Raw genomic sequence first — 72,089 nt, 5'->3', positions numbered from 1 at the left:
TGAAGGCTAATTCAAGGCATGGGCTATGAGTAGGAACATGTTTCTTTTCTTAATAGTCTGAGTTTAATCTGTCTAAATAAACTGACTCTACTAGAAGGTAACATCTAAAAACATCTTGAAGAGAATGATCATTACATACATGATTCAATAGAAAATTTGGATAAAATGCAATGATGTGACTTACTAAAGATAGATCATGGTAGATTAACGTGTTATCCCTGTTCTGTAAGCATGGCATAAGTCATAAAAAATTACTGGGATTTCTGTAAAGCATTTGCCACACAGCTGTAAGGCGGTAATCAATCAGACTTAAGCAGGATGTATTTCTAACATATATTCCTGTTTTGTTGTGTGCTGAGAAGCCGTTCCTGGAAATGACTGTGGGAAAGACAGACCTGTGTAGGCTGGTCAAATACAGGATCACTGTTTCACATCAGTGTTAAGGAGTTGTGAAACGGCAAACTAAATCATATTAGAAATACATTTTCAGTAAAGATATCATTAATACCATTGCAGTAGGTCCTGACAGTATAGACTACTTAAAGTAACTCTGAATTTACATTTTCACATTAATTGCATATTAACACATTACATAGTAGGAAAAAACCTACTGGTGGTAAGTCAGTTTGGACCTAGTTACAAAAATCACATTTTGGATGGGAAGTACCGGCATTACAAGAGCAAACAAACAGCCACAGTGCTGCTCCACATGTTGCATATTGGGACAGTATTAAGTTCTGAGGTAAAGGTCTTACACAGAAATCTGAAGCAAGGGAGGGTGCTTCCTGATCAAAGTAAAAAGACAGGGTCCCAGCTTGCACAAAATGGAAAATGGCAGATATGCCTTGAGAAGAGGACAAAAAAGACCAAAAAATTGCTACAAACTTGTGGTGAGATCCACCAAAGTTTAAATGTGCTATGGCAGAATAGGTGTAAGTATTTGAAAAAAAATAAAATGTCACATGTTTTTGAGCAAACTTAATTCAACAGTCAGAAGTTATACAAGGCAAATATTTTTTCTCTCAGTATCCTAATATTCCTAATAGCATCTCTTATTAAACATAATGTATCTTTAAGTGTTACCATCTTGCACTGCTACTATCTTGGAAGAGAATAAAAGCTGTATACTCAATTTGTGTAGCAAAAATACTCCCTGGAAGGATATGACAGACATCTGGTAACATATCAGTAGGGTATATTGGGAAAAGGGGGAAAAACCCTACATGGGTATCAATGGTAATGCCTGAAATGTAGATTCTATCTGGGCATGATGAGTTCAGGCTATAAATGAAAAGATTTCTAACAGTGAGGTTCTGTGACAACCTTTTATTAAGTTTCGGAAAAGTATAAACTCAACTACTTTTAAAAATAGTTTTTTTCTAAAAGGGATCATTCGGCCTGTTTGTCATAGTAGAACATAAATCTAGAGGTTGCATTGTATATCTCTTTAGTAAAAGACTATTCCTTTCACAATTTTAGACTGTGTTTATATATTATATGAAAATGTCTGCTATCTACTTTTTCAGTAATTTTGCTTTTAAAACAATTATGTGTATACTTACTTTGTTTCTTTGAAGGTAAAGAAACTCTTCCAGAAGGCTTTAACATCTATTCCATATGCAGTCATTACATGAATTATGCAGAAGTAATGTTTTTTGTGTCATATCCTGACAAAAATGAGTTTGTTCAACTGTAGTAACAGCACAGTGTTGGCAGTCAGTAATTTCATGAGACTCTTTTATTGCTATCAGAGAAGAGAGAAGTGGATAATCGGTACCCTAAGGGAAATATATGAGTGCTATAATTCAGTTCCTAAGTGACCTGGCAATTAATAACCAATAACAATGAGGGCCAAAGAGCAAATGGATAAGATATGCTGTAAATGATTTCAGGAAGGAGACTTCCTTTCTCACAAAAGGGAACAATTCTCAGGGTTCTTACAGGCCAACAGAGAATTCTTTAATACTCCTACATCTATAGGTAAACTCTGTTGTATGACAGAAAATAAGAAAGATAGTCTTTCTGCTTGCATGATGATTAAATGATAAATAAATAGTGTTAAATAATTTTTCATAGCTGAAGCATACAAAACTCAGCAGTTTGAGCAAAGCGTTCTCCAATATCTACATTTGCACAAAGCATGGCATTAGCGATAGTGCTATGAAATAAAATATATTATCATATAATTTAATAGGTAGTAAAGGAAAAAGACAAGAAAAAATCTCTGTAAAAATGTAAATACAGAATACTATAGTGTAACAGCACAATACTAAGAGGAATACCTTGAGATAATACTGGGAAAACAGATGTTCCTACTCATCTATGTTTTACTGTTATCCCTGGATTTTTTTTCCCTATTTCTTTCTAAGCTAAATCTTAAATATGTAATCATAAGATATAAGACTGTCTCATTACTGGGCTCAGCCTGGCACTCAGATATTCAGATAAAACCTTAGCTGAAAATGGATGGTGTTACAGATGGAAAATATATGGAACTGCTATCTTATGATTGCCTTAACAATCCTACAGCACATTTCAAGTAAATGTGTTTGTGTGTGCACATATATAGTTATACATGTATTAAGGTACAGGACAAGGATTTGGTTAAAACACCTTTTTTCATGGGATGCTTCTCTTTTTTTTTTTAAACAGTGTTTAAATATCAACATGGTCAAGCTGCTTATCCCTGGGAAAACAGACAAAGCGAATATAAAAAAGTATTTTAAAAAGCCATGTTCACAAATATCTATATGCATGTGTGCATTTGAGTTACTATCATATTGTCCTGGTTTCAGCTGAGAGGGTTGATTTTCTTCATAGTAGCTAGTGTGGGGATATGTTTTGGATTTGTGCTGGAGACAGCATTGATAATATAGAGATGTTTTTGTTCTATGGACCTATTGCTGAGCAGTGTTTACACGAGGCCAAGGCCTTTTCTGCTTCTTGCACTGCCCTGCCAGCGGGATGGCTGGGGGTGCACAAGAAGTTGGGAGGAGTCACAGACAGGACAGGTGACCCAAAGTGACCAGAGAGATATTCCATACTATATGACATCATGCTCAGTTTATAAGGAGCTTGAGGGAAGACAGGGATGGGGCAGTGGCGTTTGGAACGATGGCGTTTGTCTTCCCAAGTAACTGTTACGCTTGACCGAGCCCTGCTTTCCTGGAGATGGCTGAACACCTGCCTGCCCGCCCATGGGCAGTGGTGAATGAATTCCTTGCTTTGCTTTGCTTGTGTGTGCAGTTTGTGCTTTACCTATTAAACTGTCTTTATCTCAACCCACAAGTTTTCTCACTTTAACTTTTCCAGTTCTCTCCCCCATCCCAATGGGGGGGGGAGTGAATGAGTGACTGCGTGATGCTCAGCTGCCAGCTGGGGTAAAACCATGACAGTCCTTTTTGGAGCCCAACGTGGGGCTCGAAGGGTTCGAGATAATGACAGATTTGATTGGAATGTGCTAGATTGAATTTATAGCTGTTATCAGCTATTTAGTATTAGCTGATTAGCTATTAATTGGCAGGCTCCTGTGCTTGCCATGGGGCTTGCTTGACTTACTATCTATTAGAGTCTAGTGCTCGTTAGTGGCTGCTTTGTGCTTTCGCTGCTTGCTGTACTGCTGTACTGCTGATCATTTTACTGTGCTGTGCCTGGGAACATTTTGATAACAGCAATGGCGATGAGCCTGGCCTGGAAGATGGCCAGGGCACCACTGCTGTTTCTGTGCTGCTGTCCTGGACAGGCTGGAACTCCTGTGTGCACTCGAGTCGAAGGGACTGTGACCTGTGGATGAGTCCACGTCGGAGCAGGACACCCCAAAGCGTCAGTGGCTGTGGTTGCATCTGTACCACAGCAGGTATATCTCGAAGTGTCTGGGGCCGTGGTTGCGTCTGTGCCGCAGCAGGTATATCTCGAAGTGTCTGGGGCCGTGGTTGCATCTGTGCCGCAGCAGGTATATCTCGAAGTGTCTGGGGCCGTGGTTGCATCTGTGCCGCAGCAGGTATATCTCGAAGTGTCTGGGGCCGTGGTTGCGTCTGTGCTGCAGCAGGTATACCTCTGGAAGGATTGTGAGCCAAGGATAAGTCCATGCTGGAGAAGGTACACCCTGGAGCATCTGTGGCAAGGATAAGTCCATGCTGCAGCAGGTACACCTTGAAGCATCAGTGGCTGTGCATGGGGTCATGCTGGAACATTTCAAAGTGTGTGGCCATGGACGAACCCATGATAGGGCAGGTTTATTTCTGAGAGGACTGAAGTGACTGTGACTGTGGGCAAGGCCACGCTGGAGCAAGTGTATCTATGAAGGCATTGTTGCCCATGGAGAAGGCCATGCTGGAACAGGTGCACCTCGAAGCGACTGTGGCTGTGGATAAGTCTATGCCACAGCAGGTGTACCCCTGGAGAAACTGTGGCTCATGGACAAGGCTCCACTTGGAGCAGGTACACCCCTAAGGGACTGCAGTCTGTGGATAAGTTCAAGCTGGAGCAGGGGCAAGGGGAGGTGTTCATTGCAATGGTAAACTTGATGGTCTGACTCGAAGGGCCCAGGCGTGGAGATTGTAATGGAAATACCTTTAAATTGTTGTAACCCATGATTTGAGTTGCATGTTACAGGAATTACTGTAGCAGAAATCACCTGAACCAATGGAGAACAAGCCTTACAGGAAGCAGCACAAGTGCAGCAGTGGACCTGACCTGAACTGGTTTTGGTGCCCAGTAACTCCACATGTCAACCACCTCTCCTGTCCTGAGTGACCACCATGGTGGATGGAGCCCAAGGTTGTGGACCGAGTGAACCCAATGCACATTTTGTGGACATTTATGGACATTTTAAAAGGGTGGTCCACAGACTAAGGGAATGATATCAGCATATTATATCGAGGGATGAGAAGGGTGGTGGTGCTTAATGAGGATGTCTTGAATTGTGAGGGACCTGAGCATGATGTAAATAGTATGGAATAAGGGGTCGATAATGTCCTGGTTTCAGCTGAGAGGATTGATTTTCTTCATAGTAGCTAGTGTGGGGATATGTTTTGGATTTGTGCTGGAGACAGTGTTGATAATATAGAGATGTTTTTGTTCTATGGACTTATTGCTGAGCAGTGTTTACCCGGGGCCAAGGCCTTTTCTCCTTCTTGCACTGCCCTGCCAGCGGGATGGCTGGGGGTGCACAAGAAGTTGGGAGGAGACACAGACAGGACAGGTGACCCAAACTGACCAAAGGGATATTCCATATCATATGACGTCATGCTCAGTTTATAAGGAGCTTGGGGGAAGAGAGGGATGGGGTGGTGGTGTTCGGAGCAATGGCGTTGTTTGTCTTCCCAAGAAACCGTTACGCATGACAGAGCCCTGCTTTCCTGGAGATGGCTGAATACCTGCCTGCCCATGGAAGGGGTGTGGTGAATTAATTCCTTGCTTTACTTTGCTTGTGTGCGCGGCTTTTGCTTTACCTATTAAACTGTCTTTATCTCAACCCATGAGTTTTCTCACTTTAACTTTTCCAGTTCTCTCCCCCATCCCAATGGGGGGGAGTGAACGAGCGGCTGCATGGTGCTCAGCTGCTGGCTGGGGTAAAACGACGACACATATGTAAAGCTAGAGGACCAGGACAAAAACATACTGAAAATATTTTACTAAGAGCAAGGAGGTTTATTTATCATTATTAGATTTAAAAATAAATAAATAAATATGGACTAGACAAGTAAGTGGTAGAAAGACATAGAAATCTGACATGAAGAGGCAAAATTGTCTTAAAAATATAGAAATATTTAATTTTTAGTAGGGTAAAAAAATATTTTACTTTCCCATAAAGATGTATAATAAAATATGAAATAAACCTCAACTTTACAATGTCAAAAGAAAAAAATTAATTTAGCTGGGAAAAATACATCTTTATGTAGACATTTACCATAAACCCCAAGCAGTAGAACTATCAAGAAACCGTGTTCATCTATACCAGGGAACATTTCTTAACTAGGCAACATTCTCAGGCACTGGAGCTCATTTTTCTTCTGTACAGCTGAATTGTTAAAAAGTCTATGGCATAATTTTAGTCTAATCTTTTCCTACTTTTCTAAACAGTTCCTGGGCATGGTTTGAAATTTAGTATAGGCCAGAGACAGTTTCAATACATAATCTGGAAGTTACCCTTGTAGTCTGCTAGCGAAGAGAGTTGAAGCTTCAATCTTACTTTACTCGCTAGTGCAGATTCAGGCAAAAGTTTATTCTGAGGACTTATGTAAAAGTGAAGATCATATTTTCCCTAAAGAATTATGTCATTGCAAAGACATGTTTTTGCTTGGAAATATGTGGAAAATATGTGGGAAATATATTTGCTTCCTCCCTGTTAATTAAATAAGCAGTTTTCTGAACAGCAGAAAGGTTTTTATTTCAAGTGTCTTGTTATTATGATGACATAATAACGGCTTTTTAGAACTTAGATCTGAATAGGTCTAATGATTTTCATGCAATTTTTATGCCTTTTTTTTTTCTGACTGCCTCTAGTCAGGTGTTTATTCTCTTGATTTTTATTTTGGCTTCAACAGTCATGAGATTATGACTTTTAAAATACTTGGAGAAGTGAGAAAAATGAATAATGGAATTGCAGCTCTTCTTCATGAAAGTAGATTTTGTCTCGTTCAGCAATATGTGTGGCAGATTGCCCTTGAAGACTGTCCTGGATAGCAAAGGGGACCAAGAGAGCTGGTCGGTCTTCAGGAATAACCTCATCAGAGTGAAAACCAGGAACAGCACAAGTTTAAGCACAAAAGGGTCAAATAGTGGTGGCAAAATGTCAAAAAGAATCAACAGGAAAATGAATGGACTAAAAGATGGGTGAATAATTGGCTAGACTTCTAAGCTTAAAGGGTTGTGATCAGCTCCATAAGTCTATCTTGCAGCCTGCAGTCAGCACTGCTTAATATCACCTAGAGAGTAATATGGACAGTTCTCTCAGCAAGTTTACAGATGATCCAAAACTGTGGATAATATATTAGAGGGCAGGATTGCTATTTAGTACGACCCCGTCAGGCCGAAGAAATTACCTAACAGGAACTTCATGTAATTCAACAAAGGCAAGTGCGAAGTCCAGCACCGGGGATGGGACAATGTCATGACCCTGTACAGGCTGGGGGCAACCGGCAGGACAGCAGAGAAAGACCTAGGGGTCTTCGTAGGCAACAATTTAAACATGAAACAGCAATGTGCTGTTGAAGCAAAGAAGATCAAGCACATTCTGGGCCATATTAGCAACTGAAAAACATGAATATACATGTGGCAGTTAGAGAATCAGATTGCTGTACTGGGAATGTTTGGAAGACTGAAAGAAAAATCAGGTCAGTTTTAAACTTCAAAACAAAATTTGAAATCTGATCTTTACTGAATTAAATTGTTAACAATATATTTTATGTGTATGGTTAATTCTTATACATAATTTATCAATATTACTAAATGTACAAAACTGTCAGTTTTTAACTTTTATATACTATTGTGAGTATTCAATACCATGAAGCTGATGCTATGCAGTTAGCATTGATGGCTCAAGGTGATCTTTACTAATGAAGAAGAGCATTATCTCTGACTATCGAGAGAAAAAATTTACCATCAGGGTAGTTAAATACTGAAACCAGTTTCCCAGAGAGGCTGTGGAATTGCCATGCCTGGAGATTTTAAAAAATCAGCTGGACAAGGCCCTGGGCAACCTTATCTAGTTGAACCTACTTTGAACAGGAACTTTGACTAGATGACCAATGGAGGTCCTTTTCAACCTAAATTATTCTTTGACTAGTAAAGCAAGTGGATAGTACTTCGTTAATTGCTTATGAGCCTTTAAAATAGAAATGCGTATTTGGGGCTAGAGAGGAGCTCTTAATACTTGTTGCAGCCATATTAGAGCCAATGTGAGGGGACATGTCTGTGTATTCACACATTTTTATACTCCAAAATTGTAGCACATTTCTTGATTTTCCCATACTATCATTGTAGTAACAGGACTAGGAAACAAGTTCTATCTTTCCACACAAGGTAACAAGAGAAAAACAAGTTAGAAGTCCTAAGATTAACACTCCCATTCTAGGTAATGCTGCTTCAATTCCAATATAATTTGGGAAATTAAATAAAGCAGCCCCCCCCCCCAAAAAAAAAAAAAAAAGCAATTAGTTTTATCTCATGTACATGTCTTGAAAATTTCTCAGACCTTTTTTTTTTTTTAAAGGAAGAAAATAAGTGTTCCTTGATGGTCATAAGTATTAAGAATTGAAGGTTGACTTATTTTAGTTTAATATTTTTATATTAAATACTACCTTACTGTAGTATCGTCACTTTCATCCCATGGCTGCTAGGCAGCCCCATCTCCATTTCAACACTTAATTCTCCCTTATAATCATTTTGCCGCACAGCAGGCTACCTGTAGATTCTCCTGTCTCCAATGTTCTTTATTACCCTAACTTAAGAAAAAAAAAGTTTTACTGTGTGGGTGACTGAACACTGGAACAGTCTGCTGAGTGAAGTTCTGGAGTCTCCATCCATGTAGATTGTCAAAACCTAACAGGAAATGGTCCTGAGCAACCTGCTTGAGTTGACCCTGCTTTGAGCGGGAGTGATGGATTAATGTCCACAGGTGACTTCTGACCTCATATGTTTTGTAATTCTGTAAATCTCCAATATCTGCCTCAAATGTTTTGCACACTTGCAAAAAAAAAAAAAAAAAAGAAAAAAGATCATATGCTGTGGCAGGTTCAGAGCTCCTTCAAGGAGAGACAGTGGGAAAGAGAAACAGGAAAAGCACATGTTTTTTCTTCATCCTCTTTTCTCATGTCTCTGTAGACACCAATTCCTGCAAAACTGGTATTGCAAAGATTGTAAAGCTAGCCTGTGACTGGATAATTGATTCAAAATTATTACATTGAAAGAAGAATCAGACAGATAAACATAATTACAAAAGCCTTTCTGTAGCAAGCTAGATGAGGAGACCTTCAAATAACCACTGCTTCCCCTGTCTGCAGTGTCTTCCCTTTAAATCAAGACTTAAATTTCCTGTTTAATTAAAAAAAAAAACAACAAACAACAAAACCAAACTTTAGTTTCTTATGTAAATCTCTTTTCTAGGAGATGATATAGCAGGAAAAAGATTCCCATTTGCAGTGCAAAGAAAAAAAAAAATCAATCTAGGATATAGTCAGGAAGGGATCAGATGGAATTAGTCTGAGAAATCTGGCCAAATGGAGCAATGAATAAATTATTTATTCAGATCTTCATTAACACTTAACACAATTCATAGGCTTCACTCACAATACTTTTGGGGTTTTTTTATATTGCTGATAAAGTTGGATATGGTGATTTGCAAACAAAATGTGAATACTGTTGAATATTTGTTCTCTGTGACTACACCCTTATTGCATATTGACAAATCACAATGCCAACAAAGGTTTTTTGTTAGCTAGTTCTGGTGGGTTAAATCTGCAAAATGTAGCCATCGATAGTTTCTTCATCTACAGCTGTTCTTTCTGCCTTGTACGTCTTTGTCTATTCAGGTGAAAATTTTCAGAGCTTTTGGAGCTATACAAAATGAGTAGAGAATAACCTCAGTGTCCTCTCCATTCATGCTCTCTCAGTATAAAATCAGGTTGCAATTCTACATCTGTGTGTGAACAATTGCTGTAGCATAATAGCAGCTCTGTTTGCCTACAGGGCACAGAACTACCAACATTTAATTCATTACTTTGTAAAACACTTTATAACAACCAATGTCTGAAAAGTCGCATGAACAATTTAATTTCATTATTGTCAATGTAAAAGAAGAATAGGCAATTCCAAGTGTATTAGCTTTCTTCCATATTCTTGTCATTATAGAAATTTAGAGGTACCTGATTAAAGTAGCAGGACAGAAATCAAATGTTAAATGATAATAGCCACCACTTTTCTGAAGAGCAAAATTAATAATGATAGAACTAAAACCTTGCTCACGCTCAAAGCATTGTCCACATTGACTAAGTTCCAAGTACTGTTCTTGAGCCCTGGCTGTCCACATTGATTTTCCTTAATCTTCTTCCTATACTGTCTTGAGGAAATGCCAAGTAGCACTTCAAGAGGTGAAATGTCAGACACATCTGGGCCCTTACAGAATTCTTCAGGTATTCCTATACTCCATCTGGGTGATGGTCACATCTGAACCACATATTTTAGCAATCTTTCATATGTCACCCATGGAGAAATTTTGTACCCTTTCCTCCAGAGTATTTAGAGCATTATCATCATGACAAGACTGTTATCAGCATACACCTTAACAAGTAGTTCGCTGACTGGATATTCCAGCAAAGGTATAGAAAAAGACAGAGAAGTACTTAGATGAAATAATAGAAGAACGATGCTGTGAGGTGCTTTAGATAATCCTCAGCAGGAAGGGCATTACAGCTTGTGATTATTTTCAGCCACTCCCAGAAGGAAATCAGATGGACTTTATCAGGAGAACTACTGAGAAACATAAAGCATTTTAGACTCTGATGTCAAGGACACTTCTGGAAAGAGATAAAATATCTGACACATCCTATGAATGACTCTTCTTGGTACAGACAGATGACCAGTTCAGTGGTGAAATATGCCAAGCAGCAGTTTTGGCACAGTTATTTTTCTGCCTGTTCACTGCTGATACATCCTGCTGCATCATTAACATGCATTGGACCTGAAACCATTCAAATCACCCTATAGACATTTTAATGATTCACTAAAAAGTCAGGACTCATTCAGTCAATGGTGGCTACTAGCTACAAGCAGGTCACTGCATACCCAACAGTCACACAACAGCTGGGACTTCTCTCATACAGATGAAACATGACACTACGCAGCCTGTGCTGAGGCCCACAGGCCCCCAAGAACCTTAAGCCTCATCAACTGAGAAACAGGAGCAGATCTCTACTTAAGTTATTTCTGGGTCACTCACTGTTAGGAGAGTGAGAACAGACAATGGGATTTAGATGGAGAATACTGAAAGACAGCTATGGAAAACAGCACTAATGACCCAAAGAGAAGCTGGTACTAAGATGGTCTCCATTTCTGGGATCAGGCCCAGACAAAAGCTTCACAGTAACATCCTGTCCTTCAAGAACTTGACTGGAAGTTTCGGGATGTTTATATAACACAGTTTCCAGCACAGTACCACATGCTGGACTTCAGGCCACATAAGTAACCTGAATTTGCCTTAAAACTCTGTGTGAGAGAGCACATCACGTTACTGTAGTTAAGTACGCTATGTGAGCAAGCTCAACAAGGAAGGGTAACTTTATGCATACGTCTTTCCACAGACTCTCTGTACTAGAGTTCATGAGGAGCTCACCATCTTTTAGAAGAGTAACAGTCAACAGCAGATGGCATCTACTGGACCACACAGAGATGATTTTTCATTTCTGTTTGTGTTTCATATTTTGTCTTTAGGAATGTAGTTTAAAGACTTCAGAAAGGATGTGGCAAGTAGACAATTTTAATGACCATATGGTCTCATAGTCCTAAGTTGAGCCTTAAGATCTGGAGTTGTAGGGCCCAGCTTTTGTTTATCATGTGCTTTTTAGTCACATCTGGCAGCTACAGCAGCATTCTTCTTTTTCCACTGTCTTGAAGAGCTAGGTCAGAATATGTCCTATATATGTTCTTGCTTTTCCTGAGTAGTGTCAAGACTGTAGTCTGAGGAAAACTTCTGAGTCCATTTAATCTTTAAGAATTCAAAGGATTTCAGACAGTGTCAATAAACAGGAATGTCTCATTTTTTAACATTTTGGAACAGATCTGTATATCTGCTAAAAGCTTATGCCAAAAAGAATGTATAGATGTTTTGAGGTACACAGCACATAAGCAGTGTGTGGCTGGCTTCACAGATATCAGCATGTCCTTCAAGAGCTTAAGGGATTTGCTTTTCCAGTCTCAAACTCTTTGGTTATGGCCTCCTTTTCTCCTCAGCCTTCTTCAGTTGTGAAAGTTGCAGTTTTTTGCAGCATGCTGCCATGGGATAACTTGGTGTCAATGGTTGGGGATTTTACCTAGGGCAGTATGGGACGGTGCAGACATTGTATGGTTCAGGCAGGTTGAAGAGCTTCTGGCATAGACATTACTTCAGAATGCTCTCATTTAGTATGCAGCATGACTCAACAATTGCTCCAAACCATAATAGTCTTGGGCAGCAATTGTACAAAACAGTGTAATCTTGCCTATTCTGTCTAGTCACTTTCAGAACAAAGTGAACTTGACTGTTTCCTGGGTGGCGAGGGAGGAATTGAGGAGGTAGTGCTATTTGTAGTGCAGTGAATGTGTTGCATGCACTTTGAGAAAAATGTCTAGCTTTTGCCCAGATCTTATGAGATTAACACATGAAATGGTGGCAATAAGGGTAAAGATGGAAAAGGACTGTCAAAGACTGTAGAATCTGTTTGGTATAGAGGAACATCAGCATTTCTATGGTTGTGACCTACCACTGTCATTGGATTATACAAATAATTTGCAATGAATAAACTGCGTACTGAATACATTAAGCCATAATAATCGCATACAATTGCAATAATTACATAATAATAACCTAAATGTTAGATAGTTATTCTGAAAAACGGAGGAAAATAAACACTAAACCATCAGAACAGTTCTTCCTGTAAGGTCCAGCACTGATCTCTCCCTACATGGTAATGTGCCCTATGTGCTAATAATTGCTCTGCAGCTTCTGATCATCACACTGTATTCATAGCTAGCCAGTGGGATTGCACTTGGATTGAAAAAGTTGAAACGCCATGCACTGAATAAGTATAATAGACTGCTCTATGTGTAAATTATATTTATTTGGTTGCAGCCAGCAAGATAAAATGCTTAATCTAGAAAACTAATAATCACAAATCAGAAATTCATCATGGTAACTCATTTCTGTGGTACATGTTACAAATTAAAAAATAAACACTAGAGGAAACTGTATATAAAGAATCCCAGAGGATTTTAAACTATTCAAAATGGATCATAATTTAACAGCTGAACAACTGTAATATTACTTTATTGATGTATTGTGCTCACAAGTTGTGACTGTGCAGATAAATTATATTTTTTAAAAAATCAGAAGCAAATGATGGAATTTTTTTTAATGGTGTTATTGAAATTCATTTCTTAAGCTTCATAATTTTGTGTTTGTCTTTATCAGGAAAAAATGTCACACTATAATTAAACAGTGACTAGTCATTTTTAATTGATGCAGGATTTCATGCTGCTTTCACTGAAATTAGAAGCAAAATTTTATATACTTAATGGCGAAAGTATTGTTTCCATTGGATGGAAACATGCTGCATTTAAAATAAGATATAGATTTTTGAATACAAAAATTCTACCTTTTAACATCATCTACTGTGTGAGAAAAAACATGGATTATTCTATAAATAGAGATATAAGGAAAATGAATACTCAGTTTAAAGTGAATTACTCACGCAGACTCTGATATTGATGAATAAAATAATCTTTAGTTTCTGAATTAAACTATTGTGGTCTAAGAGTATATTAAATTTGAAGACCCCTTCCCAGATCCAGTCTATTTGTCTTGCATTCTGCTGCAGCCAAACTGCAAGGCAGACCACGCAGAGCATATACAATTGCATTATTGTCTAGTTGTAGTAAGTATAAAATACAGCCTATCAGCTTTCTGATAAAGCAAGCTAAAAAGTGTATTAATCTAATCAAATTATTTGGAAAGCTAACATACAAAATCTGGCAAACATTGGTGCCTGTATAACTGGCCCAAAAATAGGAAGTAATATCACTTTTCAAATCAGGTTATCTTTAGGAAATCTGAATTCTTTGTTTATCCACTAAGAACATTGTCAACTTGCTCAATGCACTCCTTGGCCCTCCAAATCAGGATATCCACAAAGTAGAATGATATAAAAATAATCTTCAGAGGTCCTTTGAAGTTTCCTTTCTCCTTGGAAAGAAGTGGAAAAAAAAAAAAAAAAAAAATCTCTTTTTCTACTAAGGCAGTTTTTACCTAAAATCCAAAATTTTAACTTAGAGAATAAATGGTAATGTGGGACAGAGTGCGACCATGAAAAGAACCAGAATAGCTACAAATTTTATAGTTGTACTTGTTAGTGTCAGTTAACAAAACAAACATTGCCACCCTTCATGTTATGTAGGGTAATAGCCATATTAGCTTTGATGCTATAAATCATGAATCAGGAATAATAAAGTGCTTAAATAATCACAGTCTGCAATTCTTTTGTTATGGAGCCTCTAAACTCAGAGAAGGATCTTATTGATGGTGATAAGCAGAAGAGTACCACTGCAGTGACAAAAAAACCCCCAATTTAATGTAATGTACAGGTGACTGGGGGGACTCACAATTGATGGTCAAGCAGGAATTTAAAAGAATTAAAGCTATCTTGTGCCTGAGGCTATTAAACCTGACACATTCTGAACTGGATGTGAAAAAGCTGTAAGTCTTACCTTTGGATGCATTACTAGTGTTTAAACAGACAATTAAAACATCCATAAGTATTTATCAGTTTTCAAATATAAACCAAGATCTTTTCGGATCACGGAAGACAATATAATACCAAATGATCAGACACTCAAATCTTTATGCCAGCAATGACCAATAAATCAGACTTCAGAAAATCTCTCTCAGTTTCCAATTGTCCTGCAAGTAGTAGCTTAAAAATTATCATATCTATAAAGAATGGAAATGAAGCTTCATTCTGCTCTCGGTTCTACTCATACTTTTTACATTAGGCAGTTATTGGATAAAAAACCAAAACAAAACAGAATTAATCTAGGGAAGGAATATATATCTCACTCTTGATGCTTCTCCTTAAAACTCTTCCTTATTAAACTTATTTTTAAAAATCAAGTTTCTGCCTTTCTTTAAAACAGATGAAAGTGAATCAGGCATTTTCCATTCATGATTAGAACTAGCTACAGATAGAAAGTCTGTTTGCTTTTTTAAAAGTATGTATTTGTTCAGAAATGAGTTCACATAGGCTGAATTAAAAATCAAAGTAAAAATCTGAGCCTTTCAGCTTTACTAGAAATATTTTATATATCCAGTCTTGAAGAACATAACCATCACACGTGAATTTGAATATGTGGAACATCTACATGTCTATTCTGAACATCATTTGAAACTAACACAAATTCATGCCCTTTTCATTGGACTCCATAGAGATTTAAGCTAACTCCAAAAAATAATGCTACCGGAACTATTTCAAGAAATTAATACCTGGATGTGAATCCAAGCAGTAACGAGTAACGTGGTGATAGTAAACCTTTGCTATTTACCATGTTAAAAATATATTTTACTTAAATTTCCTCTTATTAGCAAAATATGCTGTATTTTTTTTACAGAGATGGTAAGAATCCTGTAGATCATTACCAAGGACATTATAGTCTTCTGTGCTCAATCACGCACATATATGAATGCTATTTAAAGAGTTGGAAATGCCAGCAGATAATTTGTTTAGTTATTATTTACTGAAATGGTGAATTTCTCTACTGAAAGAGCCCAATTATAGCCACCGGGTCACATTACCATCTTCTCCCAAATTGCCAGGCTAAGGAGGCTTGCACTTAATATACTTCATCAGAGTAGAAGACCTTTATATGATGAATTACAATAATTCTGATTTAGAATGGAGATCAAAGTCTATATTCTGTGATCTGAGAAGGTACTTGTATTTTCCTTGTCATATATTGTGAATCAGGTAAAAGCAGCAATAAGAAAACAGAGTTTCAATCATGTCTCCAAAATGCATCATAATCTAGATAGATGTGTTTCTAAATTGTGATTGGAAACCAGCCTATATGGAAATTTGATGTGAAAGATGGTGCTTTATAAAGTTGTCCTTTAGTGTTTTATATACAATTTGAAAAAAAAACAATTCAAATTAACCCTTTTTTCCATCAGTAGATGTAACTAAGCGTAAATTACAGCTGTGTTTTAAATCAGAAAATGAATTATTTTTTTTTCCAATTCTCTTTAGACCTTAAATATGACAGGAAAGCAAAAATCATCATAATTATTCTATATGGAATGTACCTTTCTACTTGTGCATATACTTAGTTATGAATATTTTTCTATGGAATCTAGGCTTTTTTTTCAAGAAATATGTATAGTATTGTTTACAATTTTCTTGATTCAAGGTAGTCAAATAGATAGGACTTCTTTACATCTGTTCAGTATTATGTATTATTTATATCTTAACCTAATTATTGATGCTTTGCCTATCTCAGAATGTACGTACATGAACCAAACTGCACTGTAGATGAATTATTCTGCTGGAAATGCTTAGGCCATGCTGAAAATCTTTGCTGGCCTGTATAATTTCACTCATATAGGAAAAAAAAATGGGAGAAATGAGGGTTTTGAAAATTGCAGGCTGTGAGTTTTGTTGCAGGAGGTTAGAGTTGTTTAGAAAATTCAAGGTAAAATGATTGAATAGAGAGCTGGGGAGAGAGAAGTTTGAATCATTGTTAGTTATTGAAAGCTTTAAGCCCAAAAATGTGGTTCTTCTGTCCCTTGTTACGGTGAACCTGCAATCCAAATTCCTATATGTCAGACATTTTTGCCGTAATATCTTACACTCTTCCTGTTGAAGGTATATTTATTTTCTCACAAGAAAAGCCACTTTCAGAATATATAGGTGTGCTTTTGTACTTGTACATTAAAAGTGAAGTTAGTTATATTGGTCAACAATCCACCACTTGACTAATTGTTCCCTTTGAGCTTCATGTCTCTGGTGCCCTCAAACAATAAATCCAAATAAACAAATAAAAATAAAATATAACAGTACTTGGTCTCTAAGCTTACTGAAAGATGCATGAGTTTCATGTTTTACATAAAGCTCGGTTCCAGGAATCTAGTGTTTAAATGAAAATATCCCTTCTATTATATGAAAATTTAAATGTCCAGACTTCATAGTTTCAGGAACAATCCAAACACAATTCATATTATCTCTAAATGCATTGAAATAAAAAAAAAAAAAAAAAAAAAATTATACTTTTAACACTGATCTCAACTGTCATGATTTTTGAATGGACAAGAATGACAGTCTCAGGACTTGAGATTTACTTCAGGCACCATTCATGGAGGACTATGTTATGAGTTGAGAACACAGAAATCTTTTTCTTATAAAGTGATTTAATTAAGAAGCACATTTAAAAATTAAAACTGTTAGGAACAGTCATTGCTTTACTAAAATGGAAGTGACTATGCCAAGGAAATTAAGTAATGTTAATATGGAAGTAATTACACAAGAATTGTGATAAATTTATTGAGAATCAGTCAGCGTTCCTGAAAATCATTTCAGACTGACTGACTGAGCTGAATGATCCTGTTGTTTATTTTTTTGTTTTATTAAATCTGTATGGAGAATAATTTCATTTTGGAGGATTCCAATTCCTTTCTTATTCTTTTGCTGTTACTACTTCATACTGAAATGAGCAAGTGAAGCCATTTGAAACACTTCTTTGCAAACTGAAGTGTGCCCAAAGGATCAGGTTTTTAATTTGGTTTCACTCAAAATAACTAAAGAATACAACCTGTAATTTCATATTTTTTCTGTAAACACTCTTCCACAAGTTTTTCAGTTTTTACACAACCATTAAAAATAGATTAAGAAAAATGTATACCATATTCAATCTTTTAATTTTCTCTTGGCAGAGTATTCCATGATCATTGTCTAGGGTGAAAAATGACAATGAACCAAAGAAGAAATAATTGTTCAAGAAAAAGAAAGATTCTGAACAGAGAAATGAGTATGATTAAGCAACAACTTGAGATTTTTCCAACAGGAATCATAAAGAATTTCAATCCAAATGTACAAATAGTTTGCATTAGATCAAAAATTCATTTTTCAGCAGATAATATTTTCACCTGCAAAGCTTCATCAGGCTCTAGCTACCTAAGGGTCTAGTTGCTGCATCAGTAACTTTTATTGATCCACCATTTACTTGCAGTGGCTGTTGCTGTTGCTGCTGCTCTCTCCAGTCTCTCAGTGGTATTGCAGCATGTGCTTCTCCTTATAGTTTTAGTGCCCCTATTCCCCAAAAAAATATCACCACAATATGATTGCAAACACTAATTTAGTTTTTCCAAAACCTTCCAGTTTAGAATAGCTGAAAAGGTATTCAGGTTCCTAGATACATTAACACTTTTGACTAGACACTATCCCAATGTACTTCTACCAAGCTGCCCTCATCTACACTCCCTCTGTCTTCCACATTTTTCCCAGTCTTTGTTGCTGCTTCCATCAAGAGAACACAGGCCTTTAATAACTCCAGGAAAGCTGAAGATGTCCTATAGTGATAAGGAAAGGGTAATTTTCTGTCTTGATGTGGAATAGTGACTTTTATTTTCTTGTTTATTAAAAAACCCCAAAAGATATGAAGCCAGATGGCATATGATATGGCTGCTCAGCTCAGCTGAGAAGATGGCAAGCATATCACAGTCAAAAATAGGGAGAAGGGGCAGAGGGGGTTGCTGCAGAAATAAGAATGATCTTGGCGGTTCCAATACACATGGCTTCATATTGGGTAGGCAGTCATTAGGAAACATCAGAATAACTTTCTTTTATAGCCAGGCAACATCTGCCCTCTCTGTTCAGCTCATAAGGCTGTTGTTGACTCAAAGGTTTATTCACATTTTTTCATAAATGAATCTACTAGATAATGCCAACTTAGACTGAAGGCTCAGTTCCATTGCTCCTTCAGTACCTTTGCCGCCCCATGCTTTTGCAGCTCACATGTCACTACTTGTATAAGAGAGGTCACTGAACATCCAGCAGCTCCTAAATTACCTTTGTCGTTAGGACAGCTGAAGCTTGAAAGAGTCATGCTCTTGACTGATGTCTCTTCATCGATAGGGCACCTGCTATTACCAAATCCAAACCAGCAACTGGTAGCTAACCAGCACCTGCCCATCCTCTGCATTTTAAACCATAAATTACTCCAAATTAATTTGATCTATTCTGATTTCCATTTTGCACTGTGCATTTTGTTTTTAATAGAGCCTTATATGGTTCATTGCTCACTGTAGAAGTGTAATCATATTTTTTGGCCCTTCTGAGTAAGGTAGTATCAATGACCAGAGCTGGAAAAACAAACTCCAGAGCTGCCAAATGGAGTTTTTGGATCCCAAATGCTGCAGGGCTGGTATTTAAAATACTGCTGAATCTAGATTCCCAGATACAGGCAGAAGCTTCAGGCCAGTGGCTGCACGGTGAGATTTCAGTGACATCAGGGGAAAGAAGGAGATGGGAAAAAAAAAAAGATAGGGACATTTTTTAATGACTTGCATCTGCTATATATGAAATTTTCCAGTGCAGGCAAACAGCTCTTAAAAATTTACATAAATATTCAGCCAGGACATCCCTTGAGATTTTGCACTTCTGGTTCACACAGACGACCAAACTAGCCTCAGCTGGCACAGGTAATAGCTACGGCTTTACTTGAACTTCTGCTCTTATTCTTTTTTTATGTGTCTCTTTTGCTTTTGCAAATACCAAACAAGAATTAGACTCCAAGTAAAGAAGAGTGATTTAAGTCCATTCCTTCATGAAAAACTTATTCCCCGGCCATCTGGCATCTCCTTAGGTGGTAACTAAAGATGTTCTGGTGATAGATGAGGTTGCATTTGTGAACTTTATGAGCCATGGTAATAAGAATATAAGTGGTCTGCCAAGTAACAATGGCACAATGGCTTCATTAATCTTGTCTGGCCCAGTACCATGAATACACACATCTGTTTGCCTGTCATACTCTAGGAAGGAGATGTGATCTTGGCCACCATGTATTTCTCTAGGCCATCTGGCAACGGTGGTAGCTATACACAGAGATAAAAAATGTACTGTAAAATGGTGGAGTACCATTCCTTTTGGTTGCTGAACCATGCCTGCTGAGGAGTCTGGATATGTAGATGTGTGTGTCATCAGTATGGTCATGTCAATACAGCTGGAAGATTCACTTGGGCAAAGCCTGCTATGATACCACATACAACTACTGAAAGGTAATATGGATCAGGAACAGGAGATGCTACTTTCCAAATAATTTTTAAGTAAGTCCTTGAACTGACTATCAGCAGAGCAATGCAAGTTGAAGGCTGCAAGCTTCCAAATGCACCATGTAAGTCATCTTCTTGCCAGTCACTGTTATTGCTCTAACAGTCATTTTCCATTCTTTCATTCACAGAACATATTTTTTGTCATTCTGCACTTTCTTCTACTGATAGTTTCACCGTATTTTGTGTGGTGACCCTGTGCCATGAGGCATCATTATTCTAATGAACCAGACGCTGGAGAAAAGGTAGTAGTTCAGGTTCATTTTCATTTTTTCTTGTTCTTTTTAACTAGTACAGACCAGCCACTTTGGGCTACTGTAAATTAATCTGCATCTGTGCCCCTGGCTCTGAACAGATAAGTTCAGGCATAGTGCAGAGATTCTTCTTACAGCAGTGCCACTAGTAGATGCTGCTTGTTGCTACTGCTGCTGACATGGTTGCCCAAAGCAGAAGATAAAAATGTTGTATTGCCATTACTGTGCTGCAGTGCAGCTGTGGCTTAGTCCTGCTTTGGGGTACAGCACTCATTTGATAGGGGTTGATGTGAGAATCAGAGCAGCCAAAGAACACACTCAAAATGATGATATAAAATGTCTGTCATACCAAAGCCCCCAGGACAAGCAAGAGCAGCTGAATACAATGCAATGCTAGATGCAAAGCAGCATATCTGTGGTGCACACACAAAATCACAGAATCACAGAATGGTTTGGGTTTGAAGGGACCTTAAAGATCATCTAGTTCCAACGCCCCTGCTGCAGGCAGGGACACCCTCCACTAGACCACATTGCCCAAAGCCCCATCCAGCCTGGCCTTGAACACTTTCATGGATGGGACATCCACAGCCTCTCTGGGCAACCTGTTCCAGTGCCCCACCACTCTCACAGTAAAGAATTTCTTTCAAACATCTAATCTAAATCGACCCTCCTTTAGCTTAAACCCAGGTCTCCCCAGAGTCTTCTTTTCTCCAGGCTGAACAACCCCAACTCTCTCAGCCTGTCCTCACAGGAGAGGTGCTCCAGCCCTCCAATCAGCTTTGTGGCTCTCCTTGGGACTCTCCCCAACAGCTCCATGTCTCTCCTGTACTGGGGCCCCCAGAGCTGGACGCAGTACTCCAGGTGGGGTCTCACAAGAGTGGAGTAGAGGGGCAGGATCACCTCCCTCGACCTGCTGGTCACACCTCTTTTGATGCAGCCCAGGACACGGTCGGCTTTCTGGGCTGCAAGCGCACACTGCCAGCTCATGTTGAGCTTCTCATCAATCAATACCCCCAAGTCCTTCTCCTTAGGGCTGCTTCCAATCCATTCCTCGCCCAGCCTATAGTCATGCCTGGGATTGCCCTGACCCACGTGGAGGACCTTGCACTTGGCCTTGTTGAACTTCATGCGGTTCGCACAGGCCCACCTCTCCAGCCTGTGAAGGTCCCTCTGGATGGCATCCCTTCCCTCCAGCGTGAACTCCTCTACCTTATTGCCAGTCCGTTTTTTCCTGCTTGTAACACTGTCATGTGTCGATGCTGTTTGCAGTCTCAATTTTGAACAAATTGGTGACCTCTAGTGCATATATGCAGTAACAATTATCATCAAACCACAGCTTCATTCTCTGCCACATCTTCTGTGGATTTGTCTGGTACTGAACGTATTTCCTCCCACCCTTCTATTGTTTTCTTTTATGTATTTTCATGGGTTGCTCTTGGTTTCAATCTCACTTCTTGAATGTCTAATCTTTTTAATAAATATGCTTTATATTTATTACTTTCTTTGTTCTTACAGTAGAACAGAATTTCCTTAAGATAAGCTTTCATTTTTTTTGAATTTTAGTAAGTCGATTTTCTCAGATATGGTTTTATTTCCATCAAGATATAATAAGATTCAAAATTCTGTTTCAAAAAAGTTAAAAGAATCATAGTTTCTATATAAAGGTCTGTAAGGTCTCAAAATACTCAATTAAAATTTGAGTAGTCCTGAAATTTTTAAAGCTCATTTTTAAACTTAATTGGTCATTAACAATATTATTCTCTTTTATTCCTAGTAATCATAGGAGGGATTACTCTTCGGAAGTGTTTGAGTAGGTCAGATATTCCCAGGTGACTAATTCCTCAGTGAATATAAATTCTCTCTTCTTGGTTTTTGCATTAGTTACCTTTCTTGTAGTGTCAAAGGACATTATTATATTGTACAATCATTCTTAATTTTAATTTGAGAAAGGTGTTTGAATATTATTAATATACAGATACAAGTTGAAGTACACAATATTTGTAAGAATGCAGGAAAAACCCAAACATTTATGGAACAATCCATTAATATTGTAAATTTTTTTGCGGTCACATTTTTTATCTGAAAAGTTCAGAAGGCTTACAAAAGACATTGACTTTGATAAAGAGTTCATAGACACTGTTAAAGATTCAGCCTCAACTTCAGTTTGGATATGAAGACATTTGTTTCTATGTGTAGTTGTCTCTAATGTGAGCTAAATATCTAAATTCAGATAATAGTCCATGGAGATCCAGTGAATGAAGTCCATGGAGACTTAAGAGCGTTTCAGCAAACCATAAAATAGAAACCATAAGTGGAGTTTATTGCTTACCTGTAGATATTTCATGCAATATGAGATGCCTTGTAGCATGTGAAACTCAAATTAGTAAGATGTGAGAGCCTGAGGCCCTTTTGCTACTTACACACATGGTTATTAAAGCCACCCCAAGAGTGTTTTGAGAGGAAATATCCCACCCCAGAATGTGGTATCAGGTCTGTCCAGACGCTCAAGAGCATTCTGAGCTAAGCCTAGAGGATTCTTGCCACAAATCCCATCTGCCCTTGGATCAGTTAATGTCAGAACCCTTTAGAAATGACCCCAAGACTCCCATACAGGTGAAGCTGAAGGCTGCAGTGAGTGCTGTGATCACAAAACAAGTGAATGTTCTGCTAAATGTAGTCAAAAGCATTGATTTCACTTGAGTTTTCCCTCTGTGTGGATGGTTGCATGACTCTTCTGGCACTGGAGTTACCCCAAAACCACTACACAGTTATGGAGGTATGGGCAATCTAGATCTAAATGATACAACAGTTTTCCACAATAAATTGTAGAGATACTTTTACATCTCATCCAAGTATGGGCAAATCTCACATGAATATGAGATATATCATTGCTTTAGGGATTTTCTAGAAAATATCCATACCTATGTATACTATTTTTTCCACTGTGGAAATATTTAATCTTTAAAAATTTTGGCTATGAATGAGTGTGGAGTATCAAAGTCTTTTCAAGACTTTCCTTCTTTAACAATTTGTAAATACATTCCATTTTTCATAGGACTGCTGTATTACCATTATTTTCTACACCAGTGATGTTATGTACAATGTGTATATAAAAAAAAAAAACAACCAACCAACCAACCAACAAAAAAAGCCCTGCAAGCAAACAAAATCTTTTCTTCTTCTTAGCAGGCCTTCAGACTGTATTTTTGAGTGGTATTTTTCCACTTAAAATGTAGAGAAGATCAAAAAAGACCCAAAACTTGTGTCTAGCTTAAAATATTTGACCCCATGAAGTGTTATACTAGGTCACTAAAAGCTGAAATGTTTCAATCTTTCTCCATTATTTGGTAGCTTCAATACTTCAATAGGTGTTTACATTGATTTAAAATGGTCTATGATATTCTGGATATGTTTTAGAGAAAGTAATATTAAAGCATATATTAAACAAGAGCAGGTTTGTTAGGGTTTTTGGTGTGTTTTTTTTTTTGTTTGTTTGTTTGGTTGGTTGGTTGGTTGGTTGGTTGGGTTTTTTAACCTGGAGTATACATCGCTACATACATGTAGGTTAGAGATATCTCTATTAAAATGAGTATCATTCCTATAACTGTGCTTAACGCTGTCTGGATGGGAGTAAGCTTCAGTCTCTAAAAGATGCAGTTGTATTGGTGCAGTGTCTGACTTGAAGAGGATACTCATTTGGACAGTTTACTCATATCTAACAGCATCTGTTCATGGAGCAGTACAAGGATGTGTGAAAACTCCAGTCGTCTTGCTAATTCCTAACGGACCCAGCAGGATGATTGTATGTAGTTCATTGTCTTCGAGGGTAGTACTGAGCTGATAATTGTTGTATTTATATTTTCCCTAAATAGCAAATTCTGACTTTAGGGTCTATTATTAAGTCTGAGGAAATTTAAATGAGGATATTAAAAGTTTGGAATAAGTGAGCTATGAGACCCTTAGGACCTCCAGTGTGCTCTCAGAAAGCTAATCCTACACAGCATTAAATTGCTCTGCCATTCTTGAGGACTTGTATGCTTTTTATTTCACAAAGCTAATTCACCGCCATTGTCTGAACACATAGACTTGCTAAAGCACTGTGATTTAGCATATCTGTCTCATTAACAAAAATAAGCACAGTTTTTCTTTCATTCTCCATAAAAACATCAGTATCTGTGTCAAAATATTAAAATTGATTTTTATTGCATTATTTTAGTCTAAAATAAATTTGAGACATATAAATGACTGTCTTTTTAAAATATTTTTTAAAAGATTACATCCTTCCAAGCTATCTTTGCTAAATATAATAGTTTCAAGGATTGTTTTGTTTTAGATCTTGATCTGAGAATGAGAATGCATAGATCTTGATCTGAGAAGAGCCCTTGAAAAATTAGTTCATTTATTGTTTCATTTCCTTCATGAATCAAAATTAAAAACATCAGCATTATTAAAAAATTTATTTCTTTATTTATATATGAATGTTAATATAATAAAAATTATTATTTTGAGACAATCATGTGATAAACATGTAAATTATGGTAATGATAGTTTCTGTAGTACAAGAATGTGAACACATCGATCCCAGCCACCCTTTCTTGGTTTGTCAGGAAAGTCCTATCCTAAAAATCCCTGTACAGGGAACTACATGTCAAAGTTTTGGTGAGATCTTTCTCCCTGTGGGTAGAAAGACCATTTGTTTAAAGGCCTTTACCAGTATCTGTGTATCTAATATTATAAATATTTTTAAAGCAAAATTATCTTCATATTTGATCAGGATTTATTAATATTTTAACAGTAGTCAAAATCATACTTTTACTATTTTTTTTCTTTAAAATAATCATAACTCTTTTCAAGGTGCAGATAATTTTATGGAAACATTCCTTACTGTTTGAACTGAACAGATATTGTACCATGACATCAAGGAGACATCTTCAACATGAGATATGATACTGAGGTTCAAACAGGGCTAAAGGAATATACATGTGCTGATTGATTTCAGCTCGGACCGAGTTAATTTTCTTCATAGCAGCTAGTATGAGGCTATGTTTTGGATTTGTGCTGAAAACAGTGTTGATAACACAGGGATGTTTTCGTTACTGCTGAGCAGTGCTTACACAGAGCCAAGGCCTTTTCTGCTCCTCACACCACCCACCAGCGAGTAGGCTGGGGGTGCACAAGGAGTTGGGAGGGGACACAGCTGGGACAGCTGACCCCAACTGACCAAAGGGATATTCCATACCATATGACGTCATGCTCAGCATATAAAGCTAGGGGAAGAGAAAGGAAGAGGAGGGTGTTTGAAGTGATGATGTTTGTCTTCCTAAGTCACCATTAGATGGAGCCCTGCTTTCCTGGAGAAGGCTGAACACCTGCCTGCTGATGGACAGTGGTGAATGAGTTCCTTGCTTTGCTTGCATGTGCAGCTTTTTCTTTACCTATTAAACTGTCTTCATCTCAACCCATGAGTTTTCTCCCTTTTACTCTTCCAGTTCTCTCCCCCATCCCACTTTGGGGTAGTGACCAAGTGGCTGTGTAGTGCTTAGTTGCTGGCTGGGGTCAAACACAACAATACATTACCATTGTCTTTTAACTAGAGTTACTGTTCATTACTTTGGATCTACAATTTGAGTATGAATTTCTTAACAATCTAAGCCCCTTCTGTAATTTCAGATAAATAAAAGTATTCCTTGCTTATGTGTGGTGAAGTTAATCAGCAACTGTACTTCACCCACAAGAGGGATGAAATTCAGGTGTGTCTCATTTTCTCCCTGAATATACTTTAGGTACATTGGACGTTCTAGATATGTGTTACTTAGACTTCAGGAAGAAAGAAGAGATTTTGACTATGTCCTTTTTCATAGGAGTGTAAGTCATGCATTATATATCCTTTGAATGTTCACCAAGGCATGTTCAGAACACATAAATTTAATCATTTTCTGATGTTCTAGAAACATATTTATTTTTGCAGTAATGGAGAAGTGTGTTTGCTTTAGTGTAGTACTAAGAATACAAGTATGACATTTTCATTTTAAGCACTTTAGGCAGATCATTATTATATTTGAGGTCTTTTCATTTATTGACTAGGAAAGGTTCTGGATTTTGTTACGCTGTTTCTGCTATTACAGAGAATTGATCATGTAAGTCTGATACATTGTTTGAGAACAAAAAGAAACTTTGGAAGTCCTTTTCCACTGAACTTAGAAGGTAGGCTGTTGGTTTTCTTGCTCTGAAATTTCAAATTTTGCCCTCCCACTATGCATATTGAGTATGAAGGTCAAGGTCATCTTTTTAAAAATATTGAGCTGTTGCCATACCTATTTCCTTATGTTTTTATATCTAGAATTGTTTGCACAGACATTCTCCAGCATTCTCCTAGAGAAACTGCCTGCTCACAGCTTGAACATGCATACTCTTCACTGGATAAAACACTGACTGGATGGCCAAACCCAAAGAGTTGTGGCGAATGGAATTACATCAAGTTAGCAGACAATCACAAGTGGTGTTCCCTAGGGCTCAGTACTGGGGAAAATTCTCTTTAATATCTTTATCAATGATCTGGACAAGGGGATCAAGTGCATTTGCAGATGACACCAAGTTGGGCAGGAGTGTTGATCTGCTCGAGGGCAGGAAGGCTCTACAGAGGGATCTGGACAGGCTGGATTGATGGGCCAAGGCCAACTGTACGAGGTTCAACAAGGCTCAGTGCCGGGTCCTGCACTCGGGTCACGACAACCCCAGGCAACGCTACAGGCTTGGGGAAGAGTGGCTGGAAAGCTGCTCGGTGGAAAAGGACCTGGAGGTGTTGGTCAACAGCTGGCTGAATATGAGCCAGCAGTGTGCCCAGGTGGCCAAGCAGGCCAACAGCATCCTGGCTTGTATCAGAAATAGTGTGGCCAGCAGGAGTAGGGCAGTGGTTGTCCCTCTGTACTTAGCACTGGTGAGGCTGCACCTCAAGTATCGTGTTCAGTTTTGTACCCCTCGCTACAAGAAAGACATTGAGGTGCTGGAAGAAGAGGAATGAAGCTTGTGAAGAGTCTAGAGAGCAAGTCCTAAGAGGAATGGCTGAGGGAACTGGGTTTTTTTATCCTGGAGAAAAGGAGGCTGAGGGGAGACCTTATCGCTCTCTACAACTACCTGAAAGGAGGTTGTAGCCAGGTGGGTGTTGGTCTCTTCTCCCAAATAACAAGTAATAGGACAAGAAGAAATGGCCTCAGTTTGTGCCAGGGGAGTTTTAGATTGGATATTAGGAAAAATTTCTTCACCAAAAGGGTTGTCAATCACTGGAACAGGCTGCCCAGGAAGTGGTTGAGTCACCATTCCTGGAGGTATTTAAAAGACGTGTAGATGTGGTGGTTAAGGACATGGTTTAATGGTGGACTTGGCAGTGTTAATGGTTGGATTGTTGATCTTGAAAGTCCTTTCCAACCTAAGTGATTCTATGATTCTTTGGGTAACTTCAGGTTACCCAAATATTGTGTGAGTATCTAAGGATGGGATCACCAGGTCTCTCATCATTAGAGAAGTAATAGTGAAGTCACAGGGCAAATATTTCTGTCACTCCGAGAAAGCTCCCTCTCCTTCAGAATTAGGACTCAAAGATCCTATTTGTACTAATAATGTAGGATAATTTATAGTTCTAATTACGTTATTTGTTGGGGTTCTTTTAAATTACACCTATTCTAGTATATTATTATAATTTACATCATGTAGAGATTATCTGCATTGAACAAGCTCTTTACTGTTATCAATAGTAATTGCTGAATTAAACATAGAGTTGGTGTGACTTTCCAGCTATATAACAAAATTTTCTTTATTTTAACATCTTTGTCCCAGGATCAAATAGACACCTCTTTTCTACTCTTTTTTTCTCTGTCCTTGTCACATATTACTGCCAATATCCTGTTCCCCCTTTGTTTAGAGACAGGGTATGGTGATCTGTGCATCCATTCCCATCCAGTGCACAAATTCTGTCTGATATTATGAAGCTGCCTCTGGGCAACACTGTTTAATAGGGGTGTCTATAGTTCCAGCTTTACTGACAAGGACTCTACCAACCCCCATCCATTAGAATGGCGTTCAGTTTGAAATAGCACTTTGACCAAACAGCTAGTATTCTGAAGAGGTTTGTCAAAATGAGGAGAAGCTCTTCCAGCTGTCTGCAATGTAAAAGTTTGGAGACTAGAAATTCCCCATATGAGACAAAGGATGAAAAAGGAGAATCATGTCAGAATCTTAAAAAAGGTAAGTAGCAATGCCAGTTTGTGACCACCGTGCTTCAGTGCCCCTATTCCACTCCACAGGTGCTTGTTCCTCTGCTGCATGCACCATCATTCCTCCCCTTGAGTAACTCTTCTCCTAGCTGTCTCCTCAGCTGTCTGTGATCCATGGCCTACTTCTTATAAAATATCCCTGCCTAATTTTGGTTCATATTTCTGAGAGAATAGTTAAGTGGTAAGCTTCATCTGTTAGATATCTAAATTAGGGTCATGCAAGATAAGGAAGATAAGAGTGGTTAGAGTTAAGAGCTGCAGCCAGGGCTGCTAGTACCTCAAGATTTTAAGAGGAAAAATATTAACATGAGCAGTTATAAAAGCATAAGGGGGAAAAAGGTGGAGTTGGAAGACCGCAACTGAAGAATCATCTGATTCCAGTGAGCAACAAAGGCCAAGACTTCTCCCCGCCTCGATAGACAACTGCTGCCCAGCCACAGCACTTTACCAGGGATTTACTGGGGGCGGTGAGCCTATTAATGCTCAGCCTAGTACCTAATGGTTTTATTTCACATTACTTTTTAAACAGGATTCAAGGAGGATCCAGGGAACTATAGATTGATAAGTTAATCTTTTATATGTGACAGGTAAATGTAAATAAGTATGATAAAAATAGAATGAGTGGATCAATGGATTAATGTTATATAATGAGGAAGTCTCAGCAATTCTTTAGATTACAGAGACAGCTGCAAAGACAGCAGTTTATTTGGGTGTCTAGCAGATATTCAACAAAGTTGTTCACCAAAAGCTTTTAAAGAAACAAATGTGCTGTGAGATAAGAAGGAAGGTCCTCTTGTACACTGATGTCTCATTCAGAAATGAAGTGTGGGAATAAATAAATGATCAGTTTCCTAGTGGAGGAAGGAGTCCCAGAGAGATCTGTGTTAGACATTTTGTTATCTAACATTCATAAATGATATTGAACAAGGGTTAAATGAGCAACAGGTCTGAGATAATGCTAAATTATTTGTGACAGTAAACCCCTTACCTCTGCGTCCATATTTTCAGACTATTTAACATTTCACCTGTGTAATTGACTATATTCTCAAAAGAACTCAAGATTTTGATATGTTTTAAAACCAGTCAGCATTTTTTACAGAAATACAAGTTCTGACTGAATAATGATCTTTTTTCTAAAGTGAAACTTGAATTAGAAAAATAAATATTGGTTTCTATTTCCTATTTTTCACAAAAATGTTCCACATATCTTCTCCAGATAACTCGTAAATACATTAAGATTAATGAAATTCTACAGCTGACTAAATAATCATATAAAACCAATTTCATTTGGCATCACAGCAGATGTTCAATTTAGTTAAAAACCCAAGCCTTGACAGAATAGTTAATAGTGGAGTTGCTAGGACCTGAGATATGGAAAACCTAAGGTCAAAAATTTGTCTCTAGTTAGAGATATTTGTACAATGCTCAATACCTCACCTCAATAAATAGCTCAAGATGTGTTTCAGTAGGGATACACTGAAGCTCCCTTCACATGGATAAAGATTCTTGACTTCATTTGTATTGACCGGGAATTATCTAATGAAAGCTTTGATGAAACTACTACATTTGTGTTAAAAGGAAAAAAAAAAAAAAAAAAAAAGAGAAAAAAAGAAGTAAATGTAAGAAATCAGCGATTAAAAATAAAAGTAAAAAGATGTATTAGAAAAAAATATCAGCTATAGTTTTATCTCTAGAAAATCAAATAGAAGCTGGTAAATGAAAATATCTGAAAATTATTTACTAAGTAATTTAAAAATAATTTAAAGCAGTTAAGGTCCAATTTAAGCAATGGATTTGTTTTTAATTCTACAAAATGACAACCTTTGCTTTTTACTATTTATTTGCTGAGTATTGTTCTGAAATTTTCAAAGTATACCTCACAAAAATTGTTGACTTTAAAAAGGGATCTATCCTTGGAAGTATTTGGAAAATATTTGCAATTGGACTTAGTTTTATAAAAGTGAGGCTTTCTCAATAATAATAAAAAAGTCAGAGATAGTTTGACAGTCTTTGATTTAGTAATTGCATTTTAAAAATGGAGAATAATACATGCACAGGAAAATTCAAGGCTCAAGACTGCTCCTTTTGGATTAATTGAACTAAATCTCATGATGTAAGATCAGGTTTTGAGTTTGTGAATCTTGTAGTGGCAAAAAGCCACTAACCCATGTCCTGGGCTGCATCAAAAGAAGCGTGACCAGCAGGTCGAGGGAGGTGATCCTGCCCCTCTACTCCGCTCTCGTGAGACCCCACCTGGAGTACTGCGTCCAGCTCTGGGGGCCCCAGTACAGGAGAGACATGGAGCTGTTGGAGAGAGTCCAGGGGAGGGCCACAAAGCTGATTGGAGGGCTGGAGCACCTCTCCTGTGAGGACAGGCTGAGAGAGTTGGGGTTGTTCAGCCTGGAGAAGAGAAGGCTCTGGGGAGAACTAATAGTGGCCTTCCAGTACCTGAAGGAGCCTACAGGACTGATGGTGAGGGACTGTTTATCAGGGAGTGTAGTGACAGGACAAGGGGGAATGGGTTTAAGCTGAAGGAGAGGAGATTTAGATTAGATGTTAGGAAGAAATTCTTTACTGTGAGGGTGGTGAGGTACTGGAACAGGTTGCCCAGAGAAGTTGTGGATGTCCCATCCCTGGAAATGTTCAAGGCCAGGTTGGATGAGGCTTTGGGCAACTTGGTCTAGTGGAGGGTGTCCCTGCCCACAGCAGGGGGGTTGGCACTACATGATCTTTAAGGTCCCTTCCAACCCAAACCATTCTGTGATTCTATGATTCTATGAAGCCTACAGATTTTATGAAAGAGGGGGGGTGAGGGGTGTGATGGTGTAAGGAGGTGGTGTTTACCTTCAGAGTGACTTTCTGTTGTCTGAAAATGGATTTAATGAATCCTTCAAAAATATTTATCCTTATTTCACCTTTCTCTTTTGAATGAATAATTTAATGGACTGACCTTGAATCTCTATAGTTCAACAATGGCAAGGTAGAGTGCCAACAAAGGTCAACGATAGCAACAGCCTAATGATCCATAATCCATGAAATTGATGCAAAACTTTGATTTTAGTGAAACATATATTAGACCTTTATATGCCATATAATTGATGTTTCAGTAAAAAAATGGTGATCATAACATTGCAGCCTAATTTGATAATTGTCTGATTCACGTTTGCCTGACTCACATCACTAGAGCTTATCATAAGATAAATCATGTGATAAGCTTCAAACAATGTTTTAAATATCAGACCCTTATCTTCAGGAGTAATGTGAGCACCACTATTAAAATAGGTAAATTCTGAACAAATATACTATAGCTCTACATCCTGGTTTTTCAACATTGAAATCATTACCAGCAGTGACTTCAGGGCATTGCGCTTGACTGGCACTCAACAAATTTAATATGCTATTTTGAAAAATGTTGTGATGGCTCAGGAATTCTGAGTTCTGATCCTGGTTTTGACACACTGTCTTTGGTCACTTGCCTATTTAAGTGACTCTGTCTTGGTTTCGCTTTCTGTATAAAGGGAGTTATAGAAAAACTTAAACATCTCATAGAATTAATTAATTAATGCTAGCGAAGCACCTTGAAAATAAAAGGAATTTTTAAAGTATTTTTAATGTAATCACATTTAATTTTAGACAATCATGTAACTTTTTGTTACTGGACTTTTTACTGAATAATTCATTGTGTTGGGCACCTCATTCTTGTATATGTTTCAGCTGGACAGCTAGTTCACATTTAAGATTTTAGGAGTAAATTTTCAGAGCAGAAAATTAGATACAGGACTTTCATTAACATAAACATAAAATTTATTTTTATAAATAGGCTTTGCATCTAGAAATTCATGCATTGTGGATTTTCAACATAATGCATTACAGTGAACCATTTAACACTTGCTTAATCAATTTCGTTTGAACTTGTAAACAACACAGGGCAAAAACTATGAAGGGAAAAATTGAGAAAGGAGGAAAAAAGCAATTGGATTGTTAACTCAGCCAAAATAGAGAGATGAAATTCTGAGCTCCAGCTGATGTAAATAGGATGCTCTTTAGTTATTGCAATAGCATTTATGAGCAACAAGAAGAGCAGAAATAATTGTGTTTATTATTTTGCCTGTATTTTGCTCAGGTTTGTCAGGGTGCCATGCAGGACAGCTGGGAGCTGAGACCGGGATTTGGGAGCTGGGGCGAGGAGCTGGAAGCCATGGTGGGTCCCCAGAACAGCAGGGCAGGGCCTTGTAGCCAGGGCACATTCTACCACCCCAGCAGAGAGCGGGAAGAAGGATAATTGCCCTGGACCTTCTGGCTACACTCTTGCTAATACAGCAAAGGATTTGGTTGACTGCTGTTGCTAGACGGGTGAGTTGCTATCTCATGTTCAACCTGTAGCCTCTTAGAACTTCCAGGTTCTGTTCTGTGGAGCTGTTTTCTGCCCAGCCAGTCCCCAACTTTTGTGTGGGGTTATCCCGTCCCAGGTGCACGACTTTCCATTTGCTTTTACTGAACTTCATAAAGCTCCTGTCAGCCCATTTCTCCAGTCTGTGCTACAGCTGTGGTTTCCAGTATGGACTCCTTCACCAAACTAGTGTCATCTATGAATATGCTAATAGTGCATTTGGTTTCATTATCCAGGCCATTGGTAAAGTGTTAAATCTTCTTGGTTCCAGGACACCGCTGAGGAACACCACTAGTGAGCAGATAAAAGTTACCAGTTAGACTTCATATCAACAATCACAACCATTTGAATCCTGAGGTCCAGTTTTCCAGACAACTGAGAGCCTACCTACCCATCTAATATCAGACTTTGCTAGTAAGCAGAATACATCTGAAATAGGATAACTGATCTCTATGTCTGTGATAACCATGCTCTGCTTGCAAGCTCTACACATTCTTAACCAGGAAATGGGCTTGAGATTAAGGACAACATGATGATGGTATACCAAGCACACACGGTTGTATTTAATCTCTATGTAATTGTGTATAACAGACATACCAATGCCTTCTGTAATGACTGTAGTATCTCCCTTTTCTTTAGTCCAATCTGAATATAACTAAAGACAGCTGATGAGAATGTTGTGTGTGCTCAACATGTATGTGAGCTCAAAAAACAGATCGATAAATTGAAAACCTAAAACTTTGCTCAGGGCTGTTACATATAACACATGGCCTTTGCCACAGGAAGTCCCTGGAGGAAAGGAGGATTGGTGGAAACCGGGAGAGGAAAGTAGCATTTCACTCTTACTCTTGTCCTTTTCTATTTGAATATATTACTAATCACTGTAAAATATTAAAGTAGATGGGCCATCAGTCTGGATTTGTAAGGCCATCATGATTTCTTTTTTTTTGTTTGTTTTGTTTTGTTTTGTTTCCCATGGGGCCTTGCCTTCTCTACATTTCTACAAGGCTTCATGGAAGATGATGGTCTTCGTCTTCCTTTGTATCTTTACTTCACAATGGTTTGCTCATAACCTTTAGAATTCTTAAGGCACAATTTTTGCCTTAGATTTCTCTTTTTGCATCAGGGTGTTTAGCTGCATTGTCATACAAATGCTTAAGTATTTTCAGAAGCATTCCCAAGCTATTTGCTATGATAAACACGAAAAAAAACCCAAAAATTCCATGCTTAGAAAATCACATTTAGTCATTCAGTATTCTACCTGGGTTAAAACTAGTCAGTTTTACCCCCTAATTAACTGAATTAATGAAATCTGAAAAAGCACAGATTTAGCACTCCATTTTAGCGATTTTTCTCATTTATCCCCAATGCTGTGTCAGTAATCTTTAATGCTGTTTTTATTTTCAGTTCAATTATATTTTCATAATTTGTCATTAATTTTTAGGTTGTTTAAATGATGCAAAGGAATAGATTTTATGAACAAAAACTATTATTAGATTAAGAAATCTGATATCCTCTTTTACATAGCACATATAGATTATTCCAATTATTCCTATTTTGAGACATGTAGCCAGAGAAGCAAAGCTAAGAATTCTATTTTATCTTTTTCTGTTGAAAGACAAACCAGGGATAGAAGCAGCTCCATTATCAGTGTGTGTAAAGGAAGTATATCCTACAATCTAACACTTATGCTACTTGTGTTGTTTGCACATGGCATGCTTTCTGAATCCCACACCCAGAAAGGACAACACTACTTGAAAACCAAGACTGATACCAAGGGACCAGTACTACAATGTCTGATCTCTGCAATATAGACCATGTCTCTCTACAACAAAATAAAAGTAGCAGAGGCCACCTCAGCTGCCATGTGAAGAACCTTGTGATGCCTTCCTCTGCTGTTAGCTGTCCTTGTTACAAACACCCCAGATGCTGTGCTGGCAGTATATGCAGTTTGGTGTCTCCCAGAGACTGAGAAAAGCTGATGTGCTGCACTGGGACTACAGGTGATGTCAGTCCTGCATCCGTAACTGTGTGGGACCGAGTTTTCATTCCTCAGCTACTTCATTCTAATTCCTCACTGTAAGATGTTGCATGGTTAGAAATCATTTGTGACCACATCTCAAATATTTCCATTTCATCCAGAAATCTGAATATTTAACATTGTGTTTTGGGGCAAATAAATCTTAGGTTGTTCTTGGTAAGTTCTTGTTCATATCTATTATGGAAGGATCTGTTTGGTCCACGTTAGATAAGACAAATCAAAAATATTTCAGCCTTTTATAAGGTAGTCCTCTATTTTAAGATCAAACTGAAGCATTCACAAAATCGTGACTTCTTAGGCAAGCATTCAGGACTTGAAGTATTACATCAGATAACCTTTATCCCTTACCAGTGCTAAGTACTTTAGCATTATAACAAGGTGACCATGAACCAGCAATGCACCATTGTGGCAATTAAGGACAACAGTGTCCTAAGCTGCATCAGGAAGAGCATATCCAGCAGGTTAAGGGAGATGATCCTTGCCCTCTATTCAACACTGGTGAAGCCACATCTGGACTGCTGGGTCCAATTATGAGCTTCCAATATAAGAAAGATATGGATTTACTGGAGCAAGTCCAGTGAAGGGCCACAAAAAAGATTATGGGAGTGAAGCATCTCTTATATGAGAAGCTGAAAGAACTAGCAAAAAGATGGCTCAAGGGGAGTGTCATTAACGTGAATGAATACCTGATGGAAAGAGATGAAGAAGATAGAGCCATACTCTTTTCAGTGGTGGCCAGTGACAGGACAGGAGGCACTGGGCACACATTAACACGAAATTCCATGTGAACACAGGAAAGAACTTTTTTTACTGTGAGGGCAGTAAACCACTGGAACAGATTGCCCTGAGAAGCTGTGGAGTCTTCATTTCTGAAAAAAACCCAAAATCTGACTAGACATGGTCCTGGGCAACATGCTCTAGCTGTCCTTGCTTTAAGCAGAGGGTTTGGACTAGTTGCTCTCTGAAAATCCTTTCCAACATAACAATTCTGTGATTCTGTGATCTAAGCACTATTAAGTACCCAGTGAAATGAGTCTTGAAATATTCATATCTTTACTGACAACCTGTGGCTTGATAACCTTATTTTATTCCTAGTGTATTCCTTCTGATGACTGAAACAATTGGCCAGTGTCTGTGGGGGAAAAAAAAAAATATTGAAGAATTCTTCATCCTCTTGCTTGAGGAGATTCCTTACCTGATTTCCCTTTTGCTCAGACCCATTCATCTCCATTTGTTCAGACTTGTTCCTCACCTTTTCCTTCCAGTTTCCCATTTGCATGACCAAGTGATGTTTTTGATCATGCTTGGCCCTCTGTTGTGAGTTCATAATATTTACTTCATCCTGAAGGCTCACCCGTGGTCATAGACTGTCCAGAGTCCAGCAGAGTCTATGTTATGTTTAGTACACTGGTTCCATCCTTAAATTTCTTTTTCAAAAGTATTCAGCATTTTAAAGCAAAAGGACAATATTTTCAGTTTATTAATTTATTCTGATTTAACTCAACCATATTTTACCTCATAATGTTCATATTTTACCTCATAATGTGATTTAAAAAAATAAATAACAACATTGCAAACCTAGAGTCAGGTCAGGCATAAGCACGATTTTTTTGTTTTGGTGATATTCACATGTGGATCAGAGAAAAGTAATTCCCTCAACTGCAGGAAGTACTTGTTGAAGTGTTATAGCCTGAATTCTGCCTGAATTCAGGCAGGGTACATTGCTATAGTGGTTACTTCTTATCTTAAAATACAAGACTATATGGAGACTTCCACTGAAGCCAGTTCAAAGAACAAAAAAGATAACTTCTGCTGAAATGTCAAACTCTGCTTGAAACAACAGAACTGATTTTTTCTCAAATTACTGCAGCAAATTCCTGAAGTTCCTTTATATAGTATTGTCATCACTTTTTGTGCTAGAATATTTGATTCATGACCCTGCTGAAAGTCACAAATATTTAGAAGTCACAACATATGTCACTAAGTTTCAAGCTGCTTAAACAGCATATTTTTATCTTGATTCATTCGGCACAGAAGGAAGGATTTTTCAAATATTGTTTATAGAAGAGTCACAAGGTGACTGCCTGGTATGACACTTCAGAGGAGCTTACTTCTGTGCGATGAATATGAAGATATCTAAAATAATCTCAGTAGATGTTTTGAAATATTTAGTTAGGTTTTAATGTCCAGACTTATTAATGAACTTTGATGGATGCACAATAGAATTATGAAAACACATGTATCTTTCAGATTTGTTATTTCATAGGATTATAAAAATTCTTTTTTATATTTAGTTTAGAACATTGAGAAAGTTTAACCATATTCAAAATGACAATTAGAGCAACATTAACGAACCCCGCAAACATGACATGAAGTAATAAAATCATGAGAAGCACTTATTGTATATTATTAATGGGGTTCTCCAGGTTAAACTAATCATATTCATATACTGTATTACACTATCCAAAGTTCTCAGATTAGCACAAGTAATTTAATATACTTGAATCATATATCTACAAGCACTGCCAAAATCCATTTGTTAAATTTGCATTTTCTTCATTGAATATAAGGTTATGCAGGGCAATATGATAGAAATATACTTTAAAATAAAATCTTCATTTGGAATGTCAAGTAGATACAGACCAAAGATAGCATATTGCCTCTGTGCTTTAGATGATGGATTCAAAAATATGGTGCTGCAATAGGGCAAAAGTACTCAGATCACTGATGAAAGAGTTCATGTCAAAAGGCTTGTTCAAACCTTATAGGCACTGACCTGCAGCAAAAGCAGTTATCATCAGCTCTTGCTGTACCTTGCAGAATGGAACAGAAGAGATTCTTCCTCTAAGTAGAACTTTCTCATCATTTTATAGCATACCAAGGGAACATATTAGTTGCTATTAGTACTCAGGCATGCAGCCTGTGTGTTTGGCAATATCTCATCAAGAAGTGGCCTTCTAATTAGGTAAAAAGAGTTCAGGATAAAAAATTTCGTTTGGTTTAAGAATATTTTAATAACTATACAGTTAAATATATATACTCTAAATCTTTATCACCATTAGAGCTAAAAAGTGGAGAAGACAGAAACTCAGAAACAGAGAATCATTCAGGTTGGAAGGGACCTCTTGAGATCATCTGGTTCAACCCCACAGTTCAAGACATCTATTAATGGAACAGCCACAGTAATCTTCCCATCTTTCTCCTTGGTTCTGCACAACTCCAATTCTCTCACACTGTTTTCTTCATTGTTTTATTATGATTGTCTAGTCCACTAATTTTCTCAGCTCATAATCCATTATCACCCAATAGCTATCTTTTTACTTTGATGTCATCCCTTACATACTGAATACAATTCTTATGCTGCCCTTTAATCTCTACTTGTCTCTCTTCATTTAAACCCTTCTCAAAGATTTGTATTTCTGTAATGCCTACCAGAAAATTATACAACAAATTTATACAGGTGAATAAATGTCTGAGATATACCCTTTCTTCTTACCCTGGCTTTAGAAGTCAGAGGTGAAAAAAAATTACTCCAGTATGCTGTAAAGAAAACCAAGATCCCATTGTGTCTTTTCACCTACACAAACGTTTATTGTTGGCATCCTGTTGGATTCCTGCTTGAAGAGAGCATTAATTCCTTGATAAACATGAGAGGAACACTCAGTTCCTCTGACAGCTGCTTACACAAGGTAGAAGTCCACAAAAGTTCCTGTTTGTAAATATTGCTAAAGAAGTACAGTGCATTTCTATCCAATAAAATATGATCAATAACTTGTTATGCTAAAATGGGAGGTTATTTTGCACCTATTCTACAAAAGATGCATTAGATATCATTTCCCTTAAAATTAATTTTACACCCAGTTAGCACATGACTGGTTGATAAAGGAAGTATTAATAATGCTTTCCTTTAGTTTCGTATGTTAAGACAAGTTGATAAGGAAGCTCCAAGATTTCCTTGAGGGAGTTGCTCCAGGCCACTGATTCTGTCTCAGAACATGATATTAATCGTCTGTTTAAACCATGCTTTTTCACTGAAGGGAAGTTTTGTTCTTTATACATTAATAAAAGATCTGGTACAAGTGACACAGGTGAACAGTGGCATTCTTTATCTGCAGTATAGTTTATCCTGAAGTGAGACTCACACTAGAGGAAAATACTTAAAATAGGGTAACCTTGAGTAGAATTCATCTGACAAAATGTAAATGTCTACATTTTAGATAGTCATCTAGGGTTCCTGTTACCTCACAAAGAAATAAGCACTTCCTAAAATTGATCTCATCCTAATATAGATGTCTAAAATGGACCAGAAAAACTTCACTGTAAGTGTGCTTGTTTCTTTGTATTTTTACTAAAGATAACTAGGTCAGATATAGATGATATGTTATCTAAATTTGGTTAGATTAATCTGCTCTGTGAGAGTCTTTCCTGGTCAAAACTAGCTGCAAATTCAGGATCATTGTCGGTGCTTCATAAGGTTTCTTTATTCATTTTAAGGCTCATGAAACATTATCAACATAACCTTTGAATTTAACTCGTGACTTCTCATGCTTGAATTTGCCTTACCTGCTAGTGAAAAAATAAAGACACATAGGCTTATCCTACTAAAATAAAGCACAGCTTGAGCATTGGCTCACACTGTCCATATGATTGAAAACTTAACATGCTTTCTGTCACTGCTTTAACATATACCAACATCTTCCTGGACAGAAACTACACAGCACTAGCTAGGAATTGTTCCCAATAGGTATTTTTGATGTTTCAGCATTTGGTATGATGAAGAAGCATGTTTAGGATGCAAGCATGAGCAGAGCTACATCAGTTAGACGCAGAGCCAAGGAATGGTTCCTACTCTGCTTCGTTTGCTTGTGCAGATGTAGCCTTACGCAGGGATCAGGCTAAAAGCTGGTTCCCCTAAATTAATAACAGCTTTACTACTGCTTCATCAAAGTCAGGATTTTTCTTTTATCTCTTTATCATAAATATGTGCAAATCTCAGTTTCTGTGAGAACTGCACAGTGCAGACCAAAGGGGTTCTCGAATTATACGTATTGGAACCAGGGAGCTTCTCTTTTCTTACATACTTCATCTAGTTTAAAATAGTTCATGTAACACCTGTAACATGCAGAGAAGTCTTTCCTTGTGCTTTCTTGTTCATTAAGTATATAAGTAATTGATATTTTTGTGTTTTGAATATAAACAGAAAAAGGACTGAAAGTAGATACGTTTGAAAGTACTAAGGAAAAGAGGGCAGATTTTGTCTTTGTTGGAGACTGGTTTTATTATAACAGCTCTCAAGTAATTTTTACTACATAAGAAAATACCCAAGGGATTCAAGTGCTCTTTCCAAACATTCACTAAAAAAAATTATATAAAATTTGTGTTGTATTTAACAAACCTAAACCAGCAAGCATATTAGTTTCAAGTCTGTTTAGCTGAGTGAAGTTCTGGCATCTGTAGGACCGATTAGGATTTTATGGATGTTTAAAAATCGCTTACATTTGAAACTAAAGTAAAAATACATCACAGTAACTGCTTAAAATCTCAGCTTTCTAGAAAACAAAAAGCTTCAGAAGAGCTAAATTTCATTTTTTAGTCCTGAGTTCAACAAATAACACTTGTTTCCTCCCTACAGTTGCCCCTTTGACCAACGAATTCAGGTTCAGGTTAATTGTCTTTAGCTCACATTATTACAATAGGTCAAGAGCTGTTTCCACACTGAAGTCTGAATAGGGCTTTCTAATACCTTTGCTAAGCATTCACAGAGTTATAACTTCACACAGTAAAGCAGAACTAAAGACTAGAGAGGGCAGCAGGGACCTTACAAAGGATCTGAAAGAGAGGAAACTCCACGTGATATACTTGGAAGTACTTTACTTTCCATTCACAGTGGATGGATTTTTAAAAATTCATGTAGACGTGGCATTAATATTTAAGTACTAAAGATACAATTGTAAGTAATTCTGAATAAGAGCTAGAATGAACAAAAGACTCACAACTGAAAGAGCTTTGATAATACTAGTCATAACTAGAATTGATGAGTGAAAAAACCACTAAATACCTTCTGTTGGAATTTGCTGGCATGCCAAATGCAAATATACTATGGAATCGTAGTATCCCACCTGACCAGGGGGACCAAGCAGATGAAGCCCTCTATGGGCAGATAGGAGCAGCATCACATTCACAAGCCCTGGTCCTTATGGGGGACTTCAACCACCCCAACATCTGCTGGAGGGACAAACCAGCTGAGCACAAGCAATCCAGAAAGTTCCTGGAATACGTCGATGACAACTTTCTCCTCCAAGTGATAGAGGAGCCCACAAGGAGAGGTGCCATGCTGGACCTTATTCTCACCAATAAGGAGGGCCTGGTAGGGGACGTCAAGCTCAAGGGCAGCCTTGGCTGCAGTGACCATGAAATGGTGGAAATCAGGATCCTCAGGGCAGCGAGGAGAGCACTCGGCAAGCTCACTACCCTGGCCTTCAGGAGAGCAGAGTTTGGCCTCTTCAGGGATCTGCTTGGTAGAATACCATGGGACAAAGCCCTGGAAGGAAGAGGGGCCCAAGACAGCTGGCTAATATTCAAAGGTCACCTCCTCCAAGCTCAGGAGCAATGCATCCCAACCAGGAGGAAGTCAAGCAAAAACACCAAGAGGCCCCCGTGGATGAACAAGGAGCTCCTGGGCAAAGTCAAACAAAAAAAGGTAGCCTACAGAGGGTGGAAGCAAGGGTAGGTAGCCTGGGAGGAATACAGAGAAACTGTCTGAGCAGCCAGGGACCAGGTTAGGAAAGCCAAAGCCCTGATAAAAATTCGTCTGGCCAGGGATGTCAAGGACAACAAGAAAAGCTTCTATAGGTATGTTAGTGATAAAAGGAGGACAAGGGAAAATGTGGCTCCCCTCTGGAATGAAACGGGTGAACTGGTTACCCAGGATATGGAGAAGGCTGAGGTACTCAATGACTTCTTTGCCTCAGTCTTCACTGGCAAATGCTTGAGCCACACTGCCCAGGTCACAGAAGGCAGGGACTGGGAGGATGCAGAACTGCCCACTGTAGGAGGAGATCAGGTTCGAGAATATCTAAGGAACGTAAAGGTGCACAAGTCCATGGAACCTGATGGGATGTACCCGCAAGTCCTGAGGGAACTGGCAGATGAAATGGCCAGGCCACTCACCCTCATATTTGAGAAGTCCTGGCAGTCTGGCAAAGTTCCCACCGACTGGAAGATGGGAAACATAACCCCCATGTTTAAGAAGGGGAAAAAAGAAAGACCCAGGGAACTACAGGCCGGTCAGTCTCACCTCTGTGCCTGGCAAGATTATGGAGCAGACCCTCCTGGAGACTATGCACAGGCACATGGAAAATAAGGAGGTCATTAGTGACAGCCAACATGGCTTGACTAAGGGCAAATTGTGCCTGACAAACTTGGTGACCTTCTATGATGGGGTTACAGCGTTGGTGGACAAGGGAAGGGCAACTGATATCATCTACCTGGAGTTGTGCAAGGCATTTGAGTGTTCCACATAACATCCTTGTCTCTAAATTGGAGAGACATGGGTTCGATGGATGGACCACTTGGTGGATAAGGAATTGGTTGGATGGTCACACTCAAAGAGTTGTGGTCAACAGCTCAATGTCCAAGTGGAGATCAGTGACGAGTGGTGTTCCTCAGGGGTCGGTACTGGGACCAGCACTGTTTAACATTTTTGTCAGGGACATGGACAGTGGGATCAAGTGCACCCTCAGCAAGTTTGCCAATGACACCAAGCTGTGTGGTGTGGCTGACACGCTGGAGGGAAGGGGTGCCATCTAGAGGGACCTTGACAGGCTGGAGAGGTGGGCCTGTGCGAACCGCATGAAGTTCAACAAGACCAAGTGCAAGGTCCTGCACGTGGGTCAGCGCAATCCCAGGCATGACTATAGGCTGGGCGAGGAATGGATTGGAAGCAGCCCTAAGGAGAAGGACTTGGGGGTATTGATTGATGAGAAGCTCAACATGAGCTGGCAGTGTGCGCTTGCAGCCCAGAAAGCCAACCGTGTCCTGGGCTGCATCAAAAGAAGTGTGACCAGCAGGTCGAGGGAGGTGATCCTGCCCCTCTACTCCGCTCTCGTGAGACCCCACCTGGAGTACTGCGTCCAGCTCTGGGGGCCCCAGTACAGGAGAGACATGGAGCTGTTGGAGAGAGTCCAGGGGAGGGCCACAAAGCTGATTGGAGGGCTGGAGCACCTCTCCTGTGAGGACAGGCTGAGAGAGTTGGGGTTGTTCAGCCTGGAGAAGAGAAGGCTCCAGGGAGATCTAATTGTGGCTTACCAGTACCTGAAGGGGCCTACAGGAAAGATGGTGAGGGACTGTTTATCAGGGAGTGTAGTGACAGGACAAGAGGGGAATGGGTTTAAGCTGAAGGAGGGTCGATTTAGATTAGATGTTAGAAAGAAATTCTTTACTGTGAGAGTGGTGAGGCACTGGAACAGGTTGCCCAGAGAGGTTGTGGATGCCCCATCCCTGGAAATGTTCAAGACCAGGTTGGATGAGGCTTTGGGCAACTTGGTCTAGTGGAGGGTGTCCCTGCCCACAGCAGGGGGGTTGGCACTAGATGATCTTTGAGGTCCCTTCCAACCCAAACCATTCTATGAGTCTATGAGTCTATGATTCTATTTTTTGAGGGGAAAAAAAAGCATGTGAAGCCATCTCAAAATAAAATCTTCAGCAGAAAGATATGCCAATTTAGCCAACCGACACTTTGACGAACATCTTGGCAGAGCCAAGTGCCACAGGGTTCTGGTCAACAGGTTGATTAGAAAGTCCATTAGTGGTGGGTTTCTCACTAGCCAGCCAGTTACATCTTGCAGAATGAGATTCATCTGCAGTGCTTAGAAGAAAGAATTAGGCTGTTATTGGGAATTTTGGGTTGAGAGATATACCTTGGAGTTTCTGCTCAGACACTGACGTTTCTAAAGTATATATAGCTGATAAGTTTTTATAATACACATGGTATTGAACTGAATGGTATTGATTGAGCAAAGTTTGTTTAATATCTTCTACTAAAAATAAATTGAACTATATGTTATCTAGAAATCAGTAATCAATGTAATTATAATAAATAAAAAGAGGACATATTCTGAATGTATTACAGAAATTATTGTCTCAAAGAAAGTAATTGGAGAAAAATTTAAAATACCAAAAAATTCAGCTATTTGGGGAATGGCTCATTACATTTTCTCGCACATATATACATATGTATAAACCTATAACAAATATATGTACAGACTTTTTCATAAAATCATAATAGGAATAATAATAAGAATCCTCTTAATAACTGAACTAGGTCTATTACTGAGAGGAGTTAACATAATGTTTAGTAAAGTCTTCTGGTCTTTTGGGTTGTGTTTTGTAAATCAGCAATATAATTCTCCTAGCACATGAGAATTACTGATGTAGACTGCAGGCCACTAGTGAACAAGTAGTAGACAGCAAGGAAAATGCTATACCACATACAGTCGAGATAAACATTTACAATTGTATGATCTGAACAATTTATATAATTGTCATGTAGGAGCTGGTTGAGACATTTTTTTTTTCCAGTTTAGAAGAAAAAAAAAAAATTAAAAAGAAATCCAGGCCTTGAAAAAGTAGTGTTGTTTCTCAGTGTTAAAGAAAAGTTAGCAGGACAACCAGGTAATTCAAGGCCACATAGCCTGGTTTGAGTCCCAGCCAAAATAATGAAAAAAGTGCTAGGAGATTTAATTAATAAAGAATTTAAGGATTGAATTATACCTAATGCCAATCAATCACCATAGTTTTGCAGAAAATAGGTCTTGTTAAAAAAACTTGATTCCCTTTAAAGCTTTCTGTAAGGTATTTATGACAAAGTAAAGTACTGTATATTATTTGGAATAAAGATTAGGAGTATTTGAAATCAGTAATGTAAACATTAAATGGAATATAAAGCAGATGACATCTCAGGAAGCTGATGATAGTTGAAATACATCTTCTAATGTGAATTTCTACTGACATCCCACAGGTATGGTAACTTCCAACATTGTTCAATGTTTAATCAATGAACCAGAAGTAAACATAAAATCACTGCCAGTAAAATGTGCAGATGAAAAGACTGAATGAATGATAAATGATGAGGAGATATGAGTCTTGGAGCAGTGAGGCAGTTCAAACAAAAATAATTTAATAATCAAATTCTGGATCCTACCTCTGTGAACAAGAAATGTAGACCATATTCACAGACTGAGAAAATTTAACTTATAAAGAAGGTCCATAATAATAGGTCAGGCCATAATAAAACATAAGCAATAGCATATAAGAACTGTGCAAAAGGGGAGAATTAGCAGAATTCTTGGCTATCTGAACAGTAGAGTAGTACACAAATGCAAGAAATGTCTTTTTTTCCTCTAGATATGCCACTCAAGTCCTGAAACACTGTCTGCGTTCTTCTTGTCACATTTGTGGAAAAAAAATTAAAAATATAAATTAAAAAAAAATTAGAAATACCAAAAGGGATAAATAAAACACCACAAAAGCACACAAGGTTTGTAGAAAATGCTGCAGAAGAGTTCAGAGGACTTTATTTGTTTATCTTAGTGGAAATGAGACTGGAAAGTGACTGGGTTACAGTGACTCAGTGTCTTCGCAGAAAGAAAATAAAAGTACTAACAGGGTCCTGAATTGCACAGAAAAAAGCATACCAAGAAGCAGTAGGTGGATAGTAAAGCTGGCCTTATTCAAACTAGAAATCAAATACATCACTTTTAAAAGTGAGGGCAATCTTTTAAAAGGATAGTGAGGAGTCTCTTACTGTCTTCTTACATATCTTCATGTCAAACCAGGCCACAGGTCTTGCCAAAAGAAGTCAATACAGAGAATGAAGCAGCCTGGAACAGGCAAAATATTTGACCAGATAATCTAAGAATACCATCGTCTCTCAAAAATCTATGAATTTATTGAAAAAAATTGAACACTGATAGCTGCACCTTCTAATAATGAACCTGTATTTTTGCATGTATGTCTTTAGCTTAGAGGCATTTATTTTCTACAGTTATTTGATTGCAGCATAATACATTTTAAGCATATCTTCTCACAGAGTGTTGTAAGTACAATGGAAATATTCATGTATTTAAAGCTTGCTTCATTCTCTGCCTGATTTTGAGGTCAGATACTGCAGAAGCAGCCTCTACAAATTAAATTCCTCTAGTTTGTAGGGAAAGGTATGAACAAAAAAGCTTGTGGCATTTATCCCAGACCAAGAGATCAGCCAAGCTATGTGGAACAGGAGAAGTAATTGCTTTTTCTTAGTAAGATGTCAAACCTTTTAAAACAACAAACGCTCACAGGAGGTCTATTCATTTTTCCATGCAGAGGATATTAGCACAGGTAGTTGCTGTTAGTACCAACAAAATAAGCATGTAAACCTTCCACGTGCTGTATTTATGGGATTATAAAGTTCTCTGTTGGTTTTGCATTCAATGATAGCTTTTTTCTTTCAGAATTTCTTTTGTTGGTGCATGAGGGGGACTTTGGATGTATCTATTAAGCACAGCAGAACACTTTATCTCATTTTAAATGGTGTTGGTTGGGAAATTAGCACACACCTCAGACTTGTTGCTAATGTAGCAGAAATACAGACACAACTCCAGCATTTAAAAGGAGGAATATATTTCTCATTCTATCCTACTTTTACAATAATGCATTAAATGCTGCTAATTTATTATTTTTTTTTTATTTTGTTCTGTCTGGAGATCAGGGAGATCTGCCAGTGGTGGCCTGCTACTCCTTTGCCAGAACGAACTCACCTCCACACTGACGTTTTATGATTTTCATTTATTAAACCGATCTAGTGTTACTTAACAGACAAGACTAATCCACCACCACTAATCACTGAGGCAATTTAGGTAACTGCTCTGCATAAGATTACTATTAGTTGTCTGTCAATGGTAACTACTCGTTTACCTTATTTTAAGATATGCTTGTACTGACCTTTGTTCATTTCTACCTAGTGTGCCTTCACTCTGTATTTTGGGAAGTTAGGTTGAGGCACTAATATCTAGAACTAATGACCTGGTATTTTGGCCCTTTAAGGATTTTATATCTCATTATCTTGTTATGAAAACTGTGACAACTAGCACAATACAGAAGGGATTTCATTCTTTGTTCCCCAGAAGTTGAGACCTGCATAACGGGCATGGTGTTAAAAGCTAGGAGAATTTTTGTTGCATTATGTTTTTCTAATCATCTGAACACCTTAAAAGAGAGGGTTAGAAAATGTAGGGATAAAAGAACCCTGTAGTTCATGTGGAAATAGCTTCAATTGTTGGCTGCAAAGCAAACCTTAACTACTCTACTATAGTGCTATGTAAGGCATTAAGCGGTTGATGAGATTTAAATGCTGAAAGCCAGTGAATAATACAGGATTTCCTCTGAGGAATAGCAATTTTAGAATCACATATAATACTATTTTGTTGTAGAATCTCAGCATCCAGAATTTGCAGCTATGAGTCCAAAACCTTCCAAACTGACCTACAAAGACTGTTCTGATACCAGGGCATGGACCTGATGAACAAAAGTCCATGTGAAGTTGTTACTGATGAGCTCAGCTGATCCCTCTTTTTCTTTCTTCATCATAAATAGTGAGACTTCTAGGCAGCAGTCCATAGAATTAATCAACATAGCTTTCATAAAGAATAAAATAGAACAGAACAGAATACAATAGTTGAGCTGGCAGTGACTCACAATAATCTAGTACAACTGCCTGACCACTTCAAGGCTGACCAAACGTTAAAGCATATTATTAAGGGCATTGTTCAAATCCCTCTTAAACACCAACAGGCATGGGGCATTGTCTACATTATCTTTCATCTAGCTATAAGAAATTTTTTTTTTTTACACTGAGAACAATTATTCACTGGAACAACCTCCCCAGGGACGTGACAGAGTCCCCTTTACTGGAGGTTTTCAAGATGCGATCGGACAGGGTGATAGATGATCTCATCTAAGTTCCCTTTCCCGTGAAAGATTAGACCAGATGATCTCTTGAGGTCCCTTCCAACCTGGGATATTCTATAATTCTATGATTCTGTGTGTTTTGGTTGGGTCTGTGGAAATGCATACAATTTCCATCAATGCAAGAAAGAGTACAGAAGAGAAGAGGGAAACAAGATTTTTGCAGGAAGCTCTTCCATGATTCATACAGGTTGTGTGTCAGGATATTCCAGAGTGTTGTCCTACATTCTTTATTTGTATTTGAAATAAATTCAGTTTTCCTTTCTGGACTTGTTTTATCAGACAACAATGTCCACTTAAAAAAGGACAGGGTTTGATCTCACAATTCTTTATTAGAAAATAATGTTTTGGCCAGTAAGATGATATCTGTCCTTTTTTGTTTCTTTGTGGGTTTGTTTTGTTGTGTTTTGTTTTTCTCTGAGGTCTGCAGTGATATAAGGACTTTAGACTGGGAAAGCTAAGCTCATAGGCTCTTTACAGTCTCTGGAGAAAAACGGGTACACTGTGGTTGATTTAGAACAGGATCCCAACTTCAGTGCAATTAATCATCTTGCGAAAAGCCTGTTGAGAGATCTGAATTAACTCAACCTCTCTCAACCAAAGCTGGCTCTGTGAAGTCCTTTCCCTTCTTCTCCCTAGACGACAGGCAGATCTCCCAGTTAAGAATCTAGTCATCCTACCCTCTTTATAAAAGCGTAGCATAGCTAAGCTTCCAACTCCTCTGTTGGATGCCTAAAGATACATAGAGTCAAGCACACAAAAAACAGTAAAGGAAAGATACTGGAGGGTTATTTTTTTCCCATATGTTTCAATGCTTCAGAGAATTTTAAAGCCACTTGCACATTAATAATGAATAAAGCATAGAGTAGCTATGCAAATATCTAAATATATAGACTAGCTGAAGTTTAATAAACATGCATTTGTTGTTAGAGAAGCAACATATATTTTTTTAGGCTAAATATCATCAGTTCTATTTGTATCTCATTTTATATTTGAATGTCTTGTTAAAACCAGGTGCTGTCCTGGCCAAGGTTCAGCTGACAGGCCTTTCTGTCTTAATCTTTCAACATTATTATTGTAACATAACATGTCTGTGTATGTGTAAGCTGTCATAGTTTAAAGAAATGTAAATGCCTACCAAAACAAAGTGGGTACAGGTGGGCTGTGATGCCAATGATGGGGCCAAGAAAATTAAAATTGTTATGTTTAAATGAACATATACAGAACTTTTTTTTCCAGGGATCTTGTAAAGTTAATACTAATTTATATACCCTGCTGTTGTTCTTTTTTTCAGCATTCATACATCTTCTTTCATTGAATGGGATAATTGATACCTAGAAGAGCAAATAGAAAGAGTATTAAGTCTAAATATGTCAAACACAAAGATGTATACACATTCATAATCTACCTTTTCTATTTTGTTGTTAGAATGATGCTCTCCATACCTTAAACACTTTATCTTGCCCATCTCAGATGCTGTAACAAAGATGTGTGCATACTACTGTGTTTTCACTTAAGCTGATCCTGGTCTTAAGACTTATTGAAATGTATTCTTGACTTACACTGTTTAGTTTTAAGTGTAATTAAATGAGATACAATTCCAGTATATTGACTGTTAATTAATATTTTATGTCAATAATTTTATATTTCAGAAGAATGGAGATAAATTAAATATTGACTAAAATAGTCATTAATAATGAATGTTTTTTTCTGCTGAGACACGTTTTATAGTAAAGAATGTAATATAGAAATGACACACTATGCTCTGTAAGAGCTGTGCCTATTAAGAGTCAATTTACAGATCCTCTTGAGCAAGCCTAGTGTCCAAGAAGTGTCTTTGTGAGGAAAGGAGAAAGAGAGAGAGGCTTAAGATTATAATTTTATTTTTCTCCATTGCAGCTGTACATTTGTCTCTAAGATACCAAGAGCAAGACTTCAAGGAAATTAAATGTCCTTTTGTACTCTACAGAAAACAATAAGCCTGGTATTCCCACTCAATGGGTTAGCAAAGGACACTTTTTGTTGTCATGGAGGCATATTGTCTCTACTTTCCACTGCTTGGCCATTGCTCAGTTTCTCTTTTCTACTTTAGGGTTGGTTTTTTTTGTCTTCTGTTCCTGCTAAGTGTAGCAGACTGTATAAGTAAAGAAAACACTGCACAGGAGAGGTAATACTTCCTTTTAGTTTGACTCATTGTTTTAAAACATGTACTTGCTTTATGACATCATCATCAAACATTAATTCTGACATTATGTCTAGGCCAACATGGGCATCAGGAAATGGGTCACTAAGAGAAAAGAAAAGGTGATAGGAAATTTTTCCCAAAGCTGATCCAATATAAATTGGTATGCATAGGGAAATTGTGCTTGATCAGCAGCCATACTCTATTGCAGTGAATACCAACTTCTAACAGTCTTTTGATCACAGCAAACCTTGCTATTTCCTCCCAGCAGGATATTCTTCGCCATTGCTGTGTTTCATAATCAAAATAGTTTAGTGATCAAAGAGAGCCATTTTCATTTCTGACATACAGAAGTTTTTACTATTAATGTAGGAAGAAGCAGCTATTGTTGCACATTTTTTACCTTCCGAAACAGTACTTTGAGCAGAAAGAAAGGGGTTATATTTTGTCCAACATATTTTCTAGGGGACAGTACCAACATGTCTGTCACTTTTTGCTAGAGCCAGACTGAAAGAATACAGTCTGCATAAACAAAAATAGCTGTATTCTAGGTACCGTATTTCCTGTTAAACTCACCTTGCTTGACACCTTCAGTGCTAGGTATTTTCATTTCACATGTTGCTTCTTCATTATAAACACTGGGCTCTCAGTTCTTCCATCTTCCATCTTAATTTTCTGTTTGTTTTCTTGATAGTGAATACAAGATGACATCAGTTCTAAAGAGTGTTTGCTGGCTTGACATCCACTTTGAGTACTTTATGAAAGCTTGTAATACTCTCACAAAAATCCATCAAAGTTAAAACTTTCATTGAAACAGATCACTCAAGATGTCTGAACTAGATGGTTGGCAGCAAGGTTTGATTAAAGGTAAGGTGATGTTACAAAGCAAAAGAAATGGTGGGCTGCAGGTAGGAAGTTTATACTTAAACTAAAGCATAAAACTAGAATTTACTCTCAGGTGAAATGTTTCAGGAATCATTGCATGACTAAGTTAAAGCAAATTATGCAAAGAACAGACTGTAGGGAACAATTCTGCAAATGAACTTTTATCTCTAATTTCAAGGGCTAAGAATATCCATGATACCAGCAAATCCTATGTGGTGAAAGTGGCGATTCTACTATGTTCTTCTAATGGATCATCATTTGTATCGTTCTCTGGAGGTCACTTAAAAACCAAAGGATTCTATCCTGAAACCATCAAAGGATGTTTTTGCTGCCTAGAATGGGCCTTAAAAAAAGAGTCAGAAACACTGGAAGGTAGAACTGTCATTTTCTTCAGTCCTGATCAACCTAATCAGTGGACAGAAACTGATGTGGCATTAATTGTCATAGAAATAAACATGATCCCGTTATTTTTCATCTTCAGACTGTAAAATAGACAGTAGACAAGCTCTTTTGCTCTTGTAGGTTATGCTACTGTAACCCTATGAGATTTTGCTGTTCCCTGGAGAGCATTGCTGCTAAAAAGCATTGTTTTGATACCTCTCATTACCACAAAATATCTCTGAAATTTTGAAATTTCAAAGACTGAAGGAGAATGGGACACCTTGAAATCTTTAAATTTTGCTACAGCACAGACTATTCCAAGGAATTCAGTTAGCTCCTGCCCCTTCCTTATGCCAATCATCTTCACAAACTCAGAACTACATGAATGGCCATGAATGAAATTCTGTAGAATTCCTTGTAAGAATAAAGGACTCTTAAAAACACAAGCAACCCCTCACACACACAAAAAGGATGGATACAAAGTCACAGGGGAAATGAATTGATTTGTGCTGATGTTTTCAAATATTCAATTAAAATAATAATATTTTTACATTTATTTTCTAATATTTTTAAGTATTTTGGATATTTTACAATAGAGAAAAATCATATCTTCAGTGTTTACTCATTTGCTGTGTCTCTATTTTCTGTTCCAACATCCCATGATAATTGTGCAGAAAACAAATTTTTACTGTTTGGGGTTTTTTTTCCCCTCCCCTGAATATTGAGTTCCAAATAGCTCACAGAGTCCTGTACAACAGCCTTAACACTTCTGATCTCTCCTGACAACATCCAAATGTGATAGATCATAAAAATACATTTTAATTTAGTACCTCTAGATCTTTCTCCCTCCCTGTCATTTCTAGATGACAGTGTCTCAGTTTACAACAGGTCTTTTTTCCTAATATTTCCTGTACTGATGATCTTCTGATCTGTTCTATTATATTTCATCCAATTTCTGTTAATGGAGTCCTAACAGTATGCCAAATCTTCTTTTATGGCATAAGTGAGTCCTATATATGCCCACTTCTAGGTCAGACCTGATTCAAATTTGTCTTATCAGTTCACACACTAACCACAGATAAGGAAACCAATTAAGCTGCTATGGAAGTCATATATGCTTTGAAGCATCTTAGGATCTATCTAATCAAAAGCTATTTTTGTTCTCTGAAGTTAGCTTTAAGCTAGCCTGATATTAAGCTTGAGATCAAGTGTAGAAAGAAGGATCATGTGTCTACTCTTAAAACAGCAGAACAATCAATTATCCAGCTGCAAGTGAATGCAGAACTACTCACATTCTTAAAAGTCAAACTTAATATATTCAAATGTGACTTTTCTGCTTCAACCAGTTGGAGATGTAGCTCTCAAGGGGATGTGGATAAATCTTGTTTAGCATTATTAAAAATAAATGTTTTATTATCATAAATCTCCCTTTACTTTTGTGCAGAAGAAACAGTGGAAATTCTACGCAGGAGAGAGAACTGGATGAATAGGAAACATGATTTTGTGGCCTCCTAGGACATGTTTACATTTTAAGCTAATAGTAAGGGAGATATGTAGAAAGATCACTGATTTTGTTATCTGTTAATTTCAGTATTTTTGTTGGGGTTTTTTTTTTTTTAGTTTTTTTTTTTTTTGCTGGGAAAAGTGTTTTACTGGGAAAAATAGTTGCCAGATTTGAGCCTTCGTCACTAAACGCATTTTAGGGAAACAGAAATCATCAGGCTTGGGATGATTATCAGCTCCCAAAAGAAAAATATCCACTACCTGTTGCTTCCCGCTAGGATGGCAGAAACCCCACAGAAATTGTTATAGAGCAGTTCTACAAACCCAGACAATTCCCCCCCACACCTAATTCAATTCAGGCTGCCCTGGAGATAAGGATTTTTAAGCATACCATAACTCTCAAGTGTTTATTTTTTTATACTTACTATGGAATTTGGTTTGGGGTTTTTTCTGGTATTTTTTCTTTTTTTTTTTCTTTTTATTTAGATTTAGTGCATTATCTTTTTTATTATTTTTTTTTCCCCAAGCACACTAAGCTTCCTTCTGTCAATGATAGTCAGTAATAATGAGTTCTATTACAGAACATAAAAATAAACCCTTTGTTATAAATTGTGTATATAACATCTATCAGTCCCAGAAATGTCTTCTTGCCCAATGGTCAGCTGTCTGTGCCATTTGAGAAGCCACAATGGGCCCAGTTGATTGATTTATTGTAGCATTTTCAAGACATCTACATATCAGTGATACCTGTGGGCATCTCAATTGTCACTAAACACCTATACGTGAATAACTGAATTGAGCCCTGGACTCTCAACATAGTCTATGGGGAGCAGCCAGCTGAATCATTTTCTAGGCTGCATTAACAGTTCTGATTAAATCATGCTCAACTCCAGTGGGAGAAGAGACTCCTTGTGTTCTTGTGCACTCCTTAGGCATTCAACTAGAGCTGAATCCTGCCCTCACAGAAACAGCAACTCAAATGGCAAGCCATGGACACCTGGTGCCACTGAGACCTTTTAAGTTATTGTGCCTGTCCTTCAGGTGCTTCTGAAGATAGTGCTGGTCTCCTGCAGTTTGTGTCGTAATGTTGAATAGACTCTTTCATCTGAGAATGTACTTAAATGTTATTGACATTTAGAAAAGGATTCAGCTGCCTATACATAGATGCCCAAGCCAATTCAGACACCTTTGAGTATCTAAAGCATTTGGTATTGGCCTGATATGATTATGTGATGTAGGAATTCTGGGACACCTGCATCCTTTTGGAGCACCAGATATTTCCAAGTGCTTAAAGTTCTGCTAAATGCATGTGTCTAGGCAACTGAATCCCAAGATGATACTAGAATCATAGATGCATAGATGCATAGATGCATAGAATCATTTCAGTTGGAAAAGACCCTTAAGATCATTGAGTCCAACTGCAAACCCAACACTGCCAAGTCCACCACTAAACCATGTCCCTAAGCACCACTTTCAAATACCCCCAGGGATAGTGACTCAACCACTTCCCTGGGCAGCCCCTTCTCAGTGTCATTTTCCAACTTATTGCGTATACATAATGTTTAAACAAAGGTGATTATTCATGCTGATGTTATCTCATCCATTTATTCCCCCCATACTGAGAGAACTTCCATTCTTCCAACTATCACTAACCTAATCAGGTCTTAACACTTATTTTATACTCTCTCTGCACTTTCTGCATGGAAGCATTTCTCTGCCTTCCAGATGACACAGTGGCATGGTTGTTCAGAGTCCAAGGAAAACAGCTGAAGAAAATATAGGATGGTAGGAATTAATCTCTTCTCTGACATGTGGAAATACCCTAGAAAAAATGATGCAGCTCTTACCTATATTAATGCACTTTTTCATTGATTCATCTAACTAGGCCTCTTTGATGATCATTTTACAGAACTTCCTTACAGAGAAAGTGAAATAAACTGAATATAGGAAAAAAAATGTGTATTTGGTGATAGTAGAAAATTACCCTCTTAGAGCTCTAATAGGGGACTATGTTTGAAACTGTTCCACTGAAAATTTCTGCTTTATATACTCCATTCATTAAACAGGATAAGTGATACTTTACAAATATACTGCATTAATTCATTGCAGCAGCCCTATTGCCACCAGAGTAATTTGAAATGGATGAAACCAAACATACATTGTGCTTTATAATATATTATTATAAAATGATACTTAAATATTCATGATCTTGGGGGCAGGGGAAGAGGGGGTGAGAGCATGGCAGTCCAGTATTACAATGTGTTTGTATCCAGAGTGGTATTAAAAGTAAGTTAAAGCAAAAGAATTATTTTGGGTTTGTATAATTTAAGACCTGAGGTTCACTATTCACTTTTTTACTTCCAGACTTATTTTGCAAAAAAATAAGCATCTGAGTGAATCTAAAAAGAATGGTACAAAATTAATACATTTGTGATCTTGCACTTCTTAGCTTAGAATACGTGCTTATTTTCAGAACAATATTAGTAGAGTGAGAAATTACAGAATTTTATAACTACAGTCCTACTGATTTTACATCTTTAATTTCTTTGACAATTTCAGGCAGATAGTAAGACATTTATTTTTTTGCAAGTCTACATAAGCTCAGATGTCACTAATCTGGGTCACTGAGAATATGAAACAAAAGTGGTAAATGATCTTGTTACATGATCTTCCTGTCATGTAAATATGAATCTGCTCTTGTTCATGGTCATTTGAAAATTTTTGAATTTATGCTGCTGAAAACTGCTTGTCTTGTACTCAGAACTTGTCTAAAAATGTAAACTTAACTCCCCTGAAGTGAAAAATGATTTTCTGATTAATATTCTGAATTTTGAGATTGAAAGGCAATTTGATTATAATTCCTGTCCTGATAATTTATGTGCAGTGAAACATTTCACCCAGAGTTTCTAAGGTTGTCTCAATATTTTTTTTTCCCTTCACATAGATAAATTGGTTTCCGAATTCAAAATTAAATGAAGAGATATGTAAACATTTTTGTCATATATAAATCTTAATCAGTTGTTCTTATTATTCAGTGAAGGAAACAAACAAACAAACAAACAAACAATGAAAAGAACAAAAAACCTGTGGGTAAAATTTAAAAGAAATTTTAAATATAATGAAAATTTTTCTTTTCAGCATCATACTTGCACAAACAGACAATAGTTCACTGGCATTATTTATGTACATAGGTCTGTGCCAACTTCACATTTTTGATCTGTTTTACTAAATTGTCTAACATTCAAAAAAAAAAAAAAGTAATCTGCTTCCAAAATCTTCAGTCTATAAAATAAAAAATTATGTAACATACTGATGAAAAAATGACAGAAGTTTTTTGAAACAAAGCATTCAGAAATGCTACAAAAACTATTTAACAAAAATACTTATTTTAAGTTTGAAAAAAACAAAGGGCTTAAACAGTTGACTGATAAATGTCTGTAGCAATGCCTGTTATTTCTGCTGATATTACAGTGCTATGTATGTGGCACGATGCTTTCCACATGGAATATATTTCTTGTTCTGTCATGTAGGTCATTGATAGTTTGGCTGGACAAGGGGATTTCAATTTTATGAAGACTCTGGAAATTGCACTTTGGTTTTTCTCCATTTAATTCAATACACCTGACACTGTTTACGGTGTCTGGGAATACATCCTCCACCTCCACCTTAGTGAAAATTTAATGAAAGCATGACTGTATGTAATGGATATACCTTGAAATTGTTGTGACCCATGATGTGAGTTGTATGCTCTAAGAACTACTATAGCAGGAACCCCGTGCTGTGGGCATGCAAGGGACAAGTGGAGGAGTTCATTGCAATGATAAACTCTATGGCCTGGTCCAAAGTCACAAGGGATGGTGAAACTAGTGGATATACCTTGAAATTGTTGTAACCCATTATTTGAATGGCATGTTATAGGAAGCACTGTAGCACCAACAACCTGAACCAATGGAGGATGAGCCTCATGAGACGGAGTGTAAGTGCAACAATGACCTGCCCTGAGCTGGCTTTGCTGCCCAAAAACTGCAGACAGCACACTTCCTCTCCTATTCTGAGCAACCACCATAAGAGACAGAATCCAAGTATTAGACTCAGTGAACTCAACAGAAATTTTCTAGGCATTTTGTGGACATTTTATAGGGGTGGTCCATAGACTAAGGGAATGATAGCTATGGGTATATCAAAAGATAGGAAGACGGGAGCTAAAGAGAATGTATTGGATAGTGTGGGACCTGAGCATGATGCAAATGGTGTGGAATAAGGGATGGTGATTGTACTGATTTTGGCTGGGATGGAAAGAATTTTCTTCATAGTACCTCATAGGATGTTGTGGTTTCACTTTCCAAGCAACACAGTGTTGATAGCACACCAATGTTTTAACTGTTACTGAGCAGTGCTTACACAGTGTCAAGATGTTCTCTGTCATGCTGCCCCACCAGTGACTAGGCTCGGGGTGCACAAGAATTTGGGAGGAGATACAGCCAGGACAGCTGACCCCAACTGACCAAAGGGATATCTCATACCATATGATGTCATGCTCAGCATATAAAGCTGGGGGAAGAAGAAGGAAAAGGGGGACATTCGGAGTGATAGCATTTGTCTTCCCAAGTAACTGTTATGTGTGATGGAGCCCTGCTTTCCTCGAGATGTCTGAACACCTGCCTGCCAACGGGCAGTGGTGAATGAATTCCTTGTTTTGTTTTGCTTGTGCATGTGGCTTTTGCTTTACTTATTAAACTGTCTTTATCTCAGCCCATGAGTTTTGTCACTTTTACCCTTCTGATTCTCTCCCCTGTCTGACCAGGGGGGAGTGAGTTAATGGCTTTGTAGGGTTGAGCTTCTTACTGGGGTTAATCCACAACACTGTATGAGAAATTTTTAAAGGAAGTCTTTTTTCCCCTTTACTTTCTTCCTCTTTCCTATTCAATACTATGTTATTGATCCAATCCACCCTCAAGATCCACTTTATCTGTGAAGTACACAGAAGTTATCTGACTAAAAATTGCTCTGTAGCACAATGGACCTGAGTTGTCCTAACCATATGCTTGAATGGTGGGTAAGGTAGATACATAAAACATTCATGTATTTTTCTGTATTTCAGTTTATGAATGTGGCTGCAGCAGCATCTGTTACATGATAAATACTGCAACTTGTATAGTGAATAGGAAATTTGAATGATTAGCTTTTTCCTTCCCTGACCATCTTCCAAAGAAAAATGTAAAGCTTTTTCAGCAGTAATAAACAAGACCTTGTGGGCTGCGAAAGGTATTATAACATCAGGGAGAGAAAAATTAAAGGATTGCCTTGAGTGAGTCACACAGTAAGCTTTCAGTTCTGTAATCTGCTTTTTACAACTTAAGCAAAGCCAATTGAACACTCTGGAATAACTGCAGGGGTACAGTGACCCTGAGTACTTGTGGGACTGGGATCCCAAGTTTATAAAAAGCTATAAAGAAACCCTTCACCCGTTTTGGCACTAAGAAGAATTCACTTTTATTCTACAGCGAATTTTGCTTTCAAAACTTGGGTGCAAAATGTCTTTATTTTCATTTAGTTGAACTTCGTGTTTTCTTTGCATTTGTATACCTAAATGTAAAAAATAATTTAAAAAAAAAAAAAAGTGGAGATGCAAACTCACTCTCTTCCTAAATATCATATACTAATTGCAACCAATTAATACCAACAGTGAAAAATAGCAGCCTGCAGTGAGACCTCAGTTGCCTCCATACACATAACAGCATGCAGAATTTTACATTCAGAGATTATCCTCTACATGTGTGTGTATTCATGACTAATAAAATTAGAGATGTGGAAGGCATAGGTAGAAACTGTAGATTCATTATTGGTCAAGACAGAATTATGAATTTCTAACACCATTGTATCCCATGGGATACTAGTCCTAGTTTAATAGATCTCAAAGAACAAGAAGTGAAGGAATGAAGCTTGGTTGTGCAAAGTTTGCTGCTTAAAGTGCATTTATTTGAACCTTAACAATAATGTAAGCATTTCAAAATGTGCAATTCAAACATAATTGACTTTACTGGGTAAATACATCATCAGCATTATAAAGGACAGTCAATTATATGCATTGGTTTAAGAGAAAACTGTCAGGTCCACTTCATAGTATTATTATTATTTATTACAAATTTTTATAAGACAGAATTAGGAACTCAAAGGCAGAATTATTTACAATACCACTCCTGAAATGTTGGAAATTTCTGTACCGCTCTCTGGATCACTACTATCCCCTTTTACAGCTGCTATCACATCTAGATGGTCTGACTGAGTGACCTCACCTGTGCTAAGAGCACAGGTACCTTGAACTCACTGCATAATTTATGAGGGAGACATTACTTCCCTAGGGAAGACCAGATCCCAAACTGACTGTGGTGATTTAGAGGGTTTTGTCTCCATAAACTCTGTTCTTTGCTTTTGACTAACTGTCTAAATTTAGGCAGAATCTATGCTAGATTCTTTTTGAGGTTCCTCCAGACATATCATTTTTTTCCCCATTTCTTTCACGCTCTATAAATTCAGAGTATTATTGTTCAGTTCAGACATTGTTACAACAAATGTTTGAGTCTATTCTGAACCAAGAGATTGGTTGAAGTTAATACTCATGTAGAGAATGGACCAATAAGCCTGCTCTTTATTTCCTCTGGGTGAACAGCTTTTGCTTACCATTTTGCTTATCATTGATTTAGTTTTATTCCTTCCATTTTTAACCTTGTTTCCTATTATTGCTATAAAATTTTAATAAAACCCAAAAACATTCACAAGCAAGATCCTTCCTTGCCAGTCTTATGAAGTTGCCTCAGGAAACTGAACAGGCCCCAAATCAATTTGGTCTATCCCAGTACACAGTAGATGATCTCTGGTGTAAATGATTTAAGTTCTTATAGGGTTGACATTGTCAGCAGTAATGTCCCAATAGAATCAACAATGTGATTGAGGAAAAAAATTATCTCAAAATCACCATTTCATTAATGGCCTCTAAATTTAAAACTGTATCTTAGATTGACCATTGGTATAAATGAAAATCAGCATGAGACAAGCAAGGCAACCTTTGAATATGACTGATGAAATACCCTTTTAAAAGGAAGTTTGAAAAATTTAGTCTAAAGAGCTTCCCAACTTTCTTGATGTGCTGAGAATGTATTACCTTGCAAGAACAGTAACAAAAATAGGGGAAAATATACTGAAATAATAAGAGTAGGCTGAGTTAGATTATGAGATATGAATTTGGTCTCTTGCTCTTTTTTCTTACTTTTTATACTCACTGATTTCCTGTGCAGCATTTGTGTTTTCTGGGTAAGATTGGACATATCAAGTCTGGACATTGCCTCTCCCAAATGCTGTAATATGAATATTGAAATGATTCTACAACACTTTATTTTATTTGCTCTGATTTCACTATGAGAACACTCTGTATATCAGTCTCTGTGTTAGGCAGTCCTATTTTGCTAAGGAAAACTGACATGATAAAAATATATTTTTTATGGTGAAAGAATACTTAGCATTTATTGAAACACCTGACAGTTTATTATGACAAATCACAATCAAACACAGATCCTTACTCAATTTGGAGCCAATTTCACAGTTTTTTGGTTATGTTAATATAAAAGAGTCACATTAAATAGTTGTCTGATTATTATGAAAAATCTGCATGTCAGCCCACTATTTCAGCCAATGCAAATGCAAGTATGATTAATGGAATTAAATCCAAATAAATTGCATAATATTCAGATCTTTTACATTCCTTATATGAACTTTAATGCATTTTCAAAAATAAATACTGACATTGGTATTTCTCTTTGAAAAGTTTACTGGCTATTATTGAACTGTATTCAACCTTTTTTTTTTAATAAAAATGTGGGCTGGAGACAGAAAACAATATGAAATTTGCAGAAGAATGAGTCATGAGAGCAAAATAATTACGTATTTGTCTGGGAGTTTTTGCAGCTGGATTCGGCAGTCTAATTGGAACAAGTTCTCTTCTTATTATGGGGTAAAAACAGGAAGAAATGGTTTGCACTCTGAAGTTCTAATCATAGGCACTCAAATATGAAAGTGTTGACCTTTACTCTGTGCATGAAATTAGGAAACTCTGAAATTGCTGTGACTTTTTCTTAGAGCTATCATAACTGAACACGTTGAAAAATGATTCTCCTGTGTTTAAAAGACACATAAGAGGATTTCTTCCACTGAATAAACCTGACTCATTATGATAAAATTAAAAAGATCAGAAAGTCAAGAGTAAAATTTAACAGCCTTGAATAAGAGAGAGGACAGCAATAAAGTGGAAAAGGTTCAGGTCTTATCTGTAGACAGCCCTAAATAATCTGTCTCCACCAGTGCAGAAGAAAGTCAGCATATGGCCATAGTCCCGCTCTTTGTGCCTAGTATTTCCATTGGGTGTTTCATTGTTCCAGTGGAAAATGACATAATGAAATGACATGATTATGGCCCATAATAATGCAAGCACTGCAGCAAATATCATCAATAAAAAGGTTAAATATTAAAAAAGGAAACATTTTCACAGGCTAACAGGGGCAGAAATTCAATGAGCTCTCTAAATAATTAGGTCCCATTAATATGTTCCTTTTCATAGTTAATGACTTCATTTGTAGATCCTATGGGGTTATGCAGTTCAAGATGGTTTAAAATGGATGAAGAGAAAGAACCATACAAAATTATCAGTTCTAAGTGATTCTGACTGTAAGCCAGGTACAAAGTATATTCACTGGCAGAGCAAAAAGATTTAATACTGAGTCACATTAGTATCATGCAAGATCAATTACTGGCACAAATAATTTCTCTGTTAACACAGAGACTCCAGAGTGGCTAGCTCAAATGTAAAAGTCTATCATAAATATCTACATTGTCAGGTGAATTATTGTTCATCTGACAATTCTGTCAACCAGTTGAGGATGCTCAGTTCCTGCTAGGATTGTTCCTGTCAACCTCATAGACTATTTTTAATGGCAGTAGATATATGTTAAAAAAAAATCCCAACAAACTCCTAGTTTGGAGTTTATTAGGATTGTGTGTTTTGGGTTGTTTGTTTGTTTGAAGTGGACATTGGAGGGAATGTACATGTTATACTTTTTTATTTTATGAGGGGAAAAAAGGAATTGTCTTCTGTACTTCAAAATTTTCTCTCCTCATTCATTTACTTCTGCTCTCTCTTGCCTTTCTTCTCTTTTTTTCCTCATCAAAATGTTCCATTACCTTCTATAAGGAAAAAAAAAATAAAAAAAAAAATAAAAAAATTGCCAATGCCAGCAAGAGGCCAAGAAAGAATAACTCAGATGGAAGAAAGATACTGAGAAGAGTCTATCTTTACTGCAAGTGCAATAATATGACTAATAAACAGACATATTTTAAAATATCCTAATATTTACACAGATTCACAGAGTGGTAGGGGTTGGAAAAGACCTCTGGAGATCTTGTGGTCCAACTCCCCTGCTAAAGCAAGATCACCTACAAGATGTTGCCCAGGGCCACATCCAGGCAGGTTTTAAATATTTCCAGAGAAGGAGACTCCACAACCTCTCTGGGCAGCCTGTTCCAGTGCTCGGTCACCCTCAATATTTTATATTTAAGTATACTGTAATCAAATTTCCAGTTTTAAGGGAAGGTAATATCTGTGAAGCTTGTAGAATTATTTGGAAACTTTTTAAGTTTCTCCAATGTATCACAATAATCAAGTGAAAAATTATTATCCAAACAACACTAGTAATGCTATTTTACTGTTAAAAGTTGCTATGCTGTCTGTTCCAGAAGCCAAATGATAGGGTCACAGAGATGCAAGCTGAATGGACCATCAGAATCCAAATGCTTTACAAAAAGTAATAATATAAAGTACAATTTCTCTTATTTGCCATTTCAAAATGCAAGCACAGATAAATCAAAACTTCCTTTTATTACCTCTTCCTCACTCTACATATCATAATCTCTGAAAGCTGTTTGTTGTGAACAGCCTGTACTCAAACTCTACAACCCTTATTTATTGCAATTATCCTTAAACGTCTTGGTGTAAGGACTGACTTCCATCTCTAAGTGGAATTAATATAAGGATGAGGGTTGGCTCAGTGATTGCAAAATAGTTTAATATACAAGATTCAGTATTTTGATGTCACTACCCAGTTCAACAGATTGTAGGCTTAAGGTTTCATGAAAGACACCATAGACAAAGATGAAATTCTACCTCTGACATTTTCAAAATGTTTCTAAAAAATAGTTATAAAAGCAAAGTTTTAATTATATTTTCAGTTTAAACAAGGGAAATTGTCCTTATTTAGGCTGAGATAGAGTTAATTTTCTTTCTAGTAGCCGGTATATTTTTGTTTTGGATTTAGTATGAGAATAATGTTGATAACACACTGATGTTTTTAGTTGTTGCTAGGTAGTTGTAGTGTCTACACCAAGTCAAGGACTTTTCAGCTTCTCACGCCCTGCCAGGTGCACAAGAAGCTGGGAGAGCACAGCCAGGACAGCTGACCCAGGCTGGCCACAGGGATAATCCCTACCATATAGTGTAGAACTGGGGAAGCTAGCCAGGAGACTGGATTGCTGTTCAGAAACAGATTAGGCATTGTTTGGCTTTTTCCCCTCCCACATATGGTCAGCGATTGCATTTGTGCATCACTTATATTACTACTATTATAATTACTGTTGCTATTGCTATTGCTATTACTAATACTATTCTCTTCCTTTGTTATCCTATTAAACTCTCTATCTCAACCCAGAAGGTTTTTTTCCATTCTCCTCCCCATCCCCTTGGGAGGGGTGAGCGAGCAACTGTGTGGTGCTCAGTTACCAGATGTGGTTAAACCACAACAGAAATACAGAAAGAAACACAAGGTAGAAACATTCCATAGTCTCAATGTTTAAGAACATAGGAACCTTAAGAATAAAATTAAAACTTAGAAAGCTAAAGGACTTAAAGCTTGATGTCCTTACTGATATGGATATCATACAACAGAGAAGAAGTTTCATAAGGAGTTATGTTTCTATTGAAGGGAATTCAGGAATGCTAGAGAAAGAGTGCTCATACTGAAGAAATACCACATGTGAAGGAATTTTTTAGATGTTCACTAACCTATCAAAATTTCAGAGATTCTCCTGAAGCCTGGGCTTTGCAATTTGATTTAAACTTCAGACATGGTTCCAACTGCAGGCATGCTACTACATTTGGTAATAGAGGGAATTTATTAATTACACATATGGAAGGAAACTGACTGCAGACACAAATATATATTTCCATGCTTGAGAAGTCCAATGGCAAGAATATAACTGTCAGTGCTTCATAGTCAAAGGTATCCAGTGTTTAAAAAAGACATCATAATTAATCTTGGGGACAAATAAACAAGAGAGGAAATCACAGAAAATACTTATTTGGGAGAATTATTTGATTTCTAACATATTATCTTATAAAAATTTGTAATAAAATTACTTTTTAACAAAACAAAAGTTATAGTACTTGTGCAAAACAAAGTGATGATAGTAAAGACCTTATTTGACTGATTATTATAACTGGAGCATTGATTTTTGTTTGGTGGTGTTTTTTTTTTATTAACAGAAAGCATAGCTTCTGTAAATTGTGTTTTTTCCAACCCAACTATTTTTGTTTAAAAAATTTTTTTTTTTCTTTGTAAAACACTCTGATTTTATTTTGGCAGAATCTAGTCAAGGTGTTTTGGGTCATAATGTCTACTTGACCTGGAATGTATAACACAGGACAGCCAAAACTTTCTTTGTGTCAATGGACCAGGTAATAACTTATAAAAATATACAGTGGCTGAGATTAAAGACTGCAGAAGAGTGAAGGGAGCAGCAATCTGGTCAGCAAGTTCCTTTCTGCAAAGCAGAGACCATGAAGATGCTACTTTCAGAAGGCACTGGAAGTAAAAAGTAGTTTTACTTTAATGGTGACCCATCTTCAAGTAAAACATTTGGACAATTCTAAATCAATAATATTTATTGGTTAATATTCTCAGAAAGGTTTCTGCATTTTGGCATTATTTATTCCAATTCTGAACCAAAACTAGTGGGGAATACTGGAATTTTCAAAGGCTAATAGTTTTGAAATTTATTTGTTTTACTTGTAGTAGAAATTGTTGTGCAATATATTTAAGTCATATAAATGGTGCAGTGAGCGGGTGGGTTGTCTAAGTACAGTCAGTTGGGCAGAGTTTGTCTCTCAGATGAGGAAGTAGGAAAAAGATGGTTAGAAAGGATTAAGAAATTTAAAGCCTAAGAAACTTCACATATTGTTTTGTTGATATTTAATGAGCTTCATATTATTTCAGATCTAAAATCAGAGTAATTTAGAAACTGAAACACAGATATCTGTTCTTTTCAAATTTCTTAGGAGATATTATCTGAGGTCACTAGCTTTCATCATACTGTTTCATAAACTTTGAGTTTCTCCATTTGACTTATCCGTTGTTTTGGCTTCTCAATATTTTTTTCAGTTGTGCCAGTGACTTTGATATCACTGCGAACATGTCAGATCAGTTGTGTGTTCATACTGGGAGTAATGATCCCAGTAAAGCTGCATCTGAAGTGAAGTAAATGGAGACAATGCCCATGCTGAATTTCCACTGGTTTTATGTGAATTGTTCCTGTTTCTACTGGATAGATAATTAATTTCCATATCCCCTCAGTTCTGTGTAGTTTCTTGCCATTATTTAGTACAGTAGATCCATGTAAGTTTTATTAAAATATATTGTAAAATTCTTTTATCCATTCTGACCATATTCTCAAATGTACTTTTTCTCCATTTTGTAACTGCTTATATCAGCCCTAGAAAAAAATGCTATGCACACACCGAAAAAAAAAAAAAAAAAAGAAAAAAGGAAAGCTTAGAAGAGCTTAGTTCTGATGTCCATATAGTTAAATTCTCTGAATTCAACATAGTATACTATAATATAGTATCCCAGCTGCGGTGGTAAATAGTGATATTGCATCAAGATTAATTTCTTGTTTCATTTTTTCCATTATAGTTTATTTAGGCCAAGTTTTCTCACAGTTTCTAAGATGTTACATTTTGAGCTTCTCTTTCATGCTTAAACATCCTAAGTCATAATTCTAGCACATAAATATTTATGACATTCTACTCTTCAAGAGACTATATGCTTTTGAAGATAAATCAATGGAATTAATTTAAATGGCTGTGACCTTTTATTTATAGAAAAGAAATCACAGTTTCAGCACAACAGGCCGTGCCTGATACAGGGTACCATATTTTAAAGATATTCCAGAGAAAAATTACACAGGTATGTCTGTGTTTATGTGCATGTCTGTGTATGCACACACACACGCATATGTGTAGATTTAGGTGTGTATACGTATGCAAAATTATTACAAAACCAGGAAATAACTCATTATCCTATTAAACTGTCTTTATCTCAACCCACAAGGTTTTTCTCTATTCTCTTCCCCATCCCCTTTGCAGGGGAGGGGTGAGTGAGCAGCTGCACGGTGCTTAGTTGCTGGCTGGGGTTAAACCACGACAGTTCTTGTCCACATGTTATGGTGGACACTCAGGATGGCAGAGGTGGTGTGTTACATGGAGTTATTGGGTACCAAAACCAGTTCAGGTTGGGTCACTGCTGCACTTGCACTGCTTCTTGTAAGGCTTGTCCTCCATTGGTTCATGTGGTTCCTGCTATATTAATTCCTATAACATGGAATTCAAATCATGGGTTACAAAAATTTATAGGTATTTCCATTACAAACTCCATCCCTGATCCCTTTGGACCAGACCTTAAGGTTTACAATTCCAACGAACTCCTCCCCTTGGCCCTGCTCAGGCTTGGAGTTATCCATAGACTACAGTCCCTTAGGGGTGTACCAGCGCCACGTGGAGTCTTGTCTATGAGCCACAGTCTCTCCAGGGGTATACTTGCTGTGGCATAGACTTATCCACAGCCACAGTTTTTTTGAGGTGCACCTATTCTATCATGACCTTATCCATGGGCCACATTACCTTCATAGGTATATCTGCTCCAGTGTGGCTTTACCCACAGCCACAGTCCCTTCAGAAGTAAATCGGCTCCAACATGGCCTTACACATGGCTTTAGTGCCTCCAGAGGCTCTGTCATGGGCTTATCCATGGCCACAAGTTTTGAGGTGTTCCAGTATGACCTCATGAACAGCCACTGATGCTTCAAGGTGTACCTGCTGCAGCATGGACTTATCCTTTGTCCAGAATCCTTTCAGAGGTATACCTGCTGTGGCACAGACAAAACCACAGCCACAGACTCTTCAAGATGTACCTGCTCTGGTGTGGACTTATGCACGGCCACAGATGCTTCGGGGTGTCCTGCTCCCGTGTGGACTCATCCAGAGGTCACAGCCCCTTCAACTTGAGTTCATAGTGGAGTTCCAGCCTGTCCAGGACGGCAGCACAGAAACAGCAGCGATGTCCTGGCAATCTGCCAGCACAGGCTCATCGCCATTGCTGTTATCAAAATGTTCCCAGGCACAGCACAGTAAAATGATCAGCAGTACACCAGTACAGCAAGCAGCGAAAGCAAAAAGCAGCCACTAATGAGCACTAAACTCTACGATACAGTAAGGCAAGCAAGCCCCATGGCAAGCACAGGAGCCTGCCAATTAATAGCTAAACTGCAATAACAGCTGTAAATTCAACCTAGCACATTCCAATCAAACCTCTCATTATCTTGAACGCTTTGAGTCCCACACTGGGCTCCAAAAAGGACTGTGATGGCCCCAGCCAGCAACTAAGTACCACACAGTCGTTTGCTCACTCCCCTCCCCAGTGGGACAGGGGAGAGAATTGGAAAGGTGAAAGTGAGAAAACTCATGGTTTGTTATAAAGACAGTTTAATAAGTAAAGCAAAAGCCGTGTGCACAGGCAGAGCAAAACAAGGAATACATTCACCACTTCCCATCAGCAGGCAGGTGTTCAGCCATCTCCAGGAAAACAGACCCACATCACGCATAACAGTTTCTTGGGAAGACAAATGCCATACTCCAAACGTCCCCCTCTTCCTTCTTCATCCCCCAGCTTTATATGCTGAGGATGACGTCATACGGTATGGAATATCCCTTTGGTCAGCTGGGGTCAGCTGTCCCGGCTGTGTCCCCTCCCAGCTCCTTGTGCACCCCCAGCCTACTCGCTGGTGGGGTGGTGTGAGGAGCAGAAAAGGCTTTGGCTCTGTGTAAGCACTGCTCAGCGATAACGAAAACATCCCTGTGTTATCAACACTGTTTTCAGCACAAACCCAAAACATAGCCCCGTACTAGCTACTATGAAAAAGTTAACTCAATCTCAGCCAAAACCAGCACATAACCACAATGAGTTTAAGAATAAGGTTAAGCAGGTTGTCTGGAAAAGTAATATCTTTTATAAGAGAGATTAATTGATTAAAATGTATCACGTCTCTCCCTAAACATCTTCTCTTGTCTGTATTTGTTGACCGTGGTGGATAGTACAACACTAGCAGGATGAGAGGAGTCCTTCACTACATGGTAGTTCTGTGAAAATAAGATTAGAATAAAGTTCAGAAACATCCCATGTCCCATCGTGTACTTGTTATCTTACTTCCAGCTGTTCCATATGGAGCAAATACAAATAATTTAGAGTGACAGTTATACACAACAGAGTCTTAAGACCAAGAGATGATTTTTGAATCCTTTTCCCACTGAGGACACTGCTAAAAGCACCTACTCTCATCTGGAAAGTGTTGTCAAATACTCCTGTCAAATCCTCTTCCAGGGTCCGTGAGGTGCCTTCCCCACTGCTGCACAGTCAAGAAGTGTTTCTTTTTCCTTCTATCTTATCCCAAGAAGTATTTTGGATCTACTTGTTTTTCCAATTTATTCTCAAGGATTTTCACCACTTATTTTGTAAAAGCTGCTTAAAGGTTTCCATCTTTAGTTCTCATTGTCCATATTTCATTACTGCTGGTCTTTTTCTTTAATGGTTTTTTCTTTAATAAACAAAACAAGAAAAAAAAATAGTCAAGATCTTATTTCAGAACATGCCTACATGTGTCTTGGAGGTCTGATTATTTATTAGAAGTTACTCCTTTGGTGATCTACCAAGGAAACCGTACTTGTTCTTGACAAGGTAGTTAGATGAAAAAATGGTTAAGCAACAAAACAGATTTATAAGATTTAGAATGTTTTCAATTTTAAGATTTCATGCAGGCAATGTAATTCATTGATGTGTAGATATGAGACAAAGTAATTAAAATCATTCATAATACTTTTCTTTCCCTACATGGTCCTATTAGTGTCATCACAATATGAAGCTGTGGAAATTGATTGGAATTTAATTTTGTAGGAAACTGATACTCTAAAAATTATTTTTATTGAGAATTAGAATTTTGAAATTTATCTGAAATTTCTGAAAAATTTCCAGCTGGCAACACAAAACCCATTCTTTTATAGAATGGGAAACAGTGCATTAAAAGAATTTATATTTATATATTCTGTTCAACTAATATTATGATACTAAATCTAGATGAGTCAATATTTTCAAGTATAGCTGTATCATTTTATGCTATCAAAGCAAAATGTAAACAGTTTGTTTTGATAGTTCACAGTTCTAAATTTTGTTGAAATCAGTACACTCGTGCTTTTCATAGAGATGTTGACAAATTTTGGTTTTAAGGTATATGTTTTAATGTATTTTTGTCCAGTTCTAGAACATTCCACTAATATTAAACTATTAGATATACTTTCTGGGTCAAATCTGGCTGGCTCTCCTGGCTTTCACGCCAATTTTCCAAGTATATAAGTATAACTAGTGTTATGTATATTAGACTGTTCTAAACAGATTAGTTGGCTAGATTTACCTTTTAAAAGAACGCATAATAAGCTTTTTGTTTTCTCAGGACTCTGAAATCTTTATATTATTATATTATCTAGCACCTTTTTTTCTAGTTTTGAATAACAAGTATGCTGACACAAACTGTTTCTTAAAAGACTGTCATCAAAAGATTGGGGAGAAATTAGAGAAATTTAGAAATGTTACTGTTTCCAAGCTATAGATATCTTGTTCAGCATGGTTTTCCCACCAGTATCATTAAAGGAGACAAAATTTGAGAATTTTTCACAAATTTACAGATTCACAGATTGGTAGGGGTTGGAAGGGACCTCCAGAGATCATCTTGTCTAACCCCCCTGCTAAAGCAGGATCACCTAGATAGAGCAGGTTGCACAGGATGGCATCCAGGCAGGTTTTGAGTATCTCCAGAGAAGGAGACTCCACAACCTCTCTGGGCAGCCTGTTCCAGTGCTCGGTCACCCGCAGAGTGAAGAAGTTTTTCCTCATATTGAGATGGAACTTCCTGTGTTCCAGTTCGTGCCCAATACATTTTACTTCAGTTCTGAGTTTTATTTCTTTATAAAGCTTATATTAATCTTCCACCATGAATTAATGAACATTTTGTGCTTTCCGGCAACAAAGTTTATAGAAGTATAAGCTGATGTAAACAAAACATTTTGTGAGCATTTAGTTTTCCAGTGTGCTTTGCTGGGATAGATAATTCAGATCTTCATGGCTGGTGTTCTAGACAGCTCTGTTTTACTTAAAGGCAAATTCCAGTCAGGCTAAATCCTTAGATAGCTTTCAAGCAATTTTAATTTTATTGACCTTAATTTGTCCACGGAGGAAAGAGAGGAAACAAAGATGAATGATATCCTATATCTCAGCCATGAAGTTTTGAATTTTACTGCTTCCCATTCACTAGCCTTACTGTAATTTATAACCTTGGGGATGTGGGGATCCAGATGCAACACAGAGTATTGAAATACGGCACAGTAATATTAGTTTCTGTGATGATGTGTCTGGAATGAAACTTGCACCCCAGGCTTTGAAGGTTAAGATAACTATTCTAAAACAAGTTTAAAGGTCAGTTAACTCTCAGTAACTTGTGGTGATACTTAGGGGTTAGTATGAAGAGTGACACAGTTTAACATCTTCGTGAGCAATCAGGATGATGGTATGGAAACTCTTATCTGCAAATTTGCACACAATTCCATTGTGGGGAACATTTGATGAGCTGAAGCACAGGGCTGCTGTTCGGAAGGACCCTGACAGGCTGGAGAAATGGACTGACAAACAACATGAAATTCAAGAAAGGCATATGCAAAATTCAGCCCATGGAGTGGCATGACCCCATGAAACAGTATGTGCTGGGAGTCATAAAACAGAAATCTCTTTTGCAGGGAAAGATCTGCAAGTCCTGAGTATGGGCATTTGGACCACTATTGTTTAACCAAGGGCACCCCCAGCAAATCTGCAGATGACACCAAGCTGAGTGGTGCAACTGACATGCCTGAGGGACAGGATGCCACCCAGAGGGACCTAGACAAGCTTGAGAAGTGGGCACATGTGAACCTCATGAGGTTCAACAAGGCCAAGTGCAAGGTCCTGACCTGGGTCAGGGGAACCTCCAGTATCAATACAGGCTGAAGAATGAAGGTATTGAGAGCAGCCCTGAGGAAGAGGACTTGGGGTATTGGTGGATGAGAAGCTGGACGTGACCTGTCAATGTGGTCTTGCAGACCAGAAAGCCAACCGTGTCCTGGGCTGCATCAAAAGGCCTGGCCAGCAGGTCGAGGGAGGTGATTCTCTCCATCTCTTCTGCTCTGATGAGACACCACCTGGAGTACTGCATGCAGCTCTGGAGTCCTCAGCACAGGAAAGACATGGATCTGTTGGAGCAGGTCCAGAGGAGGGCCATGAAAATGGTCTGAGGAATGGAACACTTCTCCTCTGAGGAAAGACGGAGAGAGTTGGGATTGTTCAGCTAGGAAAAGAGAAGGCTCCGAGGATACCCTATTGCGGCATTTCAGTATTTCAAGATGGGGATAAATGTTTTAGTAGAGCCTGTAACGGTAGGACAAAGCCTAATGGTTTCAAACTAAAAGAGGGTAGATTCAGACTAGACATAAGGAAGAAATTTTTTACAATGAGGGTGGTGAAACACTGGAACAGGTTGCCCAGAGAGGTGGTAGATGCCTCATCCCTGGAAACATTCAAGGTCAGGTTGGATGGGGCTCTGAGCAACCTGATGTAGTTGTAGATATCCCTGGTCATTGTAGGGGGTTTGTACTAGATGACCTTTAAA

The sequence above is a fragment of the Balearica regulorum genome, chromosome 3, assembly GCF_011004875.1.
Source record: "Balearica regulorum gibbericeps isolate bBalReg1 chromosome 3, bBalReg1.pri, whole genome shotgun sequence".
Lineage (NCBI taxonomy): Eukaryota > Metazoa > Chordata > Aves > Gruiformes > Gruidae > Balearica > Balearica regulorum.
Note: the sequence above shows the minus strand (reverse complement) of the source record.